This window comes from Lathyrus oleraceus, chromosome 6 (assembly GCF_024323335.1).
Source record: "Lathyrus oleraceus cultivar Zhongwan6 chromosome 6, CAAS_Psat_ZW6_1.0, whole genome shotgun sequence".
Classification (NCBI taxonomy): Eukaryota; Viridiplantae; Streptophyta; class Magnoliopsida; order Fabales; family Fabaceae; genus Lathyrus; species Lathyrus oleraceus.
In genome coordinates this window covers 510,133,487-510,205,575 of record NC_066584.1, presented here as the reverse complement: position 1 = coordinate 510,205,575, position 72,089 = coordinate 510,133,487, and the positions used below count along the sequence as shown (strand labels likewise).

Sequence of the window (72,089 nt, the reverse complement as noted above, 5' to 3'; positions counted from 1 at the left end):
TCCGTGACATAGTTACTGGATGGCCTGGAAGTGTGAGTGATGATCATGTTCTTCGAAGCTCTTCGTTTTATAAACTTACTGAAGAAGGAAAGAGATTAAACGGGGGTAAGAAAATACTTTCGGACGGAACAATGTTGCGGGAGTATATAATTGGGGATACAGGGTTTCCTCTTTTTCCATGGCTTATCACTCCTTATCAAGGTGAAGGCCTCTCTGATTCTCAGGTTGAGTTTAACAAAAGGGTTGCTGCAACACAAATGGTGGCGAAGAGAGCAATGGCAAGGTTGAAGGAAATGTGGAAGATTATTGGAGGAGTGATGTGGAAGCCTGATAAGCACAAGTTACCAAGAATGATTCTTGTTTGCTGCATATTACATAATATAGTTATTCATTTGGAGGATGAAGTGCAGGACACTATGCCCTTGTGCCGCCATCATGACTCAGGATATCAAGATCAAACTTGTGATTTCGCCAACGATACTGCCTACGCTACGAGAGAGAAGCTTTCTCGCTACTTATCGGGCAAACTGTCAACTTGAAAGATAATTTCTTTTGTGATTGTTACAATTTATTTGGAGTTGTATTAAAATGGATTTTTACTCCCATCTTCCTGTTGGTCACAACTAACTTTGACACAAATAAATATAAATCATTTTGGTTGGGTTTATTGCATGTAACCATGCTACTTTTTAGTGGGAAAAAAAGCTTTGGTTTGAGCTCATTTTGGCTGTTTTTCAAAGTTGGAATTCTAGATCTTATAACTTCTTGCTGCATCTGGTGGGGCTCAATGTTAGCTCAAGAATCAGGACACAAATTCAGTTTCTAGTTTATAATATTTTTTTGGTACTGAGTTTATAATTTCATTGCTTTCTAGTTATTTATCTCTTTGATTCTACTAAATTTTTTTGGTCTGTCTTATAGAGTTGAGCACTAGTTTGAGGTGAAAAGGTTAGCGGCATAATTGACTAAAAAAAATTATAATTTATATACTCAAATGCTACTTGAAATAGGATATGACACACATATTTTTAAGTAGGAAGATAAGCTTATTTATTGAGCATCAATATTTTGGTCAAACAAATTTATTAACAAGTCAAATAAAGTAGTACTAGTATAAGATAGCTAAAAGTCTTGCTAAACAAAGTCAATGTAGATAACAAGCATATATGAAGTGGGAAAAATGATGTAGCAAAATAAGTTCATATGATTATCTACAAAATTACTAGTATCCACATATTAGTTACAGTATCATTGCTATAAAAACATATTAAAATATGTATCCGGTTCATATATAATTTTTGGTTTTGATTTCAGTTTTTTTTTGGTTTAATAATTGTTCTTTGCAAATATATATTATTTTGTTTTGAATCTAATGAAATTTGTTTATATTGAAATTGATATCTACAATATATGAAATATTTATTTTAATACATGGAACAAAAATTAAATTACATATATTTGTACGGGTTTAAACTAAAAAAAGAAAAGTACATGAATTAAAACAAAAAATGGTATAATTATGGGGATCAATTGTATATTTAAATTAAAAAATAAATTAAATATGATTTGTTATTTTGACTTCGACTTTGCTATCAAGCTTATTTCAGAGTCTTTTAATGTTTGACATCACTATACCGCAATTCTTTACAATATTAAAGAATTTATCTCTAAGAAATGACGAGTTCAAATATTTCATATTCTTAAAAATGTAAATGTCTGTGATGACTATCTAGCAAAACATGAGGCTGGAAATGATGCGGCGTACCGGTCTTTTGCGGAACCTTCTGTTGGAATCATCACTCTTGATATAGGAAGGTTGATTGCGTATATCGAAGAAGAAGTCGTGCATCGGAAATGTTCGATAGAAATTATGCAGGTTTGACGTCTGATTCAGGAATGACTATTATTATACCTTTCCAGATAGAGAACCGGCCCACAAGTTCAACTCATTTCTTTGCAATGACATGTGGGCCTTTTAAGCCACCCGAGTTTGTTTCAGGCCTTCCGTAGTTTTCTACTTTATGTCTGATTTAGACTAAAAGTCAATTAAGATTTCTTTTTCTGTTTTATTCCTGTCTTGGATTAAAAGTTCATTAGGATTTTTTTTATGTATTTAAACAACTTTGGATATGGGCATCAAGGTTATCTTTGATCATAATAAATTCAAGTATTTTCTCTTTTGGTAGATTCCAAAACTTTATCTTACAAGTTAATGCTTGCAAACTTGTGTTTTTGTTCTAGGCTTAGCGCTTTCTAATCCTTCATGATTATGATTGAAGCAGGTGGTATCATAGCAAGTTTCTCCTATTTCTTTTCTTAGGTTGATCAACCATTGACCAGAGCAGACCTTGAGGAAATTACCACAGCTTTTACCACGATCCTAACTGCTTTGACTGAACAGATGAAGACTTTAACAACTCGGCTGAACAACGCAACAACAACGGGAACCAGCGAAGAGACGGGAGAAAGGAACCGGTTAGGGTTTTGCGGAGTGGAAACAATTGTGTTATTTTTGTTGAAAATTTGAGTTCTGAAGAAGAACAACCCGACAAGGAAAAGGTAGTTGATCATGGGAATCAACATAACCATGATTATCGAGTGAAGGATGATATTCCATTATTCTATGAAACGATGGCAGTGGATGAGTTTTTGAATTGGCAGATCGACGTAGACAGATTCTTCGACGTCATAGGCATCCTTGAGAATAAGAAAGTTAAGATGGTTGTGATCGGACTGAAGAGTATTTATGTTTTCTGGTGGGATAAACTTGTTCTTCATAGGCAGTGGCAAAGAAAAGGGTTGGTCAGATCTTGGTGAAGAATGAAACAATTGATGTTGAAGCAGTTTTTATCGGAGGATCATGAACAAATTCTTTATAAGATGTATATAGATTGTGTTTAGGGAATGAGAACTATAATAGAAAACATAATTGAGTTCCTACATTTATCTGAACGTAATGAATTGGGAGAATCAGAGGTCTAGAAGGTAGCTCGATACATTAGTGGCTTAAAGGGATCTTTGCAGGAGAATATGGGTTTGCAGACTGTATGGATTGTGGTGGAGAAATCCCCTCAAAATTTCTCATCTTTTAGGTATTTTCCCCAGAATAAATATTAATTAGTAAGCAATAAGGGAAAACGTGCAGCAACCTGGGATTACAACCATGAGAATAAGGAGACTAGCAGCCCTAGTGGTGTGCCGCAAGGTAAGACACCAGTATATAGGTAGAATAATCCATATGATAAACCCACTAGAGACACATGTTATCATTGTAATAGAAAAGGTCACGATCAAATGTCTTTCCAACAAGGATATTCATTGTTGTTGCGGAAGAAAGGGAAGAGAAAGAGGAAAGAGAAGGACATCCAGTTGAGAACGATGAATATGTAGTGGTTTGCGTTTGTAGAGGAAGAATCTGATGAGAGGGTAAATTTTGTGGTGTAGAGAGTTTTACTGATACAGAATTATATTTCTCTTACTACTTGGATGAATATCTCTTCAAGAATTGCTCTTTCATGAAAGCCTTTAACTCCGTCGACTTGAAGAACTTTGTGTTTGAAAAACCTCAAGAGAGGTACCCTGAACTAGTAAGAATGTTTTATGCAAATCTTTCCTACAAATATGGTATCATCAACTCCAAAGTCAAGAAAGACCATATCACTCTATCCCTTGAAGACTTTGCATGTATTTATGATCTTCCTTTCATTCTATAAGATTATGATAAGATGGATCTTAAAGGTAACGAATTTAATTTTAACATTCATTCTCATTCTCTTCTCATTGATCCATTTTCTAGAATTCCATCTCCCTTTAATGTTGGCCTCATATTCCCAAATAGTATATTGATTCACTACACAATGAATCATGTGTTTTTCCCAAGGAAAAGTAACTATAGCACCATCCAAAAATCCGATGTCTCGAAATAACAGCAGAGTCTCCACTGAAGTTTATTTTTTAAAGGGAAAACATCGATAAAACCCTAAAAAAACACAAATATGGTCGTCGCAACCAAATTCAGGTGCGAGAGTTGGTTATGTGTAGGGAAGGCATTAGCATGGGAATATAAGTATGAGGCATGTAAGTATAAGCATGTGATTCCATGTGGGTGCAAAACAAGATTGCATTGAATGGAAATATGTGAATAATCATATCTCCATACTTACATGCCTCAATTCCTCACCATTGCCATTTAATTTAGATTTTAGGATTTCACTGCTCTTCATAGATTGTTGAAATTATTGTTGTTGTGCTCTCAATGTGTGATTATTGGCTTATAATAGTCTATTCCATGTCTGGTTTTCATTCGATTGAGCTTTGTTCGATTTGATCTTTGATAAACTGTTGTTGTTGTTCTTGGTTGATTGATGAACATGATGAATATTCATGAACATGAGAGAGAGAATGAGGGGAGAGGGAGAAAAATAATGTGTTTGATCCATTATTCCACCCTTTTTTTTGTTTTAACTTATTTTTTTTTTAATTTTAATTTTAAAATATCCACTTATCAACGCGCTATTGGTTATTGGTGCCCAGGGATCCTGTGCAGGACCCCTAAGGTTAACACCCTAGGCGTTATTTGATCATCATCAAATGGACGCGTGCGAGTTAACATTATCCCAGTTGATTTCTGATCCACAGGGCTTTCTATCTTTGGGATCATCCGTCCCAACAATATCACAACTTTTTGTACAACACAACGGAGAAAAGTCATCGTTTTGGATGACATCAATAGGAAGAGCATGAGTCAAAGTCCAAGACGAATTCACTTTGTATTCTTTCATCACAAATATATCAACTGTATCATTAACATAATTCATAGTATATGCTCTGAGAAATTCTCCATATACCCATAAACCACAATGCATAGGACTACCCTCATAATCACACAACAGAAGCATGTACGAAAGTTTCTTTTCCATTAAATCAAACGCAACAATAACTTCAGTTTCTAAATCATTATGAAAATCCAACGAATGAATAGCCCCATTATAGAGAGACCCGCCTTTGGGCTCTTCCTCGTGGATATTCCTATTGACATAAGGGAAGTGAAGACCCTCAACTTCTTTCCACGTATTAGCTTTCAATAAGAAGTACTCCAAATGAAAATGTGAATTTGCAAAGTGAGAATCATGAGAGATAAGAGAAAACTATGACTTACAAACACACTTGAAACGTATAAGAGACTTAACAGGTAACCACAACAAGATTTGGAAGATCAATTCTTGAGGCAGCAACATGATCTTCTTGTACTAATGTTGTTTGCAAGTTTTCTTCACAACTCGATGCGGTGTTTGATTTATGAGTTGTAACACCTCTAGATTAGAAATGAAGTTGAAAGAGTAATTGGGATCCAACCCAATAGAGCCGCTTATATTTTATTAATACAGTCCAAAAAAAAACATTTCTTCACAAAACTAATATACCATTTTTTTAGGAGAAAAACTAAAAAGTATATGTTGATTATTACTAATAATATATGTTTAAGTATAGTGTTGTTTTTGATAAAAAAAAATAAATAAAAAAATTTATTTTTATTTTTCAGACAAAACGACGTCGTTTTTGATAAAAAAATTAAATGTTAAAATTGAAATATAAATGAACTTTGTTCAACATTTATTTAGAATAAAATTTTCTCTTTTGAACTAAATTTATTAGGCACAACCAGTTATTTTGTTATTCAGTTTATGTTGTTATTATAATTTTTTTAAAACTTATTTGGATTTGGATTTAGATTTAGTTGTATCTGATGACTATGTTTAGAATTTGAATTTATTGAATGAACTTCTAAATTATGATATTTTGAAAATTTTGAAATTTTGTAGGTGTTGTGATTTTTTTTTAGAGATCGAGTCATCTGGTTCGATCAGTTTAATAACTATATAATTTTATTATATAGACATCTTTATTCAACCGAGTTAAACAGATTAATCTAGTTTAATCATACGGTTTAACCAATGACTCAGTTATTCAACCAATGAATTAGTGACCTAGTATCCTCACTGGTTTGATGGTCGGTCTAATTTTTAAAATAATGATTGAAGCATTTATTTTGATCAAAATTAATTTTTAATTCTCATTTTAAAAATGAGTTTTTTTGTCTCTGTATTAAACAAGTGTTATAATTTCTTTGGTGTCCCTCCATTTTTGATTATGTGGCCGTTACATGAAATTGGTGAGTTATGTATTAATCAATCCACGTCATTATATATTTTTCATATAATATTTTTGCAATAAAATCATCAAGTTTATTATTTATTTTATTTAATATGTTAAAAGTATATCTAAATAATAACAATAATAATTGATTCAGCGACGGACCTTCTTCAAAGGTAGTTTTGTTCATTGAAGATTCAATGAATAATTTTTGTGTTCTTCAGAACTAGTCCCGCGGTGGGAGGAGTACTTACAAACACTTTGGTGCCTAAGTCGGAGAGAGATTTTAGAGTTATAATCATGTGCACCTCAAGTTGAATTGACATTTAGGGTTACAATCCCTAACACCTTTTATGGGACACGTGTCTTGAAGGACATATATTTATAGATCGTGTAATCATGGTATTTGATGTTCTAAGTTATCTCATGATGCATTTGGTTCTATTGTTTCTTTTGATTCGTTCATTTCTCTTAACCTTAATGTGTTGGATGTCAACCCTGTCCAAAACAATAACAAAATTTAAATCTAAGAAAAAATATATTTAGAAAAATATCACCATCATCTATTTATTGTTGAGAATGTATCAAGTGTGGATAGTGTAAGTAATGTCTCATATTGGTTGAAAATATGAAGACTTGAGCATTTATAAGTGAGAGAATTCACTCACCTATCACCTTAAGGTTTTGGGTTAATATGTGGTGTGTCTCTCATAAAGGTGTTGCTCTAAAAAATAAAAAGTCTCACAATATTCAATGCTCCCTAGTGAAAAACTTCTCCAACAAATGGTATCATGAGCTTTTGGTTCGAGAAAGGGATCGACTTACTTGTATTGAAAGTCAACGACGCTAGTGTAGTGAATAAGAAACGTTTCGTTGAAGAGTGTCAATGATGGTAGCGTGGTGAATAAGAAGTATTATGTGTGGTACAAGAGTTTGTGGAAGTACAAAGAGATTTCACTTGAGGGGGAACATTGCGGACTCACACTTGAGGGGGAGTGTTGAGAATGTATCAAGTGTGAGTAGTGTGGGTAATAGTCTCATATTGGTTTAATATATGGAGATTGAGCATTTATAAGTGAGAGAATCCACTCACTTATCACCTTAATATTTTAGATGAATATGTCGTGTGTCTCTCACAAAGGTGTTGCTCTAAAAAATAAGAAGTCTCACAATGTTCAATGTTCAAAAAATCCGATAAAAATGTGTAGATTCTTGAAATATTCGATAGTATATTTGAAAAATCTGGAGAAAACTCATAGATTTTTTGAAATATCCGATAGTATATTTGAAAAATCTGGAGAAAACTCATAGATTTTTTGAAATATCGATAGTATATTTGAAAAATTTGGAGAAAACTCATAGATTTTTTGAAAAATCCGATAAAAACTCATAGACTTTTGAAAAATCTTGTAATGTATTTGAAAAATCCATAAGTTTTGAAAAAATCTAATAAAAACTTACATGATTCTCCAAAAATTCGGGAAAAACTTACACATCCCTAAAAAATCTGATAAAACTCATGAAATTCGCTAAAAAATACAATAAAAATTTAGAAATTTTTAAAAATCTACCAAACACAGTAATTTTTAAAAATGTAAAAAAGATGACAAAAAATATTATGGTAAGACGGTAAGAGCTGCAATTGAGGGTGTTAGAATTAATTTTGGGTGACAGAAAAAATTCTGAGAGAGTAGTATTATTGGGCTTTTATTTATAAGTCCAATCCAATTAGAAGCAAGGTGGTGTGGTGTTGTGAGCGAGGAACTGCGGTGAATTGTTGCAGGTGGTTGTCTGAGTGAATGAGAAAATGGAATTGAAAAAAGTGATAAAGGACAAGAAATTCTGGTTTGCATCTTTCCTTATCACCTGGGCTGCAGCTCTCCAGGTAAAAACCTAACCTAACCTAACCTCTTCTCTTCTCTTTCCCTCTCCTCCCTCGTTTCCTCATCGATGGCTGCTATTCCATTTGCAGGGACACATGATGTGGTTACAGCGCCAGGATTCATTCAAGCAAACGTTCCCCAATAATAACGATACTACTACTACTACTCAATCCTCCTCTTAATTCTGTTCTATTGTACTGTAGGTTTTCTTTCATTTCTTCAAACCCTAACATTTTCTTACATATGCTTTCTCTTCTCTGTTACCACTACGGATCTGATTGGATTCACATTTATCTTGCTTCACTTTATTCTGTGTTCTTGTACAAATGACTTATTAATAAGTGCTTATATTATAAGCACTATATTAACCTGTAAAATAAATTGTTAACACAGTCATTTGTTAACAAATTGGATTTTCCCCCTGTTTGCTGCTTGCAACTTTTTAGCTACAAGATTTCTTTCAATTTTGGCTAAACATTACTACTATCATATTAAGCATGTTGAATTGGGGGGTTTTGTATAAGGGTTTGGTTTGCAGATGTGGAGAACTTATACATGAATGAGTTTAAGAACTTATTCATGAACTATGAGCATCAAAGATGTAAACATCAATCTCTATTTTTTTACCTTTATTCCAAGTTTCATAAGCGTCAGATCGTGCCATGATCTCAGCCAATGGCATCACATTTCCTTCATTAAGCCACTTGACATCACGTGATTGAACAAAGCATTGTGTCACGATGCTATCTAACCACGCCACGGTTTAAACCGAGGCAAACTATTTCTCTTCCTTCAAAATCTTGCCGCAATACTACAAATCGCCCCATGATGTTTAAGTTCATTTCTTGCCCAACAAACCTATTTTTTGTCTCTGTCAACTTTACATGATGTCTCAACTATTGTTAAAAATCATCTTCAACCCATACAATTACACAGAAAAGACTATTTCTAAAATTCTAAAAATACTAACAAAACTATGATATGATAGATTGTTATCACAGCCCTATACTGTTTTGAACCATAATCCTTTCTTATCTCAAATGCTCTTCAAATTCGAAGTTCCAAAACTCCCAATTTATTCAAACACAGATCAATATGCTTTGAATCATTCATTTACAACTCAAACCACACAACAAAAACATTGTTTAGATACTCAATCCAACATATGCATGCATAGTTTCTCAATGGTAACTTTCTTCCCTCTCCATTCATACTATATTCAGATAGCAATAAGATTGATGAGCTCAAGAAAATTATACTAATCTAAATTTATGAGCAAGCGTATAAACCGGTTTTTAATTTTAAAATAAAAAACCAAATTTGCAAATTTAAATGGATATGAAACCATTTCACAAAGATAAACCCATTTTATAAAAATTATAAACGAGAATCAAAATGTGGGTTTATTCACATGATACCTAATAGATAAGAATTATGTTAAAGCAAATGACGATAATAGAAAACAGATTTAATTTCCACTGTATGTTGGTGAAAGTTCAGCACAAGTTATAATTATCATTTTGAATATGGTATACTATAGTATAAATGTACTACATGTATTGTGTCACTTGCCAAGAATATAGTATGTTCAGATTTGCTCATCGATTACGTACGTACATACATATTCATATAATAGTGATGGAAAACAAAACAATAAAAAATTGTTTACCAAGAAACCAGTTGAAAATAGATGGCATGTTAACAAGTACTATATGATTTCCGCTTTCATATTTTTGTTGTCTAAATTAACATATAGCTTGTATAATTTGAATATAATTATAGTATAATTACTAAAATACCCCCACCCTTCAAAAACTGAAGTGGTTGTGCATGTGTGTATGAAACATGTGTGGAAGGTTACTGTCTTCTATGTTTTGACCAAGAAATAACAAGTTGCAGTTTATAGACCAAACTAATCAACAGTATCTGGTCAAACACTAGTATTTCTAGAAATCCATTTACATGTATTTACCTCAAACATGTTTCAGTGACGTGGACACATTCGTCACCCCTTCGAGAGAAGTGGTACTGTTCAAGTTACTTTTGCTCGTTTGTCAAGATATCTAGTTATCTAACTATCTAATTATCAAAGTCGTGCCAAAAACTATGTACTAGTATAGAATATGTTTTGTGGTGAAACAAAAATGTGTAATGATGTCTTAATGCGATGGAGTAAACATCTGATGCGTAAAGGTCTGACATGTAAGGTTATTAATTTAACATCCAAGTCAATTTTTGAGTAAAAAATTGTGTAAAAATAAACTGTGGTTTGGTCTTGCTTGTGTCCCCATGTATATAAGGGGAGGTAAGTGATATCCTTATTTTCTAAACTAGTATGTGGAAAATCGTTAGAAGACATTTAACAACGAAGAATAATATATGATCTGGATCGAATATAGGCTTAGAAATTGCAAGTATGTTGTATCTATTAAATGAAATTTGATAATCAAGTGTTGTAACCGGTTAACGCGGAGGTATAATCGATTATAGCAAGGTAAAAACCACTTTTGCAGTTGAAAAAACAGAAAAAATACTGTGGACGTAATCGGTTACCACTTAATGGAATTAATTTTATAACAGCCGTAATCGGTTATAGTTTTAGTGTAACCGGTTACAGGTTCGAGAAAACTGTTTTTTTATTTGTTTGTGTATATTGTATTCCAAACATTTCTATATACGTCTTTTGAGGCAACGTCATCAATAGTTAATGAAGGATAGACTTTTTCACCCTCAATTATCTCTCTCTCAATTCCTCTCTCCTTGCCATAATCTAGTTTTCTCAATTATTCATCAATATTGTGGTTCCAAGTTCTAACATTTGTCTTTAAGAGTCTGGTTTTGATCCACAAACACCTAGTGTGCAACATGAATTTTGTCTCCAATGAAAGAATCCCTGCAAACCTATTCATCCTTGATGCGAAGAATTACGACAAATATTGCAAACAAATGAAACTATTTTGTCTACCAAGATGTTCTTAAAATGATCAAGAACAGAGTGAGTCCCCTTGTCCAAGGTGCAACGGATGCACAACGAGCAACTTATAAGGAAGAGAAGAAGAAGGATTTCAAGACGTTGTTTTTTATCCACAAATGTGTGGATGTTGACAACTTTGAGAAAGTTGGTGATTGTGAATCGTCAAAACAAACGTGGAAAATCATAGAGAAAGCATACCCAGGGGATGACAAGGCGAAGGTGGTGAGGTTACAAACTCACAAACGTCAACTTGAATTGATTCAAATGAAGGAAAAGGAGACGATCAATGATTTCATAACAAGAGTCACTTGATTAGTGAATCAAGTGAAGGCATGTAGAAAAATAATCAGAGAGTAGTATGTTATTGCGAAAATCTTGCGCTCTTTAATAATAAGATTTGACAATGTAGTTGTAGTGATTGAGGAATCGAAGGATCTTGCGGCAATGGGGAAAGAGGAGCTGCAAAGCTCTCTTGAGGCTCATGAGAAAAGGATGGATGAGAGAAATAATGATAAGGAAAATGAGAAGATCGTTTTGCAAGCTCATTTCAATGAGAAGGACAAGAGATCGAAAGGAAAATGGCTCATGAAAAGTAAAGGGAATTTTCATAATTTTGGTGGAAGAGAGTCCAAAAATTCCAAGAATTCGACTTGCCAAAGGGTGAGAGCAGCTGCAACAAAAATGGTGATCAAGGCAACTTTAGAGGTGAAAAGAAGATGTTTGACCAAAGCAATGAACAATGCTTTAAGTGTCAAAGGTTCGGTCATTTTGCAAGAGAGTGTAATGCGAACAAAAAGAAATCTTAAGGAGATTAAGCCAAGGTTTCAAGACAAGAGTTTGATGAGTAGAATACACACTTGGTCATGATCAAAGAAGGCGAATGCAGCAGTAGAATGCTACAGAACAACAACAACAACAATTCTAGGAATGCTGCAAAAATAGGTTGTAATCGGTTACATGAAAGTTGTAACCAGTTATATGTAGAAGACATTGTTATGGTGGCTGTAAGTAGGGGTGACAAACGGGCATGCCCGCCCCGTTTAGGCCCGCCCAGCAAAAAAATGAGGCGGGGCGGGACGGTCATAGTTGAGGATGTGGGCCTAAAACTTAGGCCTGCCCCGCAAAAAAGTGAGGGTGGGGCGGGGAAAGCCCGCGGGCACTGCACTCTTTAAACCTAAAAATGCAAAATTTTATGTAAATGTATGTGCCCGCAAAAGCCTGCGAAAAAAACGGGGCGAGGCGGGGCGGACACATTAGAGGGTGAGGGCCTAAATCCTTGGCCCGCCCCGCACTAAAGTGCGGGAAAAATGGGCATGCCCAACGGACCGGGCCCGTTTTGCCACCCCTAGTTGTAAGAGATAAAGTCCAGTACGGGGAAAAATGGTATTTGGACTTAGGAGGATTGGTTTGTTAAAATCAATCGCGCCATGAAGAATAAAGTAAAGTTCGCGGATGACATCACTCTAGCAGCCGATGGGATCATTGATGTTTTAATCATGAGAAAGGATGGTGTACATTCCTTGATCAAAGATGTATTGTACATTCTAGTAATCAAATGTAACCTTCTAAGTATTGGTCAATTGCTTGAGAATTGTTACAAGATTCACATGGAAAACAAGGGATTACACATTATGGATGCAAATGGGTTTTGGTCCTTAAAGCTTATATGGATGGAAATAGAACTTTCAAGTTTGAACTGAAGGTTATGGAGCACAAATGTCTTGCTACAATGGCACTATAATTTTGGGAATCTTAATTTCCGAGATCTTAAAGACTTGCAAAAGAACAAAATGGTAACGAGGTTGCTATTGATCAATATACTAGATGAAATTTGTGAAGAATGTGTGCAAGCGAAGCAACATAAGGATAAATTCAGCAAGGATGCATGTTGTAGAACCAAGAATCACCTTGAGATGGTGTATTCATATGTGTGTGAACCGATGCAGGTAGATTCCATTTTTGGCAATAGATATTTTGTTACATGATCAGTGCATTTTGATGCACATTCTTCTATAATTATACTTGGACATTTATCTAGTTTATTTTGCTTATTTTACTATTTTATTATATTTTTAGATTTAAGTTCATGGTTGCCTTTAATCTATTTTCGTTTGCTATTTTCAGTTTTAGCGGTTAGTTGATACATGTCCATTGTTCGGATCATAACTTGAGCTACGGGATTCCGGTTTGCAAGTTCTGACATGCGTTGGAAAGCTAAGAGAAATAGGTACAACTTTTATGTTGAAGACAAAAGTTTCTTCGGAGTGCAGACGTCTCAAATAATTCGTTGAAGTTTCGTACTTTAGGAAATATTTTCTTTTGGGCCATTTGTTGGGCCGAATTTAGGTTTTTCGGCCCAGTTTGAATTATTAGTGAAACCCTTATTCTGTTTAAAAGGGAAGCCACGGTACTGTAGGGAAAACACATTATTCACAATAACTTTTTGCTTTTGTGCGATCATGAAGAGGAGTTAATCTCCTAGAGTCAATCTGCTGTAACCGAATTTCCAAGGCTTTGAGGTTTTTATTCTATCAATTTAATTTCATTCTCTTTCAATTCTATTCTATGAAATTGCATTTGCTTAATATGTATTTTGTGGAATGGTTTTGATTAAATTCATATGATTGCATTCCTAACTATTAATCGTTGTTTTCGTCGCTTTGTCGTTAAATTGCGTTTGTAAATCGTGTTTGCTTAATTCACGATTGTATTTATCCATTTGCTTAATTCAGAATATAGGAATATAAATCTATCATATATCTATTGCGCTTGTCAATCGAATTTGAATTGAATAGAGATCGAATCCACTTAGGGAATTGGTAGGTGAAAAACAGTGATTAGCCGGAAATCGAAAACAGTAGATTGACTTATTTTATAATCTCTTATTTTAATCATTTTTTTTGCTTTGTTTTCTAAATCGACCACTAAAACATAAACCCCCCTTAAATCTATTTCATTAGGTTAAGAATAATACAAGAATCCTTGCGATACGATACTCGAGTTGTCGCTTCCGCTAAACTATAGTTTTCTAATTACTCGTTTTGATCCGTGCACGACAACGGATCATTACACTCATCGAAGATCATAGTAGAATGTTATGGACATACCTAATCAAGAGAAAGGATGAGGTATTTGAAGTGTTTAAGAAGTTCAAGTCCATGGTTGAGAGGCAAAGTGGTCACAAGCTCAAAGTGCTCAAAACAGATGGGGGGCGAATATATTTCAAAAGTTCATCGACGAGACGAAGCCACTGTAGTAACTTGGAACCGGTTACGTAAAAGTTGTAATAGGTTACAACTTTGAAAATGTAGATTCTGTGGAACTAGGAAGTGCACAAATGGCCATTGTTATAGTCCCGAATTGAAGAGAATGTGAGAAGATCAACAAGGCAAAGATGTTTGCTTCAAAGACTACAAGATTGTGAGTTATTCTAACATAACGAACTTAATGATGATGGTGATTTCTTTCATTTTTCACTTATGGATGAATCTAAACCTATTAAAACAGAAGAGGCATTAAGTGATCCAAAATGATTTGTGCTATGAAGGAGGAGATATAATCTATTGAGAAGAACAATGCTTGGGAGTTTGTTGATTTACTGGATGGAAAGAAGCCAATTGGTGTGAGATGGATGTTCAAAGTGAAGGAAAATCCCAAGAGTGAAATAATCAAGCATAAGACTCGATTAGTTGCAAAGAGATTCTTACAAAGAGAAGGCATAGACTTTGAAGAGGTATTTGCATCGGTTGCTTGGATTGAAACCGTAAGGCTAGTTGTTGGTATTACGAATAAAAACAATTGACTCATCTACCAAATGGACATCAAATCCACATTTTTGAATGAACCGTTTGAAGAAGAGGTGTATGTAGAACAATCTCCTGGTTTTATTGTGAGAAACCAAGAGATAAAGTTCTACAAGTTATATGAATCATTATACGGTTTGAAGCAATCTCCAAGAGCTTGGAACAAATGAATATATGGTTTCCTAGAGGTTGGCTTTAAGAAATGTGTATCTGAGCATGTCGTGTATGTGAAGACGGACACAAGTGAATGAGTGAACTTATGAAAGAATTTGGGATGACCAACCTTGGCCTCATGACATACTACCTTGGCATTGAGTTCCCCAAGTCCAAAAGGGGGTTGCCCATGCACCAAACAAGGTATCCACTTGAGACATTGAAGAAGTTTGAAATGGGGCATCGTAATGTTGCCATTACTCCGACTGAACCGAGGCTACAATTGTCAAAGAATAAGGATGAGCAAGATGCTGATCCAGCTCAGTATATGAGGCTGATTGGATCCTTACGTTATTTGTGAAATAAGCGATCAGACTTGGCGTTTAGTGTCAGCACTATGAGTAGATTCATAGAGAGATCGAATGTGTCTCACTTGACAGCAATAAAGAGGATCCTAAGATATGTCAAAGGATCGATTGACTGCGAAATTCTCTCTCCCACAACAAATATAGGCAGAAAATGCAATTTTCTTGGTGTCATACCTCAATTTTGTCCATGTATTTTAAATTTCTAGGCAACCATTTTTATTTTGTTTTGTCCAAAATAAAATTTTGGTTTTACAGACAAACTGGTTGAATCGATTTCTTAACCGCACGTAAAATCAGATAACAGTGTTTTCAGGTATCGACCTGCAACTTTCTGTTTTATTGATCTACATTAAATATAGTTTAATCTGGTGTGCTCATTTTATTTTTTCGGATCTGTGCACTTTCACTTTTTGATCAGATTGAGCCTTTTCATCCATGTATTTTTAACTCCAGTATATGACCAGTGACTGTTGTCGCATTACGCGAAAAACCGGCGGGAAAACAAGACAACAGAGCCGCCACTGTGCGTTATTTATCCCAAAAGAGGGAAAGGAAACGCTCAGAGTAAACCTGAAAAAGACATGGTCTCGCGACCAAAGAGAATGGGATCGGGAGTCGGTTATGCGAAGGGAAGGTATTAGCACCCCTACGCATCCGTCGTACTCGACGGGATCCACGCACAATAGAAAGGAAAATGGTTGCTAAAACACTGCTCAAACACACACACACACTGGCTGAAAGAGACACAAGAAAACTGACTGAAACTGACTCGGCAGGATACCGCCTCCTAGGCCTACTTAGTCTATCAGGCATAGACATCAGAGTCGAAGTAGTTCGGACTGGGGAAACGACACATGCTCGCTAGGATATCACATCCTATGCATACGTATCTTCTTGGACGAAGAAGAATCAGAGCATTCGTAGCTCGGCTAACACGCACACAAACAAACACAGGCAAACGTGGAGCCTGACTGTCAATCACTGGACTTACATCAGCATCCGAACCAAAACACACACAAAGAGGCAAACGTGGAGCCCGACTGCCAGTCACTGGACTTACATCAGCATCCGAACCAAAACAAACCCACACTGGAACCCGAATGCCACTCGATGGACTTACATCAGCTTCCAAGCACACAACAACACACACAGAAGGGTTGAAGATAAAAGGGTTGAAAAAGAAAAAGGGCGCCCGGAGAGATCAGCTCATCTCCTGCCTACGTACCTCATCTGGTATGAGGATCAGGGCGACGTAGTTCCCCTACGGGGGGAAAAAGGACTAGCCTAACCAGATAACAGAGGGAGACACAACTAGGGAGACTACGACTCGAGCCTAGATGTTATCATGCAAAATCATCCCTAAGTTAAGGTTTCTAGCTAACTTGCACAGGAAGCAAGCCTATCCTAAACATGACTTGCACAGGAAGCAAGCCACACCAAACCTAACTTGCACAGGAAGCAAGTCAAACAAACACACAAGCACAAGTAGCACACACTATATGCAAACAATGGGCTCAATCAAGGTTAGGTTTTAGTCGAGGGGTCATATCAACCTCAACAAACAAACCACTGTAACTGGGTAGTGTTAGCTCTTAACCCTAACATTGAGAGTTAGGGTGAAGCTGATGAAAGGTGAGTGAAGATGAGACTTCACAGCTCTTATCCCTGGCCTGGGAGAGCTTAAGACAAGAATGTGTGGGTTCAGAAAGTGGGAACCCTTCTACACATTTAAAACTGACTCAACTGTACAATTGTACAAGATCTTGGGTTTGTATCTGCAATGCATCAACACAGTGGTGTGAGCAAAGCAGATGACACACAGAATAGCAGGGGATAGATTGCATATCCCTTGGGTTCTGCCAATTGCCTCTTCACTTAGGAGGTCTTTGACTATATACAAGGACAAATGTAAACAGTCACAAACATTGCCTCTTAAGGAGGACTTCAGACAGTTGCCTGGCCAAGTAACAGGCCAGGTCTTCCAGACTACATGAAGATGAGAAATTATACCTCAATGCAAATTGCTATTAAGCAAAGCAAAGCAAGTTCTTAAAGAACTAAGCAACTAATGGTACCTGAAACCAGTCAAACAGAATCAGTACACAACTCAAAGTTAAAGCAAAATGAGATAAGGATCAACAGTCTACACAATCAGTTAAATGTGCAATGCACAAGGCTCAAAGCATGTGAGCCAAGCAAGCTACAAAACAAACAAGTTAGTCATGATAATCAAATCAAACTCATTCAACTTGTATAAGTTTCTTTGGGCAATTGCTTCTTAACCTGAAAAAATGAACTCAAACATGAGCAACAAGACCACTAGGACAAGCCTAGGGTCAAAAGGGGATGAGAAAGTCAAAACAGCAAGTGATAAGTGTCCAAAATCAAGTTCAAACAATCAAGAAACAAACTCCATTGGTTTCATGTTCATATCAATCATCATCATCATTTCATAAGCAAATTAGGTCAAAGCATGGCATATGGAAGCTCATAGAAGTCAACAGCAAGACTCAACTCAAAACCAATCATAAACAATTCAAAAAATTCTCAAATAATTCGTGATCAAACATAATCCATAGCATGATAGTCATATCAAATTTCAGCTCATTTGGATAAAGGGAAGTTGGTCAATGAAAATCAGAAAGGCAAGGCAAGTTCAAGCATACTCAAAGAAGTCAACCAAACATGCACCAACTTCAATAAATCATAAATCAGTGACAACATATGAGAAATGAATGGGACTAAAACCATTATAAACCTTAAGATGTCTACTAATCACTTGTCAAATTTCATGTCCATCCAATAATGTATGAGAATTTCACAAATCATATGGCATCATGTGTCACAAAAGTCAACATTTTGGTCAAACAGGGGAGAAATTATCAATCAATTAGAAAATGCATTCAAAAATTCCAGAAAAATTCACACACATTCTCAACATCCATAAGCATGTTCATGCAGAAAATCAGATCATTTAGAGTTCATTAGGCAAGGAAATAAAAATCATGAAGTTGGACATCAATGGTGTGACACAAATTGTCACACCCTAATTCAAAAAATCATAACTCACAAGCCAGTAATGATAAATTCACAAAATCTATACCAAAATCACCATGAATGTGTCTAGTGTAAGCACAAAAAAATTTGAGAGTCATTGGATAAGGCATCATCATTTCACAATTGATTTGGCAAAGTATACAAAAAATGATCAACATGAACAAACCCTAGCACAATTAAAAATGCACACATGCAAAAAATCTGGAAAAATCATGATAAAAAACTAGGGATCAAGATGAACATTTAGCAAAAAATCCCATGAATTTTTGATAAGAAATGAGTGTTCTATGATTTTTGTAGGATTGGTGATCAAAATGAAATGAAAATTGAAAAATAAAATGATTAAACTAATTAAATAACACGGAATGACATTTGTGTAAATAAGCGTTCATGTTAATGAAACGCTGCGTTGCGGATAGGAAGCGTGGCAAGCCTTCATTGGTTACATGGCAATGGAATAGTACAAACATGCAAGCAAACACCAAAACACGGGTTCTAGGCACTGTTCTAGGGTTTTTCGCTATAGTGCGTGTTCATCAATGGTGATGAACATTTTTTTCCAGAATCTTGAATCAAATACACCATTCGACTCAGCAAGCAACATACATTCATAATCTAACATTCATTTTCATTGAATCATGCTATCAAGAAAGAATCGAGCAGAAACATGTTTAAACATCAAACTTCAAAGCCAAGTTTCTCACTCATTATGCAACCATTTTACACGATTTAAGTTTCATTGTAACCATCAAAGCAATGTCTATCTAAAGTATAACATGATTTTGCAAATAGAGAGATTCAAAAACTCACTTGACCTGAAGTGCAGTGGTGATTCAGCTGTTGTTTGGTTGCGTTTGCTCGAAACAGATGCTCAATGAAGTTCCAGAAGGTGAATGGAGGAAGGAATTTGGCTCAAACTTGCTTGATTGTGCTTCACTCGAAATCTGCCATGGATGAAGCTTCTTCAAAACAGTCCATGAAAAAGGCTTTACAGTTGTGGTCTCAAGCTTGCAATGGCCTCAACAAAGTTGGTGGGTGATGAAACAACCAACCCTAGTTCGTGTGCTTTGGAGTTTTTTCAGAAAAAATTCAAATGGAGCAAAAGTGAGTTTTTGAGAGAAAGAGATTTTTGATCTGGTTTGGCAAGGTGTGCTAGGGCTTTTTAGAATGAAAATGAATAATATATAGTCTGTTTAAGGTTGGTAAGCATGATTAATTGAAATGGTAATTGGAAATTTGGTTAATGAGGTGTTTTTGCCATTTTGCTAAAATCCAAGCCAAATTACATGGGGTGTATGAATGTGCACGAATTTGGGCCTCTAACAAATTCCAAATGTGATTTCAAGACAATTCCAAGTGGTAAAAATCATTGGAAATGTTTAAATTAAAAGTCCATTTTTTTACTTCACTTAATTAATTCATGCTACTTTGAAAATGGCCATTTTGATTGGTAAACTTTTGATGAATTGTGATGACAAATTTGGAAAGAGGGCATCAAATAGGACTTGTAGCAAAAAACCCCACCCAATTTGGCCAAATGGTTTGGAAGATATGCCACTTTGAAGTTCAAAATATTTTGAGAATGATTTGATCATAACTTTCCAACCATACATGGGAATTGAGTGTTCTTAGACTTTTTGGAAATGGGAGAATAAGATCTTCAACTTTCATGTTGGACAAAATTTCATTTGAAGCTTGTATCATGATGTAATTTTGAGGATCAAGACTTTCCATTTTTGGCAAATTCCAATTACAGGTCAACTTTCTATTTTTGGAAATTTCTTGTTTGACTTCAAATTCTTCAATGTGGATGCTTGACATGTTATATGAGGCTTATATGGACATGAATGAGACCTCTCAAACCAATTCCTACCATCCAATCACTGATTAAATGCACAGTTGACGAACAGTTGAGTTTCTAGGGTTTCTGGTGGACTGCACACTGACTGATGACTTCTGAGCAATCAAACCTTGACCAAATCACTTCAAAAGGACCCCTAGGTCATGTGAGCATGTTGAACCAACCCTAGGGCCTTGTCTCAATGGAAATTGCACTGGCTTGCTTGACTGACTGATCTCCTGACCAGTTTGACCTAATTCTTCTGAATGGCTTGCACTTGGGCAAAAGGGACAATGCAATGTTATGCAGTGGACCATGTTAATGCTATGACCTAATATGAGAATGTATGTACAAAAGGTAGGTGCAAATTTGAGGTGCTACAACTGTCTGTTTTACTGAACTATATTTTGCGTAAATTATTTTAGTGCATTCATTTTATTTGTTCACACATTTGTGCGTTCGATTTTTATTCATTTTGATTCATTTTTATGTCTTTTTTTAATCAAAATAATTAAGAAAATAAATAAGAATAAATAAATAATCAGTTTGATTTTATTTGTTTGTTTTAAAAACTCTAAGTGAATGCTATATATACTAACTAGTGATGACCAATGAAATGGATCAACCGCATCTCATACATCTCTTCTCTCCAAGTTCAAAATAGAAAAAGTGATGAGAAAATAGGTTTAAAAAAAGAAAAGGGAAGAAGCTCAAATTGCTTCTCACTCATTGAAACTTTCCTCTCCTCACTCTCATTCTCACACTTCTTTCCACCATCACATATCTTCATTTCCACTCTATCAGTCATATATAAAAAAGAAATAAGAAATGGAAGAAGAATATCCTTTTTCTTCTTGGAGAACTTACTTCGGTTCCTTCTTGGTGTGTTTGTGTCTTCTCCACACCAAGAAGGAACCGTCGCCTTCAACTTCGGGATGACCACATAACAACCACTGCACTTTCTTTTCTCCCTCCTCGTCCTTTAAACACCACATCTCTGGTATCCCTCACCATACAATCCCTCCACCTCCTTCAACCTCTCACCACCACCATAACATGCTCCCTCAAACCACCACAACACATCCACTTCCAAACTGTAGTTTAACTCCGACAACCCACCATCACATCTTTCCTTCTCACTTCTGTCCAACACCTAACCTCACAACCATCTCACGGGGAACACAACTTTTGTTTCCTCGCTGCTCTAACATCAACAACAACAACAACCTTCATGGTTATCGCCCATTTACCGATGGCGTCTCCACTTGGGGAGGAACAGAGTATATCTGTAACGGAATCAGACAAGACGTTTACTGACGACTCTTGGAGATCTTGATTTTATCAACAAGAAAAATAATGCACGACCAGACATTTACCGATGACTGGGATGAGACTCGATGTTTTCCGACATCGAAAGATGGTGTTTACCGACATCCAAAAACGACCAGACATTTACCGATGACTGGGGGAAATTTTACTGGGAATAGAAAAACAAATATTCGCAACCGGAGACCAGATAGGACATTTACCGATGACTCTACTAGGGATCTCTAGCTGGGGAATTATCAGACATTTACTGATGACTGAGGAAAAGACTTGATGTTTACCGACATTGAAAGATGATGTTTACTGACATCAAACAAAGACGACCAGACATTTACTGATGACCGGAGTGAGACTCGATGTTTACCGACACCGAAACAATGGTGTTTACTGACACCAAAAAATGACCAGACATTTACTGATGACTGGAGTGAGACTCGATGTTTACCGACACCGAAATAATGGTGTTTACTGACACCAAAAAGGGAGACACACGCGGGTGCTGACATGACACTTACCGGTATCACAAGAACGACATCTTAAATATGTCAAAGCAAGGCTGACCACTTGCTGGGGGTCACTTGGGAGAAACAGGCTTTCCTTTCACCAACGGATGAGGAAATAAACCTCTGTGGGGATTCAATCCCGAATGCTGTCAGGAGCAACTGTAGCGAATGTTCCGTACAGGTGTTTGAACAAAATGATCCGCCTCTGTTGGGGATATGGTCTGATGGGGTTAACACATGAATGCATATGTTTGAGTTTTTCTATGGCGTAATGCTCCATATGGAATGGGAATGCTACGCAGTTTGAGGATGTAATGATCACTACATGCAAAATGCAAAACGATGAAAACTCCGCTGGGGAATACACAGGACGACTGTGCTGAGAAACCATCAATACAAATCCGCTAGGGAGAAAAACAAGGCAACTGCCGGGGAACCATTAATACAACTCCGCTAGGGGAAGACAAGGCAACTCGCTGGGGAGAATATAAAGCACCTTGCTACTGACAAAACCGGCAACTTTGCTGGGGACGGCCCCAACCAATCCACAAGTAGGATGAACTCTGCTCTGGGAAATAACTGCTCCGCTGGGGAAGATAAACCAGGCAACTCTTTGGGGATAATATTCGACGGGAGTAACAAGACGACTTTACCAGGGAGTGATAAAGCGGCTTCACTGGGGAAGACTCAAACAAGCCTCAGGTAGGATAAACTCTGCTTTGGGGAATAACTACTACTCCGCTGGGGACGACCCACGCAATCCACAGGTAGAATATATTCAAGATGGGGATGCACACACCGATCTGATACTGAAACCTGTCCAATCCACTGGTAGGATGAACTATGCTGGAGAAATATTTCATGAAACCCGCTCCACTCGGGGACTACCTAACCAATCCATAGCTAGGAGAACAGCTTTGTTCTGGGAAATAAACTGCTGGAGAATGCCCACAGGTGACGACCTGCAAAACAAACAACAGATGCCCCCAGGGAATACATGAACAAGATACGCTCAAGTGTCCTCAACATTCAAAATGATTTTCAAATGTTTTAATCTTTTGCACGTTATTGTTTAGCCTTCATGTTTTTATATGCAATGTTTATCAAAAACTCGGACGTTTTTGCAAACAAAACAGTAAAAGTAAAAACAAGAGAGCAATTTATCTGAATAACGACTTTTATTGATTGAAAATGTGCCTGAAAAGGCAAATACATTGGGAAGCAATTCCTAGGAAGAGGTAATTGCACACAAAAGGAAAGTAAACTATCCTAATGGCAATGTGAACACGGCATCCACTGTTTCCCAATTCTGTTATAACTCATAGATCATCAGTTTTTCTCCCAACTCCTTGCTTTCTGAGAAGATTGACTGGACCGATCACATCTTTCGAGATGGCAGCTGACGAAGCGTGATGAAGTACAGATAACTCAGACTGTAGTCTTCGCTTTAATCCCTCTTTTGGCTGGATCGCCCTTTCGGGTTTTCAATCCACCGGGATACCCATTTTTGCCTAAGCCGCCCTTGCGGGTTTTCGACTTACCGGGTGTACAAATTCTTTTCATTTTCTTATCCCTAATTTTTGCCCGAACCTTTTTTTCTGTTTTTGGTTCGCCGGGATGCCCTTTTTTGCCTGGACTCTTTTATTCTTTTTGTCCAGCGGGTCAATTTATGCGAAGTATTTTTTGACTACATCTGAGTTAACAGGGGACGGAAAATCTTCACCATCCATTGTTGTAAGCATCAAGGCTCCACCGGAGAAGACCTTCTTCACAACATATGGACCTTCGTAATTAGGAGTCCACTTGCCCCTGTTATCTGTACCGGGAGGAAGGATCCTCTTCAGAACTAGGTCACCAATCTGATATGTCCGAGGACGCACTTTCTGATCAAAGGCTCGCTTCATCCTTCTCTGATACAACTGCCCATGGCACACAGCTGCTAACCGTCTCTCTTCGATAAGGCTTAACTCATTAAACCTTGTACGAATCCACTCGGCTTCGTCCAGCTTGACATCCAATAATACCCTCAGAGAAGGGATCTCCACTTCAACAGGTAGGACTGCTTCCATACCATACACAAGGGAGTAAGGGGTTGCCCCAGTCGACGTACGTACTGAAGTACGGTACCCATGCAAAGCGAAAGGCAACATTTCATGCCAATCCTTGTACGTTACGGCCATCTTCTGCACAATCTTCTTGATATTCTTATTTGCCGCCTCCACAACACCATTCATCTTCGGTCTGTAAGGAGAAGAGTTGTGATGATCAATCTTGAAATCTCTGCAAAGTTCTTTCATCATCTTGTTGTTGAGATTTGAACCATTGTCAGTGATGATTCTCTCAGGGACTCCATAACGACAGATGATTTCTTTCTTGAAGAACCGGGCAACTACTTGCTTGGTAACGTTGGCATAGGAAGCCGCTTCTACCCATTTGGTGAAGTAATCAATTGCGACCAAGATGAAGCGATGTCCGTTAGAAGCAGTAGGCTCAATCTTCCCAATCATATCAATGCCCCACATGGCGAACGGCCAAGGCGAGTTCATGACATTCAACGGGCTTGGTGGTACATGCACCTTATCAGCATAGATTTGACACTTATGGCACTTCCGAGCATACTTGAAGCAATCGGATTCCATAGTCATCCAGTAATATCCGGCTCTCAACAGTTTCTTTGACATTGCATGACCACCAGCATGGGTACCAAACGAACCCTCGTGCACTTCTTGCATCAACATGTCTGCTTCGTGTCTATCCACGCATCTGAGCAAGACCATGTCAAAGTTCCTTTTATACAACACGTCATCCTGATTCAAATAAAAACTTCCAGCTAGCCTTCTCAGGGTCTTCTTATCATTCTTTGATGCACCTTCAGGATACTCTTGAGTCTTGAGGAAGTTCTTGATGTCATAATACCACAGTTTCTCATCAATCGCAACAGACTCGGCTGCAAACACATACGCAAGCCTCTCGAGTCGATTCACCGCAACATGTGGCACATGATTCCACCAATGAACTTTTATCATGGAAGATAAAGTAGCTAAGGCGTCAGCCATCTGATTCTCATCCCGGGGGACGTGATACAACTTCACCTTCTTGAAGAACGTCAGTATTCTTCTGGTGTAATCTCTATACGGAATCAGATGCGGCTGGTTCGTATTCTAATCTCCATTGACCTGATTGATCACTAGAGCAGAATCTCCAAAAATGTCAAGAGTTTTGATCCTCAGATCAATGGCTTCTTCTATCCCCATGATACAAGCCTCATACTCAGCTTCGTTGTTGGTGACGTCGAAAGTTAATCTGGCAGAAAAAGGGATATGAGCACCTTTGGGATTAATGAGCACTGCCCCAACACCGTTACCGTTCATATTCACAGCCCCATCAAACATCAGCGTCCACTTGTCATCAGGATCCGGTCCTTCTTCGACAAGCGGCTCTTCACAGTCTTTCATCTTCAGATACATGATGTCTTCATCAGGGAATTCAAACATCATAGGCTGATAGTCATCAATTGGTTGCTCGACAAGGTAGTCTGACAGGATACTACCTTTGATGGCCTTCTGTGACGTGTATTGAATGTCATATTCTGTTAAGATCATCTGCCATCGAGCAACGCGCCCGGTGAGAGCCGACTTCTCAAAGATGTACTTTACTGGATCCATCTTAGAAATCAATAAGGTAGTATGGTTCAACATATACTGCCTTAGTCGGCGAGCAGCCCAGGCCAAAGCACAACAAGTTTTCTCGAGCAGTGAATATCTTGTTTCACAGTCGGTAAACTTTTTGCTAAGGTAGTATATGGCATGCTCTTTTCGACCAGACTCGTCATGCTGCCCCAATACACACCCCATCGAGTTCTCGGTAACTGACAGGTACATTATCAGCGGTCTCCCTGGAACTGGAGGGATTAGGATTGGCGGATTCTGTAAATACTCCTTAATCTTGTCAAAAGCTTTCTGACAGTCATCATTCCACTTGATCGCCTGATTCTTTCTAAGCAGTTTGAAAATTGGTTCACACGTGGCAGTTAGGTGAGATATGAACCTTGCAATGTAGTTCAACCTCCCTAAAAACCCACAGACTTGCTTCTCCGTTTTTGGTTCAGGCATTTCTTGAATAACTTTGACTTTTGCTGGATCAACCTCAATCCCTTTTTCACTGACAATGAAGCCTAACAGCTTCCCTGATCTCACTCCAAACGTACACTTGTTCGGATTCAGCCTCAGTTTGAACTTGACCAACCTGTCAAACAACTTCTGCAAATTAACCAGGTGCTCTTCTTCTGTCTGCGACTTCGCAATCATATCATCCACGTACACTTCGATTTCTTTGTGCATCATGTCATGAAAGAGAGTCGTCATTGCCCTCTGATAGGTAGCACCGGCATTCTTCAGCCCAAATGGCATCACTTTATAGCAGAATGTGCCCCAAGGTGTAATGAATGTCGTCTTTTCCATGTCCTCTGGCGCCATCTTGATCTGATTATAGCCTGAGAAACCATCCATGAAAGAGAATACCGAGGATTGAGCCATATTATCCACCAATACATCGATGTGAGGTAATGGGAAATCATCTTTCGGACTCGCTCTGCTCAAATCCCGGTAGTCGACACACATTCTGACTTTGCCATCCTTCTTCGGCACGGGAACAATGTTGGCCACCCACGGTGGATAACTGGTTACAGCCAGAAAACCTGCATCCCACTGCTTCTGAACCTCTTCCTTGATTTTGACAGCCATATCGGGACTTGTTCTGCGAAGCTTCTGCTTGACCGACGGACACTCTTCTCAGAGGGGTAGTCGATGCACCACGATGTCTGTATCCAACCCAGGCATATCTTGATATGACCAGGCGAATATTTCCACATATTCTCTCAGCATCTCAATCAGCCTCCTCTTGACAGAGTCCTCTAAAGCGGCCCCAATCTTGATCTCTCTTCTGGCGTCCTCAGTACCCAGATTAACAATCTCCAACTCCTCCTGATGAGGTTGGATGACCCTTTCTTCTTGCTTCAGTAGTCTGACCAATTCGGCGGGGAGTTCACGGTCTTCCTCACTCTCCTCTTCAGCTTGGTAGATGGGATTATTGAAATCATGGCGAGGCATAACAGAACCGTTCATAGTGGACGCCAAAAGATCACTTCTGCATGTTTAATGTTTTGTTTTTAGAAAAAGATTTCAATAAAGTCACAAAAACAAAAACATTGCCATTTTTATTGTTTTGAAAAATGAAAACAGAAAATAGAAAGACAGGGATCTCCAAATTTGATTGCAAAACGTCCTTTATTTATGATAATCATTAAAACATGATGAGGCCCTACAATGAACCACTACGCCTTGGGCAGAACGTAGGGTTTTCATGCAAAATGAAAAAAAAACAAAGGAAAATTACTCTGTCAGAAGAGTAACTTGAACCACTTCTTCAGCCGTCCAGTTATTGATAGACTCCCCTGGTGCACATGGGCGAATCCAGATGTCCAAATCGCAATCACTGTCACAGTCTTCACCACCGGTTGCAAAGACGTCCCCATGATTCATCAGCTCGGCGCTGGTAAAGGTACTTGGACCCACACTCTGCTCTGCTTGGAGAGGCTCATAACCGATACCGAACTTGTCCTCCTTAACAGGCAAGTCCACCATCTTGCCCCAACCTTCAGCTCTACCGGAGTCAACCACCTTATTGGCTTGCTTGTACGAAGCAATCGAAGCACCCGGCTTCCTCTGATCAGCATAGGCTACCTTCTCAAGAGCCACAGTCTCGAACGCCTGGCATAACGTTTCATGGATCTCGCCATCTACCTCGACATACTTGAACGAGGATAAGTGACTCACCATAATCTCTTCTTCGCCACACACGGTCACAATCTGACCGTTCCAGACATACTTGAGTTTTTGGTGGAGAGTTGACGAGACTGCTCCTGCTGCGTGAATCCACGGACGCCCCAACAGACAGCTATAGGCAGGTTGAATGTCCATGACATAGAAAATGATGTCGAAAACCTCTGGACCTATTTTCACCGGCAAGGTAACTTCACCAAACACAGAACGTTTGGATCCATCAAAAGCGCGCACAATAAGGTCACTGGGAGTGAGCACAACTCCTTCAACATCAATCTTCTTTAGAATCTGTTTGGGCAAGACATTCAAGGACGACCCGGTGTCTACCAACACGTGAGACAGAACTGCCCCCTTACATTCCATGGTGATATGTAAGGCTTTATTATGATTGCGACCCTCAGGCGTTAAGTCTAGGTCAGTGAAACCTACACCATGCCTGGTGCTCACGTTTGCCAACACACCCTCCAGTTGGTTGACGGAAATCTCTTGCGGTACATATGCCATGTTCAACATCTTCAGCAAAGCATCACGATGTGCCACAGAGCACAGTAGCAAAGAGAGAATTGAAATTTTGGACGGAGTCTGGTTGAGCTGATCTACGATCTTGTAGTCACTCTTCTTTATAATTTTCATAAATTCTTCCACGTCCTTTTCAAATGAACCCTCAGCCTCCTTCTGAGCCGGTTCCTCGTCAACAGCAACTTGTTTGCCCTTCGCCCTAGCAGATGCCTCAGCATTAGCATCTCTCAACGGCTGAGGAGCAAACAGTCGTCCACTCCGGGTAAAACCTCCTGGTCCACCAACGTTGTCCACCACAGGACTCACAACCACAGGAGTTTTAACCGGTGCACTGATGGTCACAGGCGCTTGACTTGCTGGCCTCATCTGATTATCAGCCCTTCGGCTGCTACGATAGGCGTTATCATATCTCCATGGCACAACCCTACTATTCTCAACTGGTCTTCTGCCAGATGCAACGATAGTAGTTGGAGCACTGATGGTCACCGGAGGGGAAATGGTAACTGGAGTACCACTTGCTGCAGATGTACTAACGACTTGTCCTCGTCCTCGTCCTTCAGCCGGTTTAAAGTAGATGGTAACAGTTGACACCGACCCTTTATCTCTGACAGCCCGACTGAACTGCACACGGCCTTCATCAATCAACTTCTGAATACCAACCCTCAACTGGTCACAACCGTTAACAGCTTTAACACAACCCAAACAACCTTCATCACAACCCGGGTAGACATCCCCCTTCAGCAGACGGCCCTTTACCACTAGTAGAGAAGTTTGAACGTCTTCAACATTATCAACTAGGTGTTCAGCTTCTCCCCCTTCAATATTGTTTACCCTATGCCCACCATGCTGAGGCATAGGGTTGTTCACTACATTCGGTACCGGAGCAAAGTTGATCGCCTTGGCATCGATCAAGTCCTGAACTTTGTGCTGCAAAGCCCGGCATTTCTCAGTGTGGTGCCCTGGTGCCCCAGAATGAAAGTCACAGCGGACGTTGGCGTCGTATCCAGGTGGCAACACCGTTGGCGGAGCCATTGTACGCAACTCGACAAACCCTAACCGGAGTAGTTCGGGCAATAGTTCGGCGTACAACATTGGCAATGGATCAAAACGTCGATCAGCCATCCTCTGTCTGGGCTGATACGGACGTTGTTGTTGTTGTTGTTGTTGTTGTTGCGGTTGTTGAACCCTTTGTTGTTGTTGACGAGGTTGTGGTGCAGGAATGGTCACTGCAGCAACCGGGCGATATTGTTCTCTGTTTACACTGCCTCTGTACACATTCCCTCGGTGTTGTACAGCATTGGTTTCACCTTCTCTACGACGAGGTGCCCCAGAGAAGGGTTTCTTCGATGACGAAGAAGAACCTACATCATGAATTCTGCCAGCCTTGATTAAACTTTCTGTTCTCTCGCCACTGATGACGACATCAGAAAAACTTCCGAATGGGCAGCTTCCCATCCGGTCCATAAACACACCTTGAAGAGTGCCGATGAACATGTCCGTCAACTCCCTTTCCAGCATAGGGGGTTGAACTCTTGCAGCAAGTTCGCGCCATCTCTGGGCGTACTCTTTAAAGCTCTCGTTGTTTTTCTGACACAGACTCTGCAGCTGAGTCCGAGTCGGCGCCATATCCATGTTATGTTTGTACTGTCTGAGGAATGCTTCACCCAAATCCCTCCAGCATCTGATCGAATCTCTTTTCAACTCCATGTACCAGTCCAAAGACGCCCCAGATAGGCTGTCTTGGAAAAAATACATCCACATCTTCTCGTCGTCAGTATACGCCGAGATCTTTCGATAGTATGCCTGCACATGAGTGCGAGGGCAAGAGGTGCCGTTGTATTTGTCAAAGGTGGGCGCTTTGAACTTATGTGGGATTCTCAGACCTTCCACTAATCCCATATTAGTAACATCAAAACCGAGAGAATTTTGACACTCCATAGCACGGATCTTCTCGGCAAGGGCCTCAACTTTACGATCTCTCGCATCATTCCTTCCCAAAATGTCGTCGTCTTTGCTGAGCATAGTGAACAAATCCTCTTGTCTGTCGACAATCGGAACTCGATTACGGGTCGGAGCATGGATTACTCGGGCATTAGCAGTATCTGGAGCAATCGGTTGACCATCGACTCGAATACCCCTCAACTCTTCTCCTACAACATAGTTGTTGATGGGTACAGCAGCAGCAGGGTTATCATTGATCGGGCCTCCCTCTGGCAGAGCTTGGTTGGGCGGCGGAACTACAGCTTCTTGCCTCTGAACTAGAGCTCGGAGTTCTTCTTGTCCTTGCGCAACCCCTTGCATCATGTGCATGAACTGGGCCATGTTAGCCCTCATCTCTGCTAACTCAGCTTGTACTTGATCCATATTCCTTTGATGGTTGAGTCTTGTTGAGTAGCGGTGTGGTCTCTGATCAGCTATCCTGCCTGAACACAGGAACCAAAGTGAGAAGTCGGCACAAGAACACCTGTTATGCGAATGAGATGAGTATGATGTTAATGATGTGTATGATGCACATGATATGCTCATTTCTCAAGCATTCAAAGAGCCTGATCCATCCTCAAAAGATGGCAACCTGCAGCAACAAGAGAACAATACAATACAGGGTAAATGAGAACAACAGGGAAATACCAACAACCTTATCTATAAATAAGGACAAAAAGATCAATACAACCGAGTCAACAAAAATATTTGAATAAACAGAGTACAAACAAATGAATCCCATCCAACAAGCCTGGAGGTGATTCTCAACAAATACATCAAAGATACAAGCTAAGATAAACGATCTTCCGGAATGAGAGTCTTCAGGTATTGGCACTGGTCTATCAACAGTGTGCATTCTGAACATTCTGGTAGAGGGGTGATCTTCTCCTTCAATTGTCTTCTAAGTTCTAAAACTTCTCCTCCAAGATAATTCTCTGATGTCTGTCTCAAGTTTACCTCCTTCTTCAGCTGGATGTCTTTGTCTCTGAGTTGCTTCTCTAGGTCTCTGATCTTCTTCTGATAGTTGGCTTCTGCTCTCTGCAGCCTCAAGCACTCCCGATGCTCTGCATCCAACACAGATTCCATCTCCTCGTAAGATCTCTTCTTGCTCCTTGCTCTGCTAGCATCTTCTCCTTGCACTTCCTTGAGTTGATGGGCCAAGTTCAACTTATCAGCTTTGGCTTTGTACAACTCCATCTGGGTGTCTTGCTCCTTCTCTCTCAACCGGCGACTCTCCATCAGAGCTTGCTTATAGTGCTCAGCAGACACACTATCAGCAAGGATCAAGGGTGGTTGCTCCTGCAACGGCTTCATCCTATCGTAGGGTAGCAACAAAGTTTCCACTCTCTTCTTTACCCAATCAGTGTAATCAGGCATTGCAATGGCAAACTTCTTCCCTAAGACAGATCCATCCTTCACTCCAACAGACCTCCAGGCTCTTCCTATCTGCTCCAATCTAGCCGGGTCACTCTGCTTCTCAAAATACACACTTTCGGCTACCTCAGCCTCAAGTGGTTTTCCCTTCATTACAAACCCTAACTGACGAAGAGACAGAACTGGATTATAATTTATGCAACCTTTGGTCCCCACGAGTGGCACATTCCGGAATTCTCCACAGCTCATAATAACATTCCGTACGTCCATCCGGTATGACTGCCATCTGATGTCATAGGAGGTGAGCGACATGACCCTCTGAGTCCACTTAAGAGTGCTCTGAGTATCCACAAAGGGTCCATTGGCTGGCAGAAGGGACATGAACCATCTGAGCAAAAGAGGTAGACAGCATCTGATAGCTCCACCCTTACCATGCCTACTGTGAATAGCATAGTAAGTGTCAGCTAAAAGAGTGGGGACTGGATTCCCTCCAATGAAGATACTGATGGCAGCATGGTCAATGAAATTGGGCATACTTGGGAATAGAACGATCCCATAGATCATAACAGCAAACTGGGCGTGAAAAGCTTCCCAATTCCCCTTCTCGGCTTCATCTCAAGCAACCCTCAAGAGAAACTTCAACGGCAGACCCACAACTCCCCCACTGGGCTTCCAATTATCACAGACTTCTTATACACTCAACCGGAGAGCTCTAGCAACCACTCTGAAGTCAACTTCCTTCGGTACGTCCAAGAAAGGAACCTGATGCTGAATCTGGACACCCAACAAAATAGAATACTCCTCGAGAGTAGGTGCCAACTGATAGTCTTGAAAGGTAAAACATCTAAGCTCCGGGTCGTAGAACTGGAGAAGAGTCTGCAGCGACACCGGATCAACTACCATCTTCAACAACGTCAGAATATCTCCATACTGCCCAACAAAACCCTTCAGCTGATCACTAGTCACAAGGCTACCCAACTCCATCAATGAAGTCAACGGCTCACGATGAAAGCTGTAGGAACAGGTCTTCCGCTTCGGCTCTGGGACTGCTGCCATCTTTATCAGTGAACAAGCTCTGGAATGTACCTGAGAAATGATATGCATGCAGAGATTAGTTTTTTTTCTTTTTTTTTTCTTCTCTTTTTTTTTATCTTCTTCTTTTTATTTTTATTGCGTTTCTTTTGAAAAATAAATATGCTATGATGCACATGATGCAGACTGGACTGGTTGGTTGCATCTCTGAATCACAAGGTCGAAGCTTCAATTTAAACTCAGAACCCAAAATCCAACTTGAAAACCCAAGGTCAACTGAGACACTGTCGTCTGAACCCAGGGACTTCACAATCTTCCTCACTTCCATCCTCGGCTTGGTAGATCGGATTTTCAAAGTCATAACGAACAGTAGCAGAGTCATTACCAACAGGATCCAGAGTGGATATGGATCGGCAAATTGTTACGTGAGTGTGTGCAAGAAAACATAGCTTGTTTGAAAAATGACAGGAAAGATAAAGAGCGCAATATTTGAATGCAAAAAGTCCATTGATTTATTGAATATGAATATGCTTATGAAATGACAAAACCCTTGAAAAATTAGCTATTATGCCCCGGGTATAGACACAATGCTTTGAAACACAAAAATAGCAATAACAATTACTCCTGACTAAAGGAAATCTGGATAGTGTCTTCAGCCTTCCAATTATTGAGTCCGTCACCAATTGTTGGGGAAATCCAGCTATCCAAGTCACAATCGTTATCAATATCTTCCACAGCATTGACAGTCTCATCTTGATTAGGCAGAGGGGCAGTGATGACATTAGGAGTCTCAGGCGGATCAAATTCAAATTCTCCGGCGTTGATCATATCCTGAATTTTGTTCTTCAACGACCAACAATTGTTTGTATCATGCCCGGGGCTATCGGAGTGATATGCACACCTGGCATTGGGATTATAACGAGGAGAAGTAGTGTTGGGTTTTGCAGGAGGATCTCTGAGAGTAATTAAATTTGCTTTTAGCATACCCTGCAGTGCTTGTGCTAAAGTCATATTGATCTTCGTAAACTGCCTTCTTCCCGGGTTAATGTGACTCACAGGTTTCTTGTCTTTTTTCTTTTCGAGCAAGAGAGCCTTCAGTTCCTCCTGCCCCCTGGATAAGTTCAAGATCATCTTCTGGAGTTGAGCATTCTGAGCCTGGAGATCTTTGACAACTTGTTCGAGGTCCATTTTTCTGCGCGGAGGAAAACCGTGAGAACATTGATCCCTTTAGAGTACCTGTTATGCAATGTTATGTCATGCTATGCAATGTATGAAATGTTTTCAAGGCCTTTTGGAATTTAACTTTGTATAGACTACCAAAAAAAAGGAGCCTTTTTTTTTTTTTTTTTTTTTTTTTTTACAAAACAGAGCAAAGTTAAATCCCTAAGTCCTCAAAGTGGTTAGTACAATGCATGATGTTATGATGTTATGATATTATGATGTTATAATGTTAAGTAAACAACAAGCACAAGCAAGTCATACAACCATCATTCCTAGGTTTTAAGGCTTGCATGAGTTCCATAGGTAAGTACCCTCCCCACTGAAGTTTGGTTGGTTCAACCTGTCCTAGAATAGTAACCGGGTTCTAGAAGGATCTCCAATCATTGACCTTTCTTTAAGTCCACTTCAGTGCAACACCAAGTGGTTGACCAAAGCTTCCCTGAAGTCCAATCTCAAAGAGTGTAGTATCGAGTCTCAACCAACCCCAGTCGGAACCGAAGTCAGTTATCTCACTACTTTCTAATGGCCAGGATGAGTCAATTAGGGTTCTAAAGGTCTGGTTAATGCTTTAGTGACACCACGCGGAAGCCAAATTTTTCCTCAAGTAAACATGAGGAACATCAGGACATCCAAAGTGTCACATTAACCGTAGCCATCATTTTAACCATTCCAGTATACGCCGGATAGTCGCGATGATCTATTGCTACTTACCTAAGGTACACTAGATCCGGGTGTAGGATCTTTCACTCAAAAATACCCAAGCAATCCCTTAAAAGTAAATCAGACAATTTGGAATAAGTGATATTGTTTTTAAGGTAACCTCTCTTTTTAAAGTCTTCCCCAGCAGAGTCGCCAGTTCTGTCATACGGTGAACTGACTTGGGATGTTTTGCTTTTTATCGCAATGTCGCGGATAGCAAGAGTCGCCACCGACTTTTCTTTTATCCAATAAGGAAAGGTGGAAAAGAACAGGAAAGACCTCAATAGATTTTGGGTTCGGGAGGTACATTATACAAAGGGAAGGTGTTAGCACCCTTTGTATCCATGGTTATCCATGGGCTCTTAATTACTGGATCACTTATATTTTTGTCTGAAAAGTGTCGGTGAATTGCTTAAAAAATGTTTGAAAGAGAGTTTAACTTTGTAATGATTCTCGTATGAATGTATACAAAGTATTTATCTCATTTGATTTTGAAAATGGTTTAGAAAAATATAACTCGGTAATGATTCTAGTATGAATGTATACCAAGTGGTGATTTTCTAGGATTTGTAAAGTGTAAAGTGTGAGGGGTGGAAAATGTTTTAGGTTATGATCCAGTAATTGAGAGTTATACCTTCCTGAGGTCGTTATGGGCATTTCCTATCCTTATGAGGGTAAAACTGTCCTTACTATTGAGAAGTAAGTAATCTTACCCTTTGGATGTTTAAGGGTCACCGTAGGGTCATCGATAGGTCATTGAAGGCAACAGTTGTAAGGATACCTTAGCATTCGAAGGGACGATCATCATTTAACCGTAGGCTACACCGAAGGGTCATCGAGGGACAAAATCGTATTTTCGAAGGCAACATCCGAGGGACCATGATTTATTTTATGATGATTTAATCGAAGGGTCTTTGCTAAGTGTATCCCTACATTCGCGGGACATGACCGTTATACCGTAATACCGTAGGGCAGCAAAGAGAGGTCCAAGATCACTTATTTAAAGGCAATATTTTAAAGTCAATTAGGTAATTAGGACGAGCCTCCATATTAAAATCAATACATTAAAATTAATACATTAAAATTAACACATTAAAATTAATTAAGTAATTTAGGGTGAGTCTCCACAAGGGTATCCCACAAATAAAGTGGAAGACCTAACGACAATCTTTTCCTGGGACATGTGAACCTTGGCAAAATTCAGCAAACGGGTTAGAATACCAAATCGGGGTGTAATCGAAGATTACACCGCAAAAGAAAATACAGTAGCATGAATGTCAGGCAAAACAGTGCATAATTAACATAGAATAGATCAGATACGCATAGGACATAACAAACAAAATATTAGCGACTGTCCCGTTCGCCTCTGCCTCGCCTAGCGAGGGCCTAACGAATACTCGCTACATGCTCGCTTAGCGATGTGCTAGCGAGCGGCTGCGGGTTTTGAATTTCAGAACAGTATGACTTCAACCTGCGGCATGGCTTATGGCATCCAACACATAATTATACGGTTCAGCATTCACAATATTCAGGCACACTTAAATTCACATGCAAAACCTCAAATATGTTTATGAATTCAATTATAATATCACATGCAAGTTAAGAACATAAAGCGGTATCACATGTAAATTAAGAAAATAAAGCGATAATAGTAATGCAAACCTGTTTGCAATCGAATTGCAACCTTGAATTGGCGAGCCGGATTGAGTTGGGCGGTGGTAGCTTCGGAGCGGAGGAGCGGCCTTCAGGGTTTCTAAAGTAGCCTCCAGGGTTTTTGTGCCAGGGTTTTCGTCTGTCTCCCTCTGTTTTTCGTCCTCCCTTTCATTACTGAAGTGCTGGTATTTATAATGCCCTTTTTCATGACCTAATGGGCTCAGAACGAAGCCCGAAATTTTTTGTTGTCTGTCAGCCTCGCTAGGCGAGCTGGTAGCGAACGTTTGCTTCGCTAGGCGAGCGTGTAGCGAACGTTCGCTAGGCGAGCGTGTAGCGAACGTAACGTTCGCTAGGCGAGCGTGTAGCGAACAGGCCAGTTTGGGCCATTTTCTGGATTGGGCCATTCGTGAGCTGGGCCTTTGTCCCTTTAAGATCAGTGCCATAAAATGAGTCGGAATGCCCCTGAAAAATGTCTTGAACTATTGATGGGCAAATTTTGGGGTATGACAGCTGCCCCTGTTCAATATTCTTGAACCGAGAGAGTCAGAATGGTATGTGCCGTTCGTGGTCTGGAGGTGAAAGATTATTGAACACTAGAATGCCCCAAAAATTTGCGCTTGTCCATTAGTCTTGATGGAGATGGGCTTAAAGATGCCATCCAGGAGGTTCGATGACGAGATCTCCAGATTGTGTCGTACGTTAGACGATATCTGGAGACAATGGGTGTCACACCGGGTCATACGCTAGGCCGTATAGTGAGTCATCCATTATGCTGTCGACTTCGCTGGGGAGTCAGAGTATGCTATATACTGCTGGGGATAAGGGATCAGAATGGATCGTACGTTAGACCGTGTCTGAATACCAGAGTGAGTTGTTCATTAGGCGGATGACTTTGCTGGGGATGAAAGATCAGAACGGATCGTATGCTAGATCGGTTCTGAATTGCAGAATGAGCCGTCCATTAGGCTGAATCTGCTTGAAGAGGGAGTAGTCGTATACCAGACTACCATTCCGAAATGTACCTGTCCGAAGGTAGCATCTGAGTAAGGGGAGTAGTCGTATACCAGACTACCATTCCGAAATGTACCTGTCCGAAGGTAGCATCTGAGTAAGGGGAGTAGCCGTATACCAGACTACCATTCAGGAATGTACCTGTCCGAAGGTAGCACCTGAGCAAGGGGAGTAGCCGTATACCAGACTACCATTCAGGAATGTACCTGTCCGAAGGTAGCACCTGAGCAAGGGGAGTAGCCGTATACCAGACTACCATTCAGGAATGTACCTGTCCGAAGGTAGCACCTGAGCAAGGGGAGTAGCCGTATACCAGACTACCATTCAGGAATGTACCTGTCCGAAGGTAGCACCTGAGCAAGGGGAGTAGCCGTATACCAGACTACCATTCAGGAATGTACCTGTCCGAAGGTAGCACCTGAGCAAGGGGAGTAGCCGTATACCAGACTACCATTCAGGAATGTACCTGTCCGAGGGTAGCACCTGAGCAAGGGGAGTAGCCGTATACCAGACTACCATTCAGGAATGTACCTGTCCGAAGGTAGCACCTGAGCAAGGGGAGTAGCCGTATACCAGACTACCATTCAGGAATGTACCTGTCCGAAGGTAGCACCTGAGCAAGGGGAGTAGCCGTATACCAGACTACCATTCAGGAATGTACCTGTCCGAAGGTAGCACCTGAGCAAGGGGAGTAGCCGTATACCAGACTACCATTCAGGAATGTACCTGTCCGAAGGTAGCACCTGAGCAAGGGGAGTAGCCGTATACCAGACTACCATTCAGGAATGTACCTGTCCGAAGGTAGCACCTGAGCAAGGGGAGTAGCCGTATACCAGACTACCATTCAGGAATGTACCTGTCCGAAGGTAGCACCTGAGCAAGGGGAGTAGCCGTATACCAGACTACCATTCAGGAATGTACCTGTCTGAGGGTAGCACCTGAGCAAGGGGAGTAGCCGTATACCAGACTACCATTCAGGAATGTACCTGTCCGAAGGTAGCACCTGAGCAAGGGGAGTAGCCGTATACCAGACAGCACCTGAGCAAGGGGAGTAGCCGTATACCAGACTACCATTCAGGAATGTACCTGTCCGAAGGTAGCACCTAAGCAAGGGGAGTAGCCGTATACCAGACTACCATTCAGGAATGTACCTGTCCGAAGGTAGCACCTGAGCAAGGGGAGTAGCCGTATACCAGACTACCATTCAGGAATGTACCTGTCCGAAGGTAGCACCTGAGCAAGGGAAGTAGCCGTATACCAGACTACCATTCAGGAATGTACCTGTCCGAAGGTAGCACCTGAGCAAGGGGAGTAGCCGTATACCATACTACCATTCAGGAATGTACCTGTCCGAAGGTAGCACCTGAGCAAGGGGAGTAGCCGTATACCAGACTACCATTCAGGAATGTACCTGTCCGAAGGTAGCACCTGAGCAAGGGGAGTAGCCGTATACCAGACTACCATTCAGGAATGTACCTGTCCGAAGGTAGCACCTGAGCAAGGGGAGTAGCCGTATACCAGACTACCATTCAGGAATGTACCTGTCCGAAGGTAGCACCTGAGCAAGGGGAGTAGCCGTATACCAGACTACCATTCAGGAATGTACCTGTCCGAAGGTAGCACCTGAGCAAGGGGAGTAGCCGTATACCAGACTACCATTCAGGAATGTACCTGTCCGAAGGTAGCACCTGAGCAAGGGGAGTAGCCGTATACTAGACTACCATTCAGAAATGTACCTGTCCGAAGGTAGCATCTGAGGAGATAAAGGTCTAACTTGGTCGTACATTAGACTGTATTTGCAAAATCTGACTTGAAGGTCTAACTTGGTCGTACATTAGACTGTATTTGCAGAATCTGACTTGAAGGTCTAACTTGGTCGTACATTAGACTGTATTTGAGTGGTATTTGAAGATTTGAAGGTCTAACTTGGTCGTACATTAGACTGTATCTGAGTTAATGAAGGTCAGAATGGATCGTACGCTAGATCGTATCTGAGTTGAAGGAGTCATGTGTTGAGATGAATCAGGGTGGACCGTATGCTAGGTAGTACCTGAGAAGTGAAGGTCCAACTGGGTCGTACATTAGACCGTGTTGGGAGTAGTTGAAGATCAGAATGGATCGTCCGTTAGATCGTATCTGAGTGGAAGGAGTCATATGTTGGGCTGAATCAGAATGAACCGTACGCTAGGCTATATCTGATAGTATTTGTGTATGCTGTATTTGCAATGAATATTTGGGATGGGCTTATAGATGCCATCGTTAGGAGGATGTCAGAATGGATGTTGACATGGAGCAAATCTGGAAGATGTATCTGAAGAAGAAAGTAGTCGTACGCTAGACTACACCTCAGAATGTACCATATGCTAGGCAGTATCTGAGGGATATAGTTGAATCTTGAATGTAATTGATAAAGATGTCCGTCTGAATGGACCTTTGTTTTGACTGTGTCAGGAGGATAATTGTCCTGAAAAATAAAGTTAGCTTCATGCCATGTCATGATGCATGAGATGCAAATGTTGTATGCATGCGAAATGATGTAATGAGTGAATTATGCGTCTGGAATAAATGAGAGCATTGTATACATGTATATGTTATGAAATGATGTAATATATATGATGCGGAATGAACATTGTATGTAGGTATGTGATGTGAAATGAGTGCACTATGTGTCTGAAACGTTCTTCCAGGGGATTCTACTGGGGAAATAAATCTCAGTCTTCTGGTCGGAGATATTTGTATTGATGACCCTTCCTTAGCTAGGGGTATTTGACCTTTATCTGATGGCAGAGATATTCAACAGAGCCTGGCTGGGGTAGAAGAGATGACCAGTCTAGTGATGCCAAGTTCTTCTGGGGCATAACTGGCTTAGCCGGGGAATAGAATTGGCAACAGATTCATTGGAAAGCCTGGTTAGACCTTCTCCTCGATCCTGAAGTCCTTTAGTAATTGCTATTTCCATTTTAGGCATGTATTTTTGATAAACATAGATCATATTCAAATGCATATATCCATTCAAGTTAAATCAATGGACGTTTACGCAAACAAAACAGAGAAAGTAAAACAAAAGCATCTTTTTGGAAATGACATTGTATTGATTTTGAAAGAGGGCCTGTAAACAGGCAATTTGTGTACAAGGAGACCGAAATCCTAGTAAGAGGAAATCGTCAAGAAACGAAGACAAAGCTATGCAGAAAAAGTCCTGTTGATTTTAATTCCACTACTGTCATTATGTCTTCAAGCCTCTCATCTCCTGCTGTCGGATGAAAGTGATTGGCTTGTTCAGTCCCTTGAACTTGGTTGAAGCAGACAGAGAACGGGGCATAGTCATACGCTTTAATCCCTAATTTTTGCCTGGACCGCCTTTTCAGGTTTTCAGTCCACCGGGATACCCTTTTTTTTGCTCAAGCCGCCTTTTCAGGTTTTCGACTTGCCGGGTGTATGTCTTTATATGTTTATCCCTAATTTTTTGCCCGAACACTTTTGGTTCGCCGGGATGCCCTTACTTTTGCCTAGGTACGTCAACCTAGCGGGTCTCTTTTATGCGTAGTATTTTTTTAACTATGTCAGCGTTCACAGGATGCGGGAACTCTTCGCCATCCATTGTAGCAAGTATCATGGCTCCACCAGAGAATACCTTCTTAACTACAAGTGGCCCTTCGTATGTGGGAGTCCATTTGCCCCTGGGATCACCTTGTGGTAGAATGATACGCTTTATTACCAAGTCGCCAATTTGATACACTCGTCTCTTGACCTTTTCGTTGAATGCCTGGGTCATGCACTTCTGATATATCTGCCCATGACAAACAGCCGCAAGTCTCTTTTCATCAATCAGATTTATCTGATCGAGTCGAGTTTGAATCCATTCATCCTCATCTAAGCCTGCATCTTTCGCAATTCTTAGAGAGGGGATCTGAACTTCCACTGGTAAAACGGCTTCCATTCCATAGACTAAAGAGAAAGGGGTTGCCCCTGTCGAAGTGCGGTAACCATGAAGAGCAAAAGGTAACATCTCATACCAGTCTTTGTATGTTACTGTTATATTCTTGATATTGTTAGCAGCCTCCACGGCGTCGTTCGTCTTTGGCTGGTACGGAGAAGAGTTATGGTGTTTTATTTTGAACTGCATGCAGAGTTCAGTTTAGTACCATTATCAGTGATAACTCTCTCAGGAGACAGCAGGTTTCTCAAATAGATATTTGATAGAATCCATCTTAGAAATCAATAAAGTGGTATGATTCAACATATACTGTCTTAGTCGGCGAGCAGCTCAAGCCAAAGCGCAGCAAGCTTTCTCGAGCTGTGAGTATCTTGTTTCACAGTCGGTACCTTTTGCTAAGGCAGTGTATGACATGCTCTTTTCGACCAGACTCGTCATGTTGCCCCAGCACACCCTATTGAATTTTCTAACACGGTCAAATACGTGATTAAAGGTCTTCCTTCAACTGGTGGCATCGGAACTGGAGGTTCTTGGAGATGTTTCTGGATTTTGTCATTCATCATTCCATACCATCCCTTGATTTTAGTAATTTGAAGATGGGTTTGCAGGTAGCAGTCAAGTGTGGAATGAATCGGGCAATGTAATTCGAGTGCCCCAAGAAACCTCTGACTTCTTTCTTGTCTATTTCAGTACCCAGATTTGTAATTTCAATTGATTCCTCTTGCGGCTGTATGGTCTTTTCTTCTTGCAGTAGTCGGGCAAGTTCCCCAGGGACTTCACAATCTTCCTCACTTCCATCCTCGGCTTGGTAGATCGGATTTTCAAAGTCATAACGAACAGTAGCAGAGTCATTACCAACAGGATCCAGAGTGGATATGGATCGGCAAATTGTTACGTGAGTGTGTGCAAGAAAACATAACTTGTTTGAAAAATGACAGGAAAGATAAAGAGCGCAATATTTGAATGCAAAAAGTCCATTGATTTATTGAATATGAATATGCTTATGAAATGACAAAACCCTTGAAAAATTAGCTATTATGCCCCGGGTATAGACACAATGCTTTGAAACACAAAAATAGCAATAACAATTACTCCTGACTAAAGGAAATCGGGATAGTGTCTTCAGCCTTCCAATTATTGAGTCCGTCACCAATTGTTGGGGAAATCCAGCTATCCAAGTCACAATCGTTATCAATATCTTCCACAGCATTGACAGTCTCATCTTGATTAGGCAGAGGGGCAGTGATGACATTAGGAGTCTCAGGCGGATCAAATTCAAATTCTCCGGCGTTGATCATATCCTGAATTTTGTTCTTCAACGACCAACAATTGTTTGTATCATGCCCGGGGCTATCGGAGTGATATGCACATCTGGCATTGGGATTATAACGAGGAGAAGTAGTGTTGGGTTTTGCAGGAGGATCTCTGAGAGTAATTAAATTTGCTTTTAGCATACCCTGCAGTGCTTGTGCTAAAGTCATATTGATCTTCGTAAACTGCCTTCTTCCCGGGTTAATGTGACTCACAGGTTTCTTGTCTTTTTTCTTTTCGAGCAAGAGAGCCTTCAGTTCCTCCTGCCCCCTGGATAAGTTCAAGATCATCTTCTGGAGTTGAGCATTCTGAGCCTGGAGATCTTTGACAACTTGTTCGAGGTCCATTTTTCTGTGCGGAGGAAAACCGTGAGAACATTGATCCCTTTAGAGTACCTGTTATGCAATGTTATGTCATGCTATGCAATGTATGAAATGTTTTCAAGGCCTTTTGGAATTTAACTTTGTATAGACTACCAAAAAAAAGGAGCCTTTTTTTTTTTTTTTTTTTTTTTTTTACAAAATAGAGCAAAGTTAAATCCCTAAGTCCTCAAAGTGGTTAGTACAATGCATGATGTTATGATGTTATGATATTATGATGTTATAATGTTAAGTAAACAACAAGCACAAGCAAGTCATACAACCATCATTCCTAGGTTTTAAGGCTTGCATGAGTTCCATAGGTAAGTACCCTCCCCACTGAAGTTTGGTTGGTTCAACCTGTCCTAGAATAGTAACCGGGTTCTAGAAGGATCTCCAATCATTGACCTTTCTTTAAGTCCACTTCAGTGCAACACCAAGTGGTTGACCAAAGCTTCCCTGAAGTCCAATCTCAAAGAGTGTAGTATCGAGTCTCAACCAACCCCAGTCGGAACCGAAGTCAGTTATCTCACTACTTTCTAATGGCCAGGATGAGTCAATTAGGGTTCTAAAGGTCTGGTTAATGCTTTAGTGACACCACGCGGAAGCCAAATTTTTCCTCAAGTAAACATGAGGAACATCAGGACATCCAAAGTGTCACATTAACCGTAGCCATCATTTTAACCATTCCAGTATACGCCAGATAGTCGCGATGATCTATTGCTACTTACCTAAGGTACACTAGATCCGGGTGTAGGATCTTTCACTCAAAAATACCCAAGCAATCCCTTAAAAGTAAATCAGACAATTTGGAATAAGTGATCTTGTTTTTAAGGTAACCTCTCTTTTTAAAGTCTTCCCCAGCAGAGTCGCCAGTTCTGTCATACGGTGAACTGACTTGGGATGTTTTGCTTTTTATCGCAATGTCGCGGATAGCAAGAGTCGCCACCGACTTTTCTTTTATCCAATAAGGAAAGGTGGAAAAGAACAGGAAAGACCTCAATAGATTTTGGGTTCGGGAGGTACATTATACAAAGGGAAGGTGTTAGCACCCTTTGTATCCATGGTTATCCATGGACTCTTAATTACTGGATCACTTATATTTTTGTCTGAAAAGTGTCGGTGAATTGCTTAAAAAATGTTTGAAAGAGAGTTTAACTTTGTAATGATTCTCGTATGAATGTATACAAAGTATTTATCTCATTTGATTTTGAAAATGGTTTAGAAAAATATAACTCGGTAATGATTCTAGTATGAATGTATACCAAGTGGTGATTTTCTAGGATTTGTAAAGTGTAAAGTGTGAGGGGTGGAAAATGTTTTAGGTTATGATCCAGTAATTGAGAGTTATACCTTCCTGAGGTCGTTATGGGCATTTCCTATCCTTATGAGGGTAAAACTGTCCTTACTATTGAGAAGTAAGTAATCTTACCCTTTGGATGTTTAAGGGTCACCGTAGGGTCATCGATAGGTCATTGAAGGCAACAGTTGTAAGGATACCTTAGCATTCGAAGGGACGATCATCATTTAACCGTAGGCTACACCGAAGGGTCATCGAGGGACAAAATCGTATTTTCGAAGGCAACATCCGAGGGACCATGATTTATTTTATGATGATTTAATCGAAGGGTCTTTGCTAAGTGTATCCCTACATTCGCGGGACATGACCGTTATACCGTAATACCGTAGGGCAGCAAAGAGAGGTCCAAGATCACTTATTTAAAGGCAATATTTTAAAGTCAATTAGGTAATTAGGACGAGCCTCCATATTAAAATCAATACATTAAAATTAATACATTAAAATTAATACATTAAAATTAACACATTAAAATTAATTAAGTAATTTAGGGTGAGTCTCCACAAGGGTATCCCACAAATAAAGTGGAAGACCTAACGGCAATCTTTTCCTGGGACATGTGAACCTTGGCAAAATTCAGCAAACGGGTTAGAATACCAAATCGGGGTGTAATCGAAGATTACACCGCAAAAGAAAATACAGCAGCATGAATGTCAGGCAAAACAGTGCATAATTAACATAGAATAGATCAGATACGCATAGGACATAACAAACAAAATATTAGCGATTGTCCCGTTCGCCTCTGCCTCGCCTAGCGAGGGCCTAGCGAATACTCGCTACATGCTCGCTTAGCGATGTGCTAGCGAGCGGCTGCGGGTTTTGAATTTCAGAACAGTATGACTTCAACCTGCGGCATGGCTTATGGCATCCAACACATAATTATACGGTTCAGCATTCACAATATTCAGGCACACTTAAATTCACATGCAAAACCTCAAATATGTTTATGAATTCAATTATAATATCACATGCAAGTTAAGAACATAAAGCGGTATCACATGTAAATTAAGAAAATAAAGCGATAATAGTAATGCAAACCTGTTTGCAATCGAATTGCAACCTTGAATTGGCGAGCCGGATTGAGTTGGGCGGTGGTAGCTTCGGAGCGGAGGAGCGGCCTTCAGGGTTTCTAAAGTAGCCTCCAGGGTTTTTGTGCCAGGGTTTTCGTCTGTCTCCCTCTGTTTTTCGTCCTCCCTTTCATTACTGAAGTGCTGGTATTTATAATGCCCTTTTTCATGACCCAATGGGCTCAGAACGAAGCCCGAAATTTTTTGTTGTCTGTCAGCCTCGCTAGGCGAGCTGGTAGCGAACGTTTGCTTCGCTAGGCGAGCGTGTAGCGAACGTAACGTTCGCTAGGCGAGCGTGTAGCGAACAGGCCAGTTTGGGCCATTTTCTGGATTGGGCCATTCGTGAGCTGGGCCTTTGTCCCTTTAAGATCAGTGCCATAAAATGAGTCGGAATGCCCCTGAAAAATGTCTTGAACTATTGATGGGCAAATTTTGGGGTATGACAGAAGGTATTAGCACCCCTACGCATCCGTCGTACTCGACGGGATCCACGCACAATAGAAAGGAAAATGGTTGCTAAAACACTGCTCAAACACACACACACACACTGGCTGAAAGAGACACAAGAAAACTGACTGAAACTGACTCGGCAGGATACCGCCTCCTGGGCCTACTTAGTCTATCAGGCATAGACATCAGAGTCAAAGTAGTTCGGACTGGGGAAACGACACATGCTCGCTAGGATATCGCATCCTATGCATACGTATCTTCTTGGACGAAGAAGAATCAGAGCATTCGTAGCTCGGCTAATACGCACACAAACAAACACAGGCAAACGTGGAGCCTGACTGCCAATCACTGGACTTACATCAGCATCCGAACCAAAACACACACAAAGAGGCAAACGTGGAGCCCGACTGCCAATCACTGGACTTACGTCAGCATCCGAACCAAAACAAACCCACACTGGAACCCGAATGCCACTCGATGGACTTACATCAGCTTCCAAGCACACAACAACACACACAGAAGGGTTGAAGACAAAAGGGTTGAAAAAGAAAAAGGGCGCCCAGAGAGATCAGCTCATCTCCTGCCTACGTACCTCATCTGATATGAGGATCAGGGCGACGTAGTTCCCCTACGGGGGGAAAAAGGACTAGCCTAACCAGATAACAGAGGGAGACACAACTAGGGAGACTACGACTCGAGCCTAGATGTTATCATGCAAAATCATCCCTAAGTTAAGGTTTCTAGCTAACTTGCACAGGAAGCAAGCCTATCCTAAACATGACTTGCACAGGAAGCAAGCTACACCAAACCTAACTTGCACAGGAAGCAAGTCAAACAAACACACAAGCATAAGTAGCACACACTATATGCAAACAATGGGCTCAATCAAGGTTAGGTTTTAGTCGAGGGGTCATATCAACCTCAACAAACAAACCACTGTAACTGGGTAGTGTTAGCTCTTAACCCTAACATTGAGAGTTAGGGTGAAGCTGATGAAAGGTGAGTGAAGATGAGACTTCACAGCTCTTATCCCTGGCCTGGGAGAGCTTAAGACAAGAATGTGTGGGTTCAGAAAGTGGGAACCCTTCTACACATTTAAAACTGACTCAACTGTACAATTGTACAAGATCTTGGGTTTGTATCTGCAATGCATCAACACAGTGGTGTGAGCAAAGCAGATGACACACAGAATAGCAGGGGATAGATTGCATATCCCTTGGGTTCTGCCAATTGCCTCTTCACTTAGGAGATCTTTGACTATATACAAGGACAAATGTAAACAGTCACAAACATTGCCTCTTAAGGAGGACTTCAGACAGTTGCCTGGCCAAGTAACAGGCCAGGTCTTCCAGACTACATGAAGATGAGAAATTATACCTCAATGCAAATTGCTATTAAGCAAAGCAAAGCAAGTTCTTAAAGAACTAAGCAACTAATGGTACCTGAAACCAGTCAAACAGAATCAGTACACAACTCAAAGTTAAAGCAAAATGAGATAAGGATCAACAGTCTACACAATCAGTTAAATGTGCAATGCACAAGGCTCAAAGCATGTGAGCCAAGCAAGCTACAAAACAAACAAGTTAGTCATGATAATCAAATCAAACTCATTCAACTTGTATAAGTTTCTTTGGGCAATTGCTTCTTAACCTGAAAAAATGAACTCAAACATGAGCAACAAGACCACTAGGACAAGCCTAGGGTCAAAAGGGGATGAGAAAGTCAAAACAGAAAGTGATAAGTGTCCAAAATCAAGTTCAAACAATCAAGAAACAAACTCCATTGGTTTCATGTTCATATCAATCATCATCATCATTTCATAAGCAAATTAGGTCAAAGCATGGCATATGGAAGCTCATAGAAGTCAACAGCAAGACTCAACTCAAAACCAATCATAAACAATTCAAAAAATTCTCAAATAATTCGTGATCAAACATAATCCATAGCATGATAGTCATATCAAATTTCAGCTCATTTGGATAAAGGAAAGTTGGTCAATGAAAATCAGAAAGGCAAGGCAAGTTCAAGCATACTCAAAGAAGTCAACCAAACATGCACCAACTTCAATAAATCATAAATCAGTGACAACATATGAGAAATGAATGGGACTAAAACCATTATAAACTTTAAGATGTCTACTAATCACTTGTCAAATTTCATGTCCATCCAATAATGTATGAGAATTTCACAAATCATATGGCATCATGTGTCACAAAAGTCAACATTTTGGTCAAACAGGGGAGAAATTATCAATCAATTATAAAATGCATTCAAAAATTCCAGAAAAATTCACACACATTCTAAACATCCATAAGCATGTGCATGCAGAAAATCAGATCATTTAGAGTTCATTAGGCAAGGAAATAAAAATCATGAAGTTGGACATCAATGGTGTGACACAAATTGTCACACCCTAATTCAAAAAATCATAACTCACAAGCCAGCAATGATAAATTCACAAACTCTATACCAAAATCACCATGAATGTGTCTAGTGTAAGCACAAAAAAATTTGAGAGTCATTGGATAAGGCATCATCATTTCACAATTGATTTGGCAAAGTATACAAAAAATGATCAACATGAACAAACCCTAGCACAATTAAAAATCCACACATGCAAAAAATCTGGAAAAATCATGATAAAAAACTAGGGATCAAGATGAACATTTAGCAAAAAATCCCATGAATTTTTGATAAGAAATGAGTGTTCTATGATTTTTGTAGGATTGGTGATCAAAATGAAATGAAAATTGAAAAATAAAATGATTAAACTAATTAAATAACACGGAATGGCATTTGTGTAAATAAGCGTTCATGTTAATGAAACGCTGCGTTGCGGATAGGAAGCGTGGCAAGCCTTCATTGGTTACATGGCAATGGAATAGTACAAACATGCAAGCAAACACCAAAACACGGGTTCTGGGCACTGTTCTAGGGTTTTTCGCTACAGTGCGTGTTCATCAATGGTGATGAACATTTTTTTCCAGAATCTTGAATCAAATACACCATTCGACTCAGCAAGCAACATACATTCATAATCTAACATTCATTTTCATTGAATCATGCTATCAAGAAAGAATCGAGCAGAAACATGTTTAAACATCAAACTTCAAAGCCAAGTTTCTCACTCATTATGCAACCATTTTACACGATTTAAGTTTCATTGTAACCATCAAAGCAAGGTCTATCTAAAGTATAACATGATTTTGCAAATAGAGAGATTCAAAAACTCACTTGACCTGAAGTGCAGTGGTGATTCAGCTGTTGTTTGGTTGCGTTTGCTCGAAACAGATGCTCAATGAAGTTCCAGAAGGTGAATGGAGGAAGGAATTTGGCTCAAACTTGCTTGATTGTGCTTCACTCGAAATCTGCCATGGATGAAGCTTCTTCAAAACAGTCCATGAAAAAGGCTTTACAGTTGTGGTCTCAAGCTTGCAATGGCCTCAACAAAGTTGGTGGGTGATGAAACAACCAACCCTAGTTCGTGTGCTTTGGAGTTTTTTCAGAAAAAATTCAAATGGAGCAAAAGTGAGTTTTTGAGAGAAAGAGATTTTTGATCTGGTTTGGCAAGGTGTGCTAGGGCTTTTCAGAATGAAAATGAATAATATATAGTCTGTTTAAGGTTGGTAAGCATGATTAATTGAAATGGTAATTGGAAATTTGGTTAATGAGGTGTTTTTGCCATTTTGCTAAAATCCAAGCCAAATTACATGGGGTGTATGAATGTGCACGAATTTGGGCCTCTAACAAATTCCAAATGTGATTTCAAGACAATTCCAAGTGGTAAAAATCATTGGAAATGTTTAAATTAAAAGTCCATTTTTTTACTTCACTTAATTAATTCATGCTACTTTGAAAATGGCCATTTTGATTGGTAAACTTTTGATGAATTGTGATGACAAATTTGGAAAGAGGGCATCAAATAGGACTTGTAGCAAAAAACCCCACCCAATTTGGCCAAATGGTTTGGAAGATATGCCACTTTGAAGTTCAAAATATTTTGAGAATGATTTGATCATAACTTTCCAACCATACATGGGAATTGAGTTTTCTTAGACTTTTTGGAAATGGGAGAATAAGATCTTCAACTTTCATGTTGGACAAAATTTCATTTGAAGCTTGTATCATGATGTAATTTTGAGGATCAAGACTTTCCATTTTTGGCAAATTCCAATTACAGGTCAACTTTCTATTTTTGGAAATTTCTTGTTTGACTTCAAATTCTTCAATGTGGATGCTTGACATGTTATATGAGGCTTATATGGACATGAATGAGACCTCTCAAACCAATTCCTACCATCCAATCACTGATTAAATGCACAGTTGACCAACAGTTGACTTTCTAGGGTTTCTGGTGGACTGCACACTGACTGATGACTTCTGAGCAATCAAACCTTGACCAAATCACTTCAAAAGGACCCCTAGGTCATGTGAGCATGTTGAACCAACCCTAGGGCCTTGTCTCAATGGAAATTGCACTGGCTTGCTTGACTGACTGATCTCCTGACCAGTTTGACCTAATTCTTCTGAATGGCTTGCACTTGGGCAAAAGGGACAATGCAATGTTATGCAGTGGACCATGTTAATGCTATGACCTAATATGAGAATGTATGTACAAAAGGTAGGTGCAAATTTGAGGTGCTACAACTGTCTGTTTTACTGAACTATATTTTGCGTAAATTATTTTAGTGCATTCATTTTATTTGTTCACACATTTGTGCGTTCGATTTTTATTCATTTTGATTCATTTTTATGTCTTTTTTTAATCAAAATAATTAAGAAAATAAATAAGAATAAATAAATAATCAGTTTGATTTTATTTGTTTGTTTTAAAAACTCTAAGTGAATGCTATATATACTAACTAGTGATGACCAATGAAATGGATCAACCGCATCTCATACATCTCTTCTCTCCAAGTTCAAAATAGAAAAAGTGATGAGAAAATAGGTTTAAAAAAAGAAAAGGGAAGAAGCTCAAATTGCTTCTCACTCATTGAAACTTTCCTCTCCTCACTCTCATTCTCACACTTCTTTCCACCATCACATATCTTCATTTCCACTCTATCAGTCATATATAAAAAAGAAATAAGAAATGGAAGAAGAATATCCTTTTTCTTCTTGGAGAACTTACTTCGGTTCCTTCTTGGTGTGTTTGTGTCTTCTCCACACCAAGAAGGAACCGTCGCCTTCAACTTCGGGATGACCACATAACAACCACTGCACTTTCTTTTCTCCCTCCTCGTCCTTTAAACACCACATCTCCGGTATCCCTCACCATACAATCCCTCCACCTCCTTCAACCTCTCACCACCACCATAACATGCTCCCTCAAACCACCACAACACATCCACTTCCAAACTGCAGTTTAACTCCGACAACCCACCATCACATCTTTCCTTCTCACTTCTGTCCAACACCTAACCTCACAACCATCTCACGGGGAACACAACTTTTGTTTCCTCGCTGCTCTAACATCAACAACAACAACAACCTTCATGGTTATCGCCCATGCAACCACTGCATTTGCCTTCATTCGTAACGTTGTGTTCATATGTGTTTCACAAAGTTCAGGTGGCTGGATTTTGGTCCTCAAATATTTTTCCATCAAGATTTAAGTTGTGATTCAATTTGATGTGTAATGATTTCATTTTCGAGTTGTTGTTTGCATGCTTAACTTTATTTTTTGAGTGATTGGTTTATATTGTATTTGAATGAAAATTGTTATTGTGTTTCAATATTTTTCTTCTCATTGTATTACGATTTAGGATGCTCGAACTTGGTGTTGTTCCTGAACACATACTTAACGCATATATTATGTCAGTTTACATTTTGTTTCAATTCAATTATGACACGCACATTCTGCATTAGCGTCTTGTTGTTGTTTGTCATGTGGTTGTGTACGGCATTATGCTTTCATTGTCGTTACGTGCTATACAAATTTAGTTATTTTTTCGATAACTTTGTATTTCATTTCTTTACTTTTCGTTTTTCTCACATTTCTCTATTAAGTTTTCGTTATGTTACGAAAAAATTCTCGCACTTGCGTTATGCCATTTCGTAAGTTAACTCAAAATATATGTGTTACGTGTTATGTGTTTCTTTTGATTCGATGGAGAATATATGTGTTTCTTTTGATTCGATTGAGAATATATGTGTTAGATGTAATTTGTGTATCGCGTGTTTGTTTTTATCGCAGTCATCTTGCATGGGGTGAGATGCCTTGCACAATTCAATGTGTTGCGTTCTGCCATTGCATACGAGAACTCATTTCATCGCGTTATCACAATTCACGTGTTACTTTTTGTTACGTTAAATTTTGTTTAGTTTCGTTAAATCAATAATTCACGTTACATTTTGTATGCTTTTCGATTCGTTTGTGATGAATATGTATTGGTAACAATTGTTATATGCACATTGTTGGCCTATCATTTTTGTTACATGTGTGTGTGTGATATTGTGCTTCGTATGATTTGTGTTAATTCGCGCCCACGCGTTAGAATTCGCGACCTCATGATAGAACTCACGACCTCATGTTACCATTCGCACATTAAATTTCGTGACATTAGAATTTGCGGCTCACGTTAGAATTTGCATCCTCACGTTAGAATTTGTGCCCTCACTTCAGAATTTGCACCCTCGTGATAGAACTCGCGACCTTGTGTTACAATTCGCGTCTTTCAATTATTTTTCACCATCAAATCAACTTTCATAAAAATAAATCAAACGCTTGATCTCCTGAAGCTCTTTTCAACTTTATCATTTCGAAACCTTATTTTTTGTAATAAACAATCGGTTGAAAAAAGATTAGATAGACATACATGTCCTTCCTAGTCCCCGAGTATTTGGATGATGGTCGTACTTAGCCTATCGTTCGAGTACTCATCATTCATTTCAAAATACATTAAATAACTTAATCTAGTTCATTCTTTCGTGGACAAAAAAGATTAGTTGGACGTACTTGTCCTCCTTAGTCCCCAGTATTTGTGTGATGGTCGTACTTAGCCTCCCCAACGAATACTCGTCATTTGTTGAAGAAATGGGACTTAATTCTCCAGACAAATTTCACAAATAACTTGGATGAAAAAGATTAGGTGGACATAACTGCCCCTTCTAGTCCCGAGTATTTAGATGATGGTCGTACTTAACATACCGTTCAAGTACTCGTCCTCTACTAAAAAATATATTCAACCAATCAAACATATCTTTTGTCGTCCCCCGCGTGATTGAAAACCTTATCATAAATGGAAAATGTTTTATCCATTATGTCGCGATACAAACAAATGCTTAAACCTCCCCCGCATGAGCAGACTCACAATATATACCACTAAAATGCGACCTAAACATCCGTTCACTAAAATTAACCAACAAACACGCATTTGCTACCAAGAACTACGTAGCTTTGAATTTCCAATTGCACCCGGGGATACCTAGAAGCAAGATTTAATGTCTCATCAAGAACTATAACAAAAAATTCCCTAAAAAAATTGTTTTGCCCAAAACTACATAGCTTTGAATTCTTCATCGCACTTGAGGATACGTAGGAGTAAGACTCGCAATCTTGTCAAGCACCCTAATAAAAAACTTATTTTAAGTCTTTTTCTTTTTCTTTTTCCAACTTTTAATAATAAGAAGAAAACAATGAACGAAAGCTAACACTCTATTCGTAAAACCATTTAAATGGTTCCCGTTGAGTATAATGGATGTCAGGGGTGCTAATATCTTCCCCTCGCATAACCAACTCCTGAATCCAAATTTAGATGTGACAATCATTTTCTTTTCCTTTAGGGGTTTATCGATATTCTCCCTTTCCTTTTGGAATAAATAAAATTCGGTGGCGACTCCGTCGTATTTCGAGTGCTTGTTACGCTCGTGGTATTTTTTGCGCCACGACACTCGGTTTTACCGATTCCTATTGGTGCGATGATAAAGGTGATCGAAATTCTACAATTGTATACATCTCTATATTTGGCGGAACACCAGCCTCGTGGTGTTCGAAGAATGAACCGGTAGTTGCATTCTTGTCTTGTGAGGACAAGTACATTGTCGCTTTATTATGTACGTGTCAAGCTGTGTGGCTAATGAATCTATTGAAGGAACTAGGAAACAATAAGGGTGAGGTTGTTACGCTCCTGGTTGATAAATTTTCCATGATTAATCTTGATAAGAACCCAATTACACACGGGAGGAGCAATCATATTGAGATGAGGTTTCACGACTTGAGGGAACTTGTTAGTGAAGGAAAATTAAGATTGAGATATTGTAAAAGTGAATACCAAGTGGCTGATTTGTTAACTCAGTGAGTCACAAATAATGTGCTCAAGAGGTTGAAGATGAACATTGGCATGGAAGACTTGGAGCCCTTGAATTAAGGTGGTGTGTTAAATGAAAATTGATAATTCAAGTGATATAACCGATTAACAGTAAGGCAAACGTTTTTGAAGGGAAATCCAGTATTTTAGTATGTTGCATATATGGCATTATTGTTTGTGTATATAAACTAGTGTAACTGTCAATTGCTGGAAGCGCAGTCTGTGTACAACAGTGTGTGTGCAACCGTTTTTGTAGAATAGTGTAATTTTGTTATTCTCTTTTCTTCCATCTTCACCTCGTGCACCAACAATTGGTATCTAGAGCTCCGATTCAGATCTACAGAGAAACACGAGTGAATAGTGAGACGTTCTGTAATTGATTTTGTTTCTTGAATTCATGTTGAATTTCAGAGTCAGAACCGTAACAGAATCATAATTCTTGATTATACGGGATTGGGAAACACTAGTGTTCGGTGAGATCTGATTGATTTTCACAAGATTGAAGATGAACGAAAATGGTAATCTGAGTACTAAGCTTCCAGTATTCGATGGCAAGAACTGGAATCGATGGATGACTCAGATGCATGTGTTGTTTGGCACTCAAGATGTTCTTGATCTCGTCAACGACAATTACATTTTGGTTTCACTTCCAGAAAAGGCAACAAATGTGCAGAGGAATGCTCAGTATGATTTGAGGAAGAAGGATCAGAATGAATTGTTTTACATTCATCAGTGTATGGATGCTCAACAATGACGAAGGCTGCGTGGGACACACTGGTACGGTGTTATGGCAGTGATGCATTAGTGAAGAAGGTAAAGCTTTAGTCTATATGTAAACAATATGAGAATCTCATCATGAATAATAATGAAAAGGTACCTTAGTACATCTCCATAGTGATTCTAATCACAAATGAGATGAAGTCGTGTGGAGAAAATCTCTCTGAAGAAATTATCATTAAGAAGGTACTTAGATATCTTACTCCTCAGTTTGATTACATTGTGGTAGCAACCGAACATTCGAAGGATCTTAGCACCATGAGAATTAAAGAGTTGTAAAGTAGTCTATAGGCACAAAAGTTACCTCTGACTGAGAGAAACTCTAAAATAGAGGTAGAGCAGCAGGCTCTAAAAGCCACTTCTGGTAAGAAATATCAGAAGCAGTCTTGGTCAGAAGCAAGGAAGAGATCTTATGGTATTCAGAAGTTAGAAACCTCAAATTCTAGAAGGCATAAGAATGATCATAAGGGGAAAGAGAAGTATGACAAGAGGAAAGTTCAATGCTACTGTTGTAAGAAGTTTGGATACTTTGCTGCTTATTGTTGGTCACACAAGGAAAGAAAGTCAGAAGAAGCAAACATAGGCAGAGGAGATTCTGATGATGAATCTCTGCTATTTATGGCTTCTAAGTATCATGATGCGTATTTGGCAGACTAGTGGTATATGGACATTGGTTGCTCAAATCATCTTACTGGAAATAGGAAATGGTTGGTTGACTTTGACTCTAGAAAGAGGACAAAGATCAGAGTGTTGATGATAAAACTTCAATGCTAAAGGTATGGGAAATGTCATATTAGTTTTGGGTAATGGTAAAACAATATTGATTCAGAATGTGTGGTATGTTCCTGACATGAAAATTAACATGATGAGTGTAGGTCAATTAATTGAGAAAGGATTTTCAATTACCATGAATGACAATCTTTTGAAGTTTTATGACTGTAATCAGAAGCTGATTATAAAGTCATGACAATAAAGGAATAGAACATTCAAAGTGAATGTTAAAACTGCATATTCTGAATGTCTTGGTGCAACAAGTGTTGTGAAGGAAAGTGAGTTGTGGCACAAAAGATTTGGTAATCTGAATTCAAAAGTTTAGGGCATCTGAATTCAAAGAAGTTGGTACATGAAGTTCCTGCAATTAAGAAGCCATAGAAGTCATGAAATGTGTGCATGAGAGGAAAGCAACCAAGACTCCCAGTTGCATCTGAAATGACTCCAAGAATAAAGTATGCTCTAGGTATGGTGCATTCTAATGTGTGTTGACCATTTCCAGTACCTTCACTTGGAGGGAATAAATACTCCGTCTCATTTGCTGATGAGTTCACAAGAATGACGTGGGTATCCCTCATAAAGTTCAAACACGAGGTGTTTGCTGAATTTAAGAAATTTAGAATCAAGGCTGAGAACCAGAGTGGTCAAAATCTGAAAGTTCTCAGAACTGATAGTGAAGGTGAATATAACTTTATAGAGTTCAGAAGGTTCTACGAGGAGAATGGAATTGAGCATAAGGTGACTACTTCATACACTCCTCAACACAATGGTCTTTCTGAAATAAGAAACCGAACTTTACTTGATATGACAAAGAGCATACTAAAGGAGAAGACGTTACCTCACACCTTGTGCAGAGAAGTTGTTGCCACTGCAACATATGTGCTCAATAGGTGTCCAACCAAGAAGCTGGAGGAAATTTTTCCTTTAGAGAAGTAGACTAAAGATAAGAAAAATGTGAGCCATATGAAGGTGTTTGATTCTATTTGTTACAAACATGTTCCATATGCTAAGAGAAGGAAGTTGGATGATAGAAGCAGAGTTATGTTGCTTGTAGGGTACCACAATACAGGTGCCTATAAGCTCTATTGTTCTGTCACTAACAAAGTTGAATTCAGCAAAGATGTCATTGTGAAGGAATCAAAAGTGTGGGATTGGAGTAAATCTCAATCCAAATCTAGTGTAGATATAATCTTTGAAGATACTTCAAAATCTGAAGGTTTTGAAGATGAGTCAGAATCAGAAAATGATTATGAAGGTGACTCTGAAGATGAGTCTAATTCTGAAGGCGGGTATAACTCTAGAGGTAAATTTAATTACGATATTGATGGTGATTCAGACTCTAGGGGAGATCCAGACTCTAGGAATATTCCAGACTCTGAAGGTAGTCATGCCTCTAAAGATGGTATTTCTGGGGTTCCAGTATCTGATACTATTCCAATGTCAGAAGAAGTTCCTGAACAAGTTCAAAGGTCACAACGAATTAGGAAAATATCAAGAAGGTTTGCAGAGTTTAACATGCTGCAAGATACTGAAGTAGACTCTGAATGAGATATCATTCAGTGTGCTATGTTAGTAGACTCTAAACTAGTGAGTACTGAAGAAGCGTTCAAGAAGAAAGTGTGGCTGAAGGCCATGAAAGAAGAACTTGAGGCTATAGAAAGAAACAAGGCTTGGAAGTTGGCTGAGCTTCCAAAGGACAAGAAATACATCAACATCATATGGGTTTTCAAGAAGAAACTGAAGCCAGATGGATCAATTGGAAAACATAAAACAAGGTTAGTGGCAAGAGGTTTTCTACATAAACCTGGGTTAGACTACCTTAAGGTGTTTGCTCCTGTAGAGAGACATGAGACAATCAGACTGGTGATTATGATAGCTGCTAACAAGAATTTGCCTCTAATAGATTTTGATGTGAAATATGTATTTCTGAACGGTCCATTACAAGAAGGGGTATATGTCACAACCTCTTGGATTTGTGAAAAAGAATCAGGAATAGATGGTGTACAAGTTGCATAAAGCCTTGTATGGACTGAAACAAGCTCCTAGAGCTTCGAATCTGAAAATTGATTCATTTCTCAAGCTCCAAGGATCCAGAAAATGTGAGATGGAGTATGTTTTTTATGTTCAACATACTTCTGAAGGCAATATGATTCTGGTGCGTCTCTATGTTGATGACATATTGCTAATAGGGAATTATGAATATGAGATAGCTAAGTTCAAGAAGGTGCTAATGAATGCGTTTGAGATAACTGATCTAGGAAAGATGACATATTTCCTAGGAATGTAATTTATGTACTATGAGAAGAGTATCATTTTGTATCAGCTGAATATGAACTTGAACTTTTGAAGAGATTCGAGTTGCTGACTTGTAAGACTGATGTCACACCTGTAGAAACAAATCACAAATTGAATTCTGATTCTGAAGGTGATGATGTAGATGCCACAAATTTCAAACAGTTGGTTGGCTCTCTGAGGTATTAGTGTAATATCAGACCTGATATTTGATATGCAGTTGGAATAGTTAGTAGGTTCATGAGTAAATCGAAGTGGTCTCATTACCAAACTGCTATCAAGTTTATGAGGTATATTAAGGAGACTCTGAAATATGGAATTTTTTTTGGTGAAAACACTAATTCAGAGTTGATGTGTTACTCAGACTCTGATTGGTGTGGAGACATAGTTGATAGAAGAAGTACTTATGGATATTTGTTTAAATATCTGGGAGGTCATATTTCTTGGTGTTCCAAGAAGCAACCAGTTGTTGTTTTGTCAATTTGTGAAGCTGAATATATTGTAGGTGTTGTAGTTGCATGTCAAATTGTTTGGCTTCTGAATTTAGTATAGGATCTAAAGATCAAGATAAACAAGCCTCTGAAGCTGATGAACGATAACAAGTCTGCAATCAATCTTGCCAAGAACTCAGTGTTGCATGGAAGAAGCAAGCATATTAAGACTAAGTATCATTTTCTGAGAAGTCAAGTTCATAATGGAGTGATAAAAGTTATCCATTGTAGTACTCAGAAGCAACTGGTAGATGTTCTGACGAAAGCGATCAATACTGATCAATTTCTCCACTTGAGGGATGTAATTTGGGTTTATTAGTTTCGATTAGTTCAATCCTGAATTAAGGGATTGTGTTGAAAGATAATTTAATATTTTAGTATGTTGTCTACATGACATTATTGTTTGTTTATATAAACTAGTGTAATTGTTAATAGTTGAAAGCGCAGTTTGTGTACAAAAGTGTGTATGCAACCATTTTATTGTAATCGTTTTAAGAGAGTAGTGAAAGATTGTTATTCTCTCTACTTTCTCTTCTTGCATCTTCATCTTCTTCACTTTGTGCACAAACAATAATCACTTATGCAGTTGAAAAACAAAAATAACATCGTGTACCACTGAATGTAATTAATTTTATTACATCTATAATAGATTATATATCCAAGTTTTTTTCTATTATTTGTTTATATAGATTGTATCATACCTATTACCTTTTGAGACAACCTCATGAATAGTTAATGAATGATATACTTTTCCGCTCTCAATTATCTCTCTCAACTCCTCTCTCTTTCTACTCTGATTTTTTCTATTATTACCAATTTTATAGTTTTAAATTTTAACAGTGTCTTAATACTTTAGGAGTTTAGATTGATGATTGAACATTTACGTTGTTGGACCTTTGTCTACTCTGAAACAGAAAAGGAGGAATTTTCTTAAAAAGATCTATTTTGGTAAAAGACCATGTGCAAATTGATCTATTTTTGTTTACTCTTAAACCTTTCTTAATGACAGGACTAAAATTGTGGCGGTGATGCAAAGTCTTTAACGTGACTTGACTAAACAAAATAAAGGAAACTGCTATTGTGAAAGAAGCTCCTACGATGATGACAGTGAAGTATACTAATAATACTATTAATAGACTTTACATGCATGTGAGACTTTCGAATTTCTAATATCATATTCAATGTAAAATCACTTTTCCACGTTTTAGATTCAAATAACTTATTTTTCTAGTTCTAGATATATATCATAACGTCTTTCAGCCTCCAACAACTTGTAGTATTATCTATATTCTCACGAATTCTAACTCTCTGGACAACTTCTAGATTGTATGACTAAGAAAAAGATAATATTAAAAATCATCTATTAATGATTTCAAATTGGAGGATAGATTAAGTCATTGATGACTCTTTACCTGAAGAATAAACGTGTATTTTCCATTTACTTGAACTAAGAATTTTTTTTAGAAATACTCAGAAAATTTTACATATTTTTTTTTACCAATTAAGTATAACTACATGAACCTAAGAACATAACAATTTACTTACATACATTAAAGTAAAATACAAAATGGAACAAAAAGTAATCATCCACCTAAATTAGGAGTTGATTGTCCACTAAATTGAAACAGTCCACTAAATTAGGAGTTGATCGTCCAATCTTCAAAATCTTCAAATCATTCTCTAAAGGTGTTAAATTCAAATCCAGAGACAAAAATCTTTTGATGTTCACCTTGTTCCACTTCGCTAAATTGATATTAGTACTATTATCAACGGTACTGGAACCACTATTACTACTAGTGGTTGCAGTATTACTGATAAAAGTATGCTTATTTCCATTTGTATTATTCAAAACTCTTCTGTGTCTTCTCATGTGACCACCCAAAGCTTGACCTATTGAAAACTCCAACCCACAAATTGAACATTCATGTGTTTTAGCTTTTGTTGTTGTTGTACATATTCCACCATCGCCGACGCTGTTCATCTCCATCAACCTCGATTTCTTGTGACTCGCACGGTGTCCTCCCAACGCTTGAAACGACGAAAACTGTCGATTACATGTCTTGCACTCGAACACACGGTTGTTGAAATTCGAAGAGTAACTCACTTGATCAAATTGTTGGCCTCCACCAGAAAGATACATCAAATACTTAGCCATGGTTATGGTATTAGTATTATCATGATCACTTTCTCTTTCTCTCTTCATGACTAGTAATGAAAATATTGAACAAGAAATTTGAAAGGTGTGTATAATATTGGAAGTGTATGAGAGTTATGAAATTGAGGATATGACATATTTATAATAAAAGGTGGTTTTATTGTTGACAACATGTAGGAGTGTGTAATATGTGTGAACAAATAGTTTCACACTAAACTTGTGATTTGGTCTGACGCAAGCAAATACGAAATTATTTAGATATAATATGATCCATAATTTGGTGTATGTGTTGACTAGACTAGTTGCTGTTTGGTGTGAAAGGCTAATTGTATTGAATTAGATACATCTATGTATCATTCATAGTATTGTAAGCAATGCATGATTGTTATAACTATAGGCTAATTGATGATTTATTTATTTATTTACTTAATTCAAGGTAGTGGTTACTAACTATTTATTATGTTTTAAAATTAACTTTGAAGGTTGAATTTGGATATGATTAATTAAGTTGCCAATCAAATATTTGGTAATAGTAAAAGGGCTTTTAGATAGCAGCCGCTGAAGATGAGGTTCAAGTGTGTGTTGGACTGAGCTGGTATTTCATTTGGAAAATAATAAAAGTTTAAGAAATTGTTTTTATTATTTTTAAAAGTACACCCTCTCTTACTAGCATTTCATATACTCTCTATATAAACACTTGCTATGTGTTTATCTATGAGTAATTATAATTGGATTCTAAAATTAATTGTCAAAATCAGATTTATCTATTAAAATTCGATTATAAATCAATTATATTTATAATCAAATTTTATAATTGATTTTTGATTTAATAACCGATTTTTAGTTTGATAATTAGTTTTAAATTTAATAATTTTATTTTAATTTTTTATTAATTGATTAAATCATTTTTATAAAAAAATTATTTAAATCATTTTAGTTTGATTAAATATATTTTTTAAGAGATTAATTAATATGCACGTACAATATAAAAGGATTAATTAATTACCATCACCCATTTGTACTTTTTTTATACGTGATTAAAATAAAAATCAAATTTTTTTGTAACATCCAATATTTCAGATTAATTAACGGTCTAAAATTCTTTTATTAGCAATTTTGATAACCTGATAGACCTTACTAGACCTTACTTTTTCTAGAAACAATCTCTCCGACGAATGCTGAAGAAACGGAAGATTCTTGATCTCGGTGATAATAAGTTTAAAGGGTGTGTCGCCGAACGCTTTCCAAACTTAACTTGAGCCACAATGGGTTTGGTTGTAAAATACCAGAGAGTTTTATTCACTTGAAAAATTTGTTAGATCAATTTTGTTTTCAAAAAGTTAAATATTTAGATGAGACTCTATATATAAAAATTAAGGTTTAACTTTGAAATGGTGCTTTTGTTGTTGACAATATGTAGAAATGTATAATGTGTCAACAAATGGTTACACACTAAACTTGTGAGTTGTTGATTTGGTATGACGTAAGCAAATATGAATTTTTTTAGATATTAATATGATCCATAATTTGGTGTATTCATTGAACTTGCTTTTGTTTTGACTTGACTAGATGCTGTTTAATGTGAAAGGAGCCATGTTGTATAGAACTATATGCATGTATCATTGTACTCCAAAATAGCTCAGTCTGCACAGAACCTTAGTAAGGGAAGTTGATTGGTTCACTTTGAAGGGCTTTTTCAACTACCTCAGTCTGCTCCTTATGGTGAACCTTGAGGAAACCAGTAGCCGTGGCTGCAGACGGAGCCCGGCCGACATATTTGATATCATCATAACCTCCCCTACCTAATGACTTCATCGAAGTTATAAGTCGCGGTAAAACATAACTGTATCCACCCATGTTCATTGGTTCTTCTTGACACCAAACAACTTCCGCGTCTACCACACACAAAACAAAGTAAAATATTTAGCACAGAAGACTTAACATCATTAATATTCAGTCATAAAAAATTCAATGATGCTTAAGAACAGTTTGAACAGACATACTCGGGTATCGTTTGAGTTCTCGTTGGACAAGGTCATAAGGGAAAGGACAAAGCTGTTCCACCCTACATATTGCAACATCTTTGGCATCTACCTTCGTTTGTTGATCATCAAGTTCGTAGTAAACCTTCCCAGAACATAGTATTAGACGTCTGATACCCTCCTCGACATTTGCGTGGTTGTTTTGGTCTTTTATGAGGCGTTTAAATCTGGTTCCTTGTTTGTCAAAACCTGGATGTCCTTGGACATCATCAAACTCAGATAAATTTGATCTGCAAACCTTACTGCGAAGCAGATTCTTAGGGGACATTACAATGAGAGGTTTACGGAATCCTCTATGTATCTGCGACAAAACAAAAAACAAGAATGAGAAAATTCGACAATAAAACTTCAAGTGACAAAGCTAACGTTAATCGATTGTTATACTAATTACAAACCTGCCGTCGTAAAACATGGAAAAAATTTGCTGGAGTTGTAACATTCACAATCTGCCAATTACATTCTTGAATTTGTTTTCGATGAGTAGGATCCATCTCAGGAATAACATAAGGATGATCATCAGCCATCTGCAAAGAAAGCAACAGACGCGTGCCATTTGATTACTACAACGTGTAACATTGAAATATGCACGTAGAAAGAATAAATGCTTTAAAGAAGTTCGAGGAAATCAGAACTTAGATTTATAGTATAGCACCTGAAGAAAGCGCTCCAATCTCGCACTTGAATGTTCTGGGCCTTGGCCATCATAACCGTGTGGAAGTAACACAACAAGACCGGCCTGACGGAGCCACTTGGACTCGCCACAACTCAAGAAATTGTCAAATATGACTTGAGCACCGTTGGCAAAATCGCCAAATTGCGCCTCCCAGATCACCAACGAATTAGGATTTTCCATTGAGTAACCCAATTCAAATCCAAGAACGCCTAACTCAGAAAGTGAGCTGCATAGCATATCAAATTGTTACTAGGTTGTGTATTCATGTTTCAAATGTTGAAGAAAATTACCTATTGCTAACAGTGAACATCTCTTCATTTTGGTTCATTATGACATGGTCAAGGGGACAATATTTCTCCCAAGTTGCTTGATCATGAAGTACCGCATGACGGTGACTAAACGTTCCTCTTTCAACGTCTTGGCCGCTTAAACGAACATGGTTGCCTTCCACTATCAATGTTGCGAAAGCAAGTGCCTCTGCAAAACCCCAGTCAATATCTTCTCCTGTTTTGATCATTTGGGCACGTTGTTCGTAAATCCTCTTCACTGCTTTATGAGGAGTAAAATTTTCGGGTAAGGCTGTGATTGCTTTCCCAACATTTTTCAAAATCTCCGGTTTCACCCTACAAAGATTGATCATAGATTTATTTCAACTGCTCTACCAAAATCCGAAAGACTCAATCAACATTAACAATAATTTAATATACCCAGTGTTCCGAATACGTGAAAGTTGTTCAGGTGACTTGAAACCAGACCAATACGCCGAAAGCCAGTCTCTCCTTTTCGGAACATAATCTTTGCTGGCCAAAAACTCGTCATTTAGAATTGATGTGACCTTCTTGTGTATCTTATCAATGTCTTCTTTAGTTAAATCTCCTAATTCCAAAAGTTTCTTCTGATAAATCTCAAGTGCTGATGGATGGTTTCGGATGACCTATACATGATCCCGAGAGTTGAAAATATAAGTAACTTATCAAAAGCAATATGAATAGAATAAGAATAAGACAATAATAAACAAAAGAGACAACCTTATACATTTTAGGCTGCGTGAAAGAAGGTTCATCAATCTCATTGTGGCCAAAGCGACGATAACATACTAAATCAACAACCACGTCTGAATGGAAAGTCTGACGCCATTCCGCAGCAAGTTCACACACATGAATAACTGCTTCCACGTCATCACCATTCACATGAAAGATTGGAGCATTTAATGCTTTGGCAACATCAGTGGAATATTGTGAAGATCTTCCTGATTTTGGATCAGTTGTAAATGCAACTTGATTGTTGAACACGATGTGTATAGTTCCACCTGTAGTATAATTCGGAAGAGCGCTAAGATGAAGGGTTTCATAGACTACACCTTGTCCAGCAAAACTACCGTCTCCGTGAATCAAAACACCCATGTTTTTCATTCTTTTGGCGTCATTTGAGTAATACTGCTTTGCTCGAGTTTTTCCAATAACGAGTGGATTAACAGCTTCTAAGTGACTAGGATTTGCCACCAAAGACAAATGTAGTCTCCTCCCACCCCTGGTCGGCCGATCATAAGAAGTTCCCAAGTGATATTTAACATCACCTGTTCCTGTGTAGAGGCCAGCTTCATCCACGGGTAAACCACCACCACTAAACTCGCAAAATATTTGACGAAGTGGCTTCCGAACTACGTTACCCAGAACATTCAATCTTCCTCTATGTGCCATTCCCATAACTATGTTCTCGACCCCAAGAGCGGATGCTCGGTCAAACATTTCTTTCATTCCAGGAATAAGAGTCTCTCCCCCTTCAAGCCCAAACCTCTTGGCTGATGTCCACTTGGTGGACAAGAAGTTTTCGAAAAGTGTACTCCAAGCAAGCCTATCAAAAATAACCTCACGACGCTCCCGACTAAATTGCATGGCTGCATGGGTTTCAATCTTCTCCCTAAGCCAATTACATTTGTCACGATCCGGTATATGCATGTACTCATACCCAATGCTTCCGCAATAAGCTTGCTCGAGCCGTGTCAAAATGGACCTAAGGGTTTGCACCGGACGATTCTCAGACAAAAATCCAGACATATTCCACACCCCTAAAAAGAATTCTCGATCAAGATCAGCCTCGGAGAACCCATAAAGGGCGGGATCTAACTCATCGGGGATTTTACGTTCTTCCAAACCCAAAGGATCTAGCTTGGCTTTCATGTGGCCATTAACCTGGTATGCTCTCACCAGTAACAGCAATCGCATACTCTCCTGAATCGTTTGGCCAGAAATTCCGGTGAAAGTAGAAGCCTGACCTACAAAGTTCCTGAAGAAATTGTCCCAAGACTCGTCTACACTGTTTGGATCAGCCTCCCAAGCTCTTTGAAGCTCCTCCAAATAGACACTGCTCGTGCCATCTATGAAATTGTCGGTTAACCTAGAAAAGGGCACGGCGCGAGGTACAGGTGCAGCTTGTGCTTTGGATTTGAAAACTGTTGTATGAAAGTTTCTACTTGTTGATGAAAGGACTATGTTCCTTGTCGCATAACACCACAATCCGCCTCGATGGAGGTTTCTCCTAATTGAATGCTTCACTATGCCAGAAGCAGCTCTATACCATCCCATGACTCTCACTAAAAAATAAGGAAAATCAAGAATATCACCAATTTCTCAATGATGGTAATGCGTGACGGTATATCTGGAGAAAAAAAGCGTGCCCGTGTCATTGTCATGTTTAAAACCAACACTGACCCTTAGGATTACATTTAATTTACTTTTTTATTTTAAATTATTACAGGTATCAACGTGTCATGTCGGTGTCGTATTTTCGGTGTCCATGTTTCATAGATGATAAGTTACCTTGCAAAACATTGATTATAGAAAGTGATAAAGATAAAGATTGTTACAAAAGCTACTGAATTTATGCATGAAAATGAAAAAGATAGCACAGTAAAATGGAAATTCAAAATCAAACTTAAGTTGAAAGCAACGAAAATGTTTGGTTGATTAAGCTGAATGAATGATTAGCTTACAGAGAGTTAGTTAGAAGAAGAGCCTGATACGATGATGAATGGTGTTGTTGTTGTGTTTCCAGAAAACACAGAATCACGTTCTTCTTGTCCATGCACCCTTTCTCTTCTATTCTCTTCTCTTCTATTCCTGGTTACACTTTTTGGTGGGTCCCTAATCCATTTTCTAGAACTTACTCATTCAAATTCAATTCTTTTAACTTGGCTATATGATTATAATTATAATTTCACTTATTATATAACAACAAAAGTTCTATAATACTAACTACTCCCAACTTCCCAATCCATTTGCAATAGAAAGTATTCTAAAATAAATGTTCCACATTAAATTGAATGATTCACTTGTAATAAAAAGTGTTACGAGATGAATGATCTATTTATAATAAAAGATATTTTAAAATAAATAATTTATTTTAATTTTCAAATTGTAATTTTAACTCTATTATTTAATTAATATTATTTTTGTTATTTTCAATATTTGATAAAAAATATTTTAATAAAAATATTATTCTTTCTCTTTCATTTATTCTTTTTTTTTTAATTTTGTATATTTTTGTGAAATGGTCCATTAAGTCACTTATTATGGACAGACAGAGATTATTATTATTTGTTTGTTTTTAATATATTATTAATGATTATTTTAATTATATTTTATATTATATTATTATTTTTCATTTTATGATAATGGTAATCAAGTAATGATTAATAAAATTAATTTAATAAAAAAATTATTATATTTTTCTTTTATAACTCTTTCTTGATTTTTGAAGTAATCTATTTATTGTTACAATTTATTTGGGGGAAAATTATGTATTTTTTTTTAATTTTTAAATGACAAATTATTATATGAATAAATTATCTTGTTTTATGAATATTCTAATCTATAGCTATCATATATTTTTGTTAATATAGTTATGAGTAAAAAAAATTAAAAAAATTTATACTTTTGTTTTTTAGAGAGATTTTTCACTATATTATCATTTTATTTTATATAATACATATTCTTCTATCCTCTTATTCAAAAATAATTTTTAAGAAAATTATATTATTAACTTCTCAATTATAACTAAATTAAAATTATCCATTTTTTAAACTATAAAATCTACATTTTTCTTACTAGTTAAATATTTTAGTATATTTTAATATAATTAAATTTTAACTCATATCATTTTTATAAACTAGGAAATACTGCAAGATAAAATAAAAGTATTGAATTTCATCAAAAATAAAAATATCATACAAATTAAATTGTTAAAATAAATTAATTAAAATTAAATTTCATATTAAAAATCATAAATTAATAAATAAAATGATAATAATAATAATAATATATTCAAATTTAATTATTATCATTTTACAATAAAATATTAGTTATCGTTGATATTATAAGTAATAAAGAAAAGAAAAGTAGTTTTTAAATGGTGGCCCGAATTTTTTATTTATAAAAGATAGTGACTTAAAGTAAATTATTAGAAAAGTATATATTTATATTTGAATGGATTAAAATATAATACATATTTAATTTTTAAGGAGTCATAGTGAAATTCAAACATGTTATATGAGAGGGGAGTATAACTTTTTTTTATATATTCACATTTTAATGTATATTTTAATATAGGAGAGAAGGATAATATAATTCAAACTTCTCTATAATATCAAAGTTACGACCATAATTACTAAGTAATTGACAAGTTTGAGTTACAATTGGCACTCTTTCTTAATTCAAAATAGCAAAAGTTTACGATTATAGTTTCTTAGTTTTAGAAATTGATCTTTTTATAGTTTTGGTAACACAAATCTGTCAGCTGCTTCTGCTGTTCTAACAAAAAAAATAATAATGATATTTTTATTAAACTATTTATATTGGGAATCATAAAAGTAATATTAATTAAAGGATAGAATTGGAAAAAATGTATTGAAAATTGAAATGTGTCATTCATTTTAAGACATTCTTTTACTCTAAATGGATCATTTATTGTGGGACGGAGGGAGTAGGATTTAGGATTTAGGATACACTGCAATGCTCGATTATCAATTTTCCTTTTTTTATTTAGCCTCTAAAAAATAAAACTTTATTTAAATATGTTTAATAATTCAATGAAAAATTGGATCTTTTGCTAAATTAATGGTTTATTTATTATTTATTCTCAACTTGATTGCAATGTTGTTGCTATTGATCTTCAGCTAAGTCTCGAGGAATTGCATCCAATTTGCTTAACAATATGCTAATAATCCTACTATACGTTTAACTTTATAACTTAACAATGCACGACATATTGCTTTTTAGAACATTGAGAGATTTATGATCTCTAAAACTTGAATAAATGATCATGTGTGCTCCTTCTATCCACCCTATCACCACATCAACCAGCATCTAAAATTCTTTTCTCTACAAGAGAGAAAATTATGACAGATGTTGTGCATAGATGAAAGTCATATCCAAATTTTTGGATGTGCTTGAAATCGTGAATGATGGTTTCTTGGCATTATAGGCAAATGCTACTGGGGCACAAAGAACTTCTCATCGTGAATTAAGCAAGAAAGATGGAAAATGTTTGTTCTTGATCCATCAGTATGTGGATTCGAATATCTATGAGAGGATTATCGAGCAACAAACGGACAATGAGGCTTAGGATACTCTCAAGAAACTATATGATGGAGATGAAAAGTTAAAGAAAGTGAAGTTGCAATCTTTGAGGAAGCAATATGAAAACTTGCAGATGAAAGATGATGAAACCACTGATGAGTTCTTCTCAAAGATGGTGGCTTTGACAAATCAAATGAAGTCATGTGGAGAAAAGACCTTTGAATTGCAGAAGGTGGAGAAGGTGTTGAGGGCTCTTCCAATCAAGTTTGATCACCTTGTGGTGGCAGATGAAGAACCTAAAGACTTGTCAGAGATGAAGCTTGAAGAATTGCAAGCATCTCCTGAGGTACGTGAGATAGGGCTGGAGCAAAAAAATTCATAAAAGGCATCTGAATAGGTTACAAGCAAAGTTCTTCAAAAAGATGAAAGAAAATTCCTCAAGCAACAACAAAGTGAAAGAAAAATGGAAGAAAAGGTTGAATGGCAATGGTGATGCTGGTAAGGCTTCAAGAAGCCAAGGTGAAACTAGTAAGAATGGTGCAAATCAAAACCAGAAAGTCAAGAAGAAGGTTGACATGAAGGAGATTTAATGTTATTGTTGTCAGAAGTTTGGTCATTATGCTCGAGACTCCTAATATAACGAGAACAATGATAAGGAGAAGGGTGTGGCTCAAAATTCTCATTATGGTAGCAGTGAATCTGAAGATGTTATCTTGATGGCTGCAACATTGTTGAAAAGTATATCTTCGGCAAATATTTTTATATCACATCAACAAAGATTGGTTGTTATTACTGCCGTTCTATAATCCAAATTGTTATAAGTTTAGGAAGTAACAAAATTGTTTTGTTTGGAAAATTATCTTGTGAGTAAATGTCACTTAAAACAGTAAAATGGTTTTAATCAAATGTAAAAGCTTGGCAAGATTGGAGTTCACTATTCTAAATGCTTATGATTCCTTATGATAACTATATAGATTCAAGATTATTGATGATGTTCAAGTATCCTCTCAAAGTCATTTATGTCTAAATGATATTGTGATAATCACTATATTGATCCTTAGACGATCTCTCCACCTAACTATCAATATAGCAATCTTTAATGTTTGATACCAAAGAAGAGTAATGAATAAATCTATCTCTACAACTTATTCACTACTTGAAAATTTGTTTTATGTCAAGACTCAAATAATCTCTTTCAACAACTACTCAAATATGGTTTTCAACTTAGGGCAAAAACAGTATTCAATACATCAACAATCTTTATCATATATAAAACTCAAATGGAATACATAAACAAATGAGAATAGCTACTACCTCCAATCTTGACAAAAGGGAGTTTAGCTCCTCATCATCATTTTTACAAAACAGAATGCTAATGGAAGAAAAACTCTGTTTTTCTCTCTTCTTTTTTTTAATATCTCAATGTCTCAATGTGTGAATCATATATTGAATGTCAATTGAATTCTTAGAATAATGTGTTCTCCTATCCTCAAAGAGTTGACATTTCCTTAATTGATCATTTTCATCCAAAACAGAAAAGTTATTCCAAGACAGACACCAAAATGGCAAAACAGCTGGTCATGAAAAACAACACCCTTGGCCCAAAATCAGCTTGCTGGATTCGCAGTCTTCGCGGCGCGAAGGAGGTTTGCGGCGCGAACTGAAGCTTTCCCAGCTTCCTTGCTTTGCAAGCTTCATCCAAAAACTTCCAAATTATGATGTTGCATTCCAAAAGCTCTTTCATCCAAAAATTCTACAAAACTAACAGAAATGTGAAATAACTATTTAAAACAAAATAAATTAAACCTAATTGCATTTATACAAAATAGTGGGAATAAAAGTGGATAATTACATCAAAACTTGGTAAAATGGACCAATAAAATGATATAAAAAGTAGTACTAATTGGTCCCTAACAACTCTCCCCAACTTAGCATTTTGTTTGTCCCTAAACAAAAGTTTCCAACCTCACAACCAAAGCAATGACACAAAAGATCGAAGCAAGGATTTACCAAGGACATTCAAATGGTTCAAAAATGTTTGGAAATTTCTCAATCCACCTATCTCAATTCTAGACAAAACATGAAAAAGAAAAATGGTTGAGTGCAAAAATCATTCCAAGGAATTCAAAGCCATATATGTCAAAATTGAATCAAACTTACACACACATCATAATAATGATGAATAACATGAAGGGTTACTTTCACTCATCCAAGCAATTAGATCAACAACAACTCAAATCATGCGGTTATCACAACAAATACCACATCATGTGAAAAATGAGAATCAAGAGGTCTTTCAAAGGTTGTAATGTGGCTTAGGTTACAAGAAAGGATATGATTAAGAGAATTTAACAAAAATGCCTATCTTAAGGGAGCCTTCCCAAACATTCAACTCTACACAATCTCCATTTCTTTGATCCCTATCTTTTTCTTTTTCTTTTCACAACCACACAACCATGAGCATTTTCTTTGCTTTCTTTTTTCATTTTCTTTGCTCTATGGTTTCAAGGGTGATTTCTTTTTCTTGTTTCTTTCCATACTTTCTCCCTTTCATAAAAACTCACTTTCCCAATTTTCTAATCAACTCTTTTTTCTTTACTCTCCCTAACTTTAGATTCCACAACCAAATTTATTCAATAATGCTCCCTACTTAGGCATAAGCAAAAGGAAAAATTTGCAAACAACTCGGTTTGAGGGTTCAATTGATACGAAAGAAATTAGGATTCATTTATTCCAAAATTTTCAATTGATTTTACAATGATCAATCAAATGAATCCTAAAATAGCTCAAAGGGGTTTAACTAAGGATTACTCCTCACAAGGTTAGTTGATTCAAACTTTTTGGTCAAATGGTTTTTCTCAACAAACAATGCCTCTATCATTTTCAAAATTTTCCCACAAAAATAGATTGATGCATGATTTAGCATGATAAGAATAAGTTGAAATAATGCTCGGTTTCCCGATTTTTAGTGTACAATGGAAAGCTTCCTCACAATTGGTTAAGTCCTATTTTGATTCAAAGATGACATACATTTCAATGAGTTTATGATATGAAATTTGTACACACCATCAAACTACTCATGTTAAGTCTAGAAAGCGATAAAGTGTACCTTGATATGCCGACACTAATTCTT

At 38.1% G+C, this 72,089-nt stretch overlaps 4 protein-coding genes and 1 pseudogene across 5 annotated transcripts in view; 2 read left to right on the top strand and 3 right to left on the bottom strand.

The window, feature by feature from the left end:
* LOC127098087 (protein ALP1-like) overlaps positions 1 to 667 on the top strand; it is a 3,025-nt gene extending 2,358 nt beyond the window's left edge. Inside the window, exon 2 of the mRNA XM_051036588.1 lies at positions 1 to 667. This exon is cut by the window's left edge and continues 507 nt beyond it. Coding sequence (XP_050892545.1) covers positions 1 to 539 — 539 coding nt within the window. The 3' untranslated portion in view covers positions 540 to 667.
* A 3,919-nt stretch (positions 668 to 4,586) lies between these two features.
* LOC127096477 (uncharacterized) lies at positions 4,587 to 5,308 on the bottom strand (annotated as a pseudogene).
* Positions 5,309 to 7,948: 2,640 nt separating this feature from the next.
* LOC127098086 (uncharacterized) lies at positions 7,949 to 8,454 on the top strand (the record flags this gene model as incomplete). Its single annotated transcript, XM_051036587.1, has 2 exons — positions 7,949 to 8,038; positions 8,126 to 8,454. Coding segments are annotated over 2 exons (183 nt in total), but the record flags the coding sequence as incomplete, so codon positions are not given.
* A 51,469-nt stretch (positions 8,455 to 59,923) lies between these two features.
* Positions 59,924 to 60,806, bottom strand: LOC127098085 (zinc finger protein ZAT11). The gene has a single exon (XM_051036586.1). The coding sequence runs from the start codon at positions 60,711 to 60,713 to the stop codon at positions 60,102 to 60,104; it is 612 nt and encodes a 203-aa protein (XP_050892543.1). The 5' UTR covers positions 60,714 to 60,806; the 3' UTR covers positions 59,924 to 60,101.
* A 1,375-nt stretch (positions 60,807 to 62,181) lies between these two features.
* LOC127098084 (uncharacterized) lies at positions 62,182 to 66,509 on the bottom strand. 2 transcript variants are annotated; one of them, XM_051036584.1, is made up of 8 exons: positions 66,373 to 66,509; positions 64,409 to 66,038; positions 64,088 to 64,314; positions 63,671 to 64,003; positions 63,360 to 63,606; positions 63,103 to 63,231; positions 62,669 to 63,008; positions 62,182 to 62,560 (listed from the first exon to the last, which is right to left on the bottom strand). In XM_051036584.1, the coding sequence occupies exons 2-8, from the start codon at positions 65,963 to 65,965 to the stop codon at positions 62,322 to 62,324; spliced, it is 3,072 nt and encodes a 1,023-aa protein (XP_050892541.1). In that variant the 5' UTR covers positions 65,966 to 66,038; positions 66,373 to 66,509; the 3' UTR covers positions 62,182 to 62,321. The 2 variants fall into 2 exon arrangements, with proteins under 2 accessions (XP_050892541.1, XP_050892542.1); XM_051036585.1 differs by having other exon boundaries at positions 64,409 to 65,973.
* Between the last annotated feature and the right edge of the window lie 5,580 nt (positions 66,510 to 72,089).

Coding starts and splice junctions, on each gene's coding strand:
- LOC127098085 (XM_051036586.1), bottom strand. CDS start 60,713: ATGAAGAGAGAAAGAGAAAGTGATCATGATAATACTAATACCATAACC.
- LOC127098084 (XM_051036584.1), bottom strand. CDS start 65,965: ATGGGATGGTATAGAGCTGCTTCTGGCATAGTGAAGCATTCAATTAGG. Junction 63,232..63,359: donor GATTGGAGCGCTTTCTTCAG/GTGCTATACTAT, acceptor CTTTCTTTGCAG/ATGGCTGATGATCATCCTTA. Junction 62,561..62,668: donor AGAACTCAAACGATACCCGA/GTATGTCTGTTC, acceptor TGTGTGTGGTAG/ACGCGGAAGTTGTTTGGTGT.